Source organism: Protopterus annectens, chromosome 4.part0 (assembly GCF_019279795.1).
Source record: "Protopterus annectens isolate FY-2018-M chromosome 4.part0, PAN1.0, whole genome shotgun sequence".
Taxonomy (NCBI): Eukaryota; Metazoa; Chordata; order Ceratodontiformes; family Protopteridae; genus Protopterus; species Protopterus annectens.
Window position 1 is genome coordinate 1,670,912,134 of NC_056733.1, and position 72,089 is coordinate 1,670,984,222.

The following is a 72,089-nucleotide window of genomic DNA, read 5'->3' on the forward strand; positions in this document are numbered from 1 at the left end:
AAATATATTAAAAATATAATTTATTTTTTTCGGCGATTGCCGATGTTTAAATCCAGCGCAGCCCCGCGCAAACGGGCTGCGCTGTATAAAACATAAAAACAAAGGTTTTAAACCTACAAATGTAGGTTTTATGCAATACATGGAATGTCAATGCAGGGACCAGCAGACCAAAACCAACATGGCCACTGTGTAGTGGTTGCTAAGGGGGGAAGCTGAGTCTAAGGGATGTAACTAAGCATTAGTATGCAATCTGATGCAACTGAGTGTAAGGATACTGAATTCTACTGTCACATAGCAAATGAGCACAGTCTGAGAAGTGTAAGATTTACAGAAGGGGGAGGAACAGAGTAGGAGATAGGTGACATCACAGGGGGGAATGGTAGAAAGAAATGCAGTTCATTGGAGGTCAGAGTGACATGACAGATGTCAGACAGATATCATGGAAAGAGGTGTGCCACTAACTAAGCATGAGAAAGTCAAGAAATGGAAGGTGTACACTGTTGCCTACACCAAAGTTTCTTGCTGGGCGTGCATGTGTGCGCGCCATGAAGTGCGAGTAAGGCAGTGTGCGCACGTGTAAGACAGACTGAGCATGTGGGAGCGTGTTGGGAGATGTTTAACAATGTTTGTGTGGGCGTGCATGCGTTTTAATCTGAAAAAGCAGATTCTGAACAGTGTAAGTATGTGTGCGCGCATGTAAGCCACTGTGAGCGTGTTTCTGCTGGTTTACACACGGCTCCACCCTGAGGAAACAGAAAGGAAAAAGGAAGCAACAGATTTAGTAGGAAGCTAGCAGGGAATACTGCTGGAGCTAGCAGGTGAAAACAATTAGATGCAGGCAATTACACAGGCAGAATAGTAGCCCAGCCCAGCACTTAAAACTCTGCAAACAGCAGTGCAGGATGTTTCTCTCAAGAGACACTGCAAGACAGGAGTTAAGTTATCAGAAGTGAAAACTGAAAAAGCTGAACTCAGAGCAGAAATGTTAGGGGCTGCCATAGCTGTCATAATGAGACATAGGCGACTTGCTGAGGGTGGTGACAATGCAGATGGTGCCAGACAACCCACAGTGAGGAGACGGAGAAGAGTGTACAGGCCCAGGGTCACCTACCACGGGTTACATGAGCTGGAGATAGTAGAGCGCTATAGAGTGGACAGAGACCTTCCGCAGCAAATAGTGGAGCTCTGCAGGCCACGCCTCACACACAGAACCAACAGAGGGGAACCCATCCCAGTGGAAACCAAGGTATGTGTTGGCCTAAGAATACTAGCAACAGGTACCTTCCAGAGACCAACTGGTGATATGATGGGGATATCACAGGCATCAGCCTCCAGGGTACTGCACCAGTTCCTGGATGCCATGTCAGCACATGTCGGTGATCATGTATATTTCCCCAATGCCCGTGAGGTATTGGCCAGCAATATGCATCTCTTCCAGCAAATAGCAGAATACCCTGAGGTAGTGGGTGCAATAGACTGCACGCACATATGCATCAAAGCACCAGCCGGTGAGCAGGATAGGGCATACATCAACCGCAAGGGCTTCCCCTCCATCAACTGCCAGGTCGTGTGTGATGCCCAGGGCAAAATAATGAATGTGTGTGCTGGCTGTCCTGGGAGCTACCATGATTCCCACATCTGGCATTTGACGCAGCTGTACCAGACATTTGCCAATGGGGACATCCCGCATGGACACCTAGTGGGGGATGCAGGTTATGCACTGGAGCCGTGGCTGATGACACCCATCATAAACGCACACACACCTGAACAGGAATGCCATAATGAGGCACACGCACAAACACGTAATGTAATAGAGCGTGTGTTTGGGCTGCTCAAGTCATGGTTCCGGTGTCTGGACACATCTGGTGGAGCCTTGCAGTACACACCAACTACATGTACCCAAATTGTCATGGTATGTGCTATGCTACATAATATGATCTTTCGAAAACAGCTGCAGCAGGACCAGCATAGGGCCAGGCCAAACAGCCCCCCACCATTGCCAAGGCCATCACAGGCAGAGCGTGACTCAGAGGAGGAACAACCTGAGCCTGCCCCAGTAGGCAGAAGGAGGCATGCCCAGTATGCCCTGGCCTTGGCAAAGAGGCAACGCATAGCACATACACTGGCTCAGTAGGAACCCTGGGAATGATACCCCTCTCTGACTCACTCATATAGTAACAGGGATGCCTAACATGACACAACCTGCTCTCAAACATGTACAGGGAAGTGTAATATGCACATCCGACAGAGGCAGCCCTGCAGCACCACCTGAGGCATGAATGCTATGTGTTAAGTAATGTAACACCATGTACTATATGCACACCTGAGGACCTTGACTAACATCCTACCCTCACCAAGCATCATGCCACAACATGACAATGAGATGATCAAGTGCAATAATTGACAGAAGTATCGCAGTTAGTCAAAGGGGATCCAATGTGTGCCAGTCTGGGATGACATGCTGAGCATGACATGATGCACCACCTGCTAGGATTGGCGTGCACCTATCAGTGCAGGCTGTATGGATACTGGCAAAGGCTGTTGTTACCCACAGTGTGCCCTGAATAGGTAAGGCTCAAAACACAAACCTATATCTCCATAGGTATCAGAAGGGATAAGAATAAGATAAGGGATAAGTCGAAACAGCAAGATGCATGCAGTCTAAACTCACCCAGTATGGAGAATGGTGATATCTGTGCTGTAACAGAAAACTGAGCCAAGGCTCACAACAGCACCCTAACACTACCAGATTACACCTCATACTGTGCTGTACAGCCTCAAAACATGGAACAAGCTGCAAAAGGAGGGTGACCAGCAAGAATTGTCAAGGATAACCACACCCCCATGTTGGTACCACAACAAAAAGCAGCATGGACTAGCCATGGTCAAGTAACAGTGGCTAAAACTGCCCCCCAGTTTATAGCCTGCTACAGACTACTGTCCCAACACCAGTAACTGCACCTGGCCTATGCTGGAATACATGAATATATCAAGTCCTCCAAACCACATTATATTGGGTGACTGAAAATACCCAGACATAGACTGGGAGCATTATACTAGCTCCAACAGTGTAGGACAAAAGTTCATAGAATCCATAAACCAAAAGGCCTGGGAACAACGTACCACTCCCACAAGAGGGGTAAGCATACTGGATGTGATAATCAGCAACATGAGTACTGGATGGCAAGATGAGAAGTGTATTGCTCACTGGTAAAACCAGACCATAGAGTAATCACACTGGATATACAAAGCCTGACCACAGTCCCTGGCCAGAAAACCACAGTGGAAAATATGTGTTAAGCAATATTTGCACTCCTCCAAACTGATGTGGAATCCATTAAAGGTCCTGTGCAGGTGCAAAATATGGGCCACACCTCAGAACCTGTAATACAGCCATTCCATGAACACTGCCAGGAATGCTTGGATTATGCAATCCTAAATTAAAACAAGACACAATGCCATACATGCAGGAATCTGGCATGGTGGACACCAGCCATAACCAAACCATGCAAGAGAATGAGGAAGCTACTACATGATAGAGCAAACATAAACAATGAAGTAATCACTGATCAGTAGTATGGCAATAAAATCTGTCCACACATACAATCCACTAAGGCCAGCCACAACAAGTTGAATCTGTGAATCCTGAGGCAATGTTACACCTGCCCCAAGTACACAGACAACCCCAACTCCACCCAAGAAATACAAATATATGTGAGAGATGCAACCATCTATCCAAACTGGAGGCTGAGCTCCCTCAACTCAGTACTCCCAAAACTAGTCAGGAGGAGAAGGTAACCACACACACCACAAACACAGTCCCACATAGACCTATCACAACTGCAAACCAAACACATAAACACAGAAAAACATTCCCGGAGGCACAAATTACAAACACAGCACACCAACAGAGGCCTCTAAAGCAGACACCCAATCAAACAACCTCCAAACATAGCACATGCAACACATAGTACACAAAGCTGGTGTGCCAAACAGTCACAGGCCAGAAGGAGAAACAACATGCCTGATACAGTTGTAATAGGTGACTCCATAGTCAGACACACTGCTGTCCCGCACACCAGACTAAACAAGGGAAAGGGTACAGTAAGCTGCCTGTAGGCTGCCACAATGCCACATAACAGAAGTATGCAGGTCACTCCAAAGCAAGTAGAAATATGATGCAGTCATAGTCCATGCTGGTGTGAATGACCTGAGATGTACCTCTCTAGACTACATGAAAAGAGACATAGATGACCTCTCTGATTATGTAGTCCAGGCCGGTATGACACTCACCGTTTGCAGCATCCTACCCTTACCAAGAATAATGCCACAGTACAAACATGGAATGATCAGTCATAGCAAGTAGCACACTTACTGGTGTCATTCCAAGGGGATCCAATGTCTGTCTGCTTGGGATGTCATGCTTGACAAGCCATGCAGCTGTTCTTGGGATGGCTTGCACCTGTTACCCCTGGGCGTCTGAATATTGGATAAGGCCTTTGCCACCTCCATAGAGCCTTTTGTAGGCAAGGCTGAAAAGACTGACCCACCACCCTAGAAAACATAAGTGGAAAGAAACATAAGGGTAATGCTGACCAATGCCAGATGTGTAATCCCCAATATGCATGCTCCCAAGGCCATCCCCAGTATGGAGAACATCGATGTATGTGCAGTGACAGAAACCTGCTGCAAGCCTCCTGACAGCACACCAGCACTACCAGGTTATACCACATATCATGTGTCATGGCCCCAAAACCTGGAACAAAACATAAAAGGAGGGTGAGTATCCATATTCAGCACAGACACCCATACATCCAGGTAACTGACAATGCACAAGGCATTGGAGTCCACCCATGTGCAACTAACTGTAGTCAAGACTGCTGTACAGTCTGTAGCATGCTACAGACCACACTCTCACACACAGGAACCCTACCCAGCCGTCCTGAAGACACTGGACAGTATGAATGTCTCACCAAATACCAAACAAGGTACCACAAATTACCCCATAGGTGGTAAACCATTATGTATGGAAGGAGTAACCAGGGACCTAGGGACACAAGTGGACAGTAACCTGTTATGTGACACCCACATTGCCAATGTGGCTAGGAAGACTGTCTACATTTGACACCGTATCAGGAAAGGATTCACATCTACGTCAACAGAGGTCATTGTGCCCCTATACTGTTCTTTAATCACACCCATAATCTAGTACAATGCCTCATATGGGATGTACCTTACCTGACACCTGCAGCAGTTAGAAAGACCTCAAAGGTACCTCACCAAGAGGATAAAGGGTCTCAAATATATGTCATATGCTGCCTGGCTGTAGACACCCCAGCTGAATGCAGTCACATACTGCCTACACAGAGGCATTGCATGCCTGTTGTAGAAGGCCATGCCCAACACAGGAGTAATGGACATGCTCCACCCCAGAAAACTCAAATCCATCAGAGCTGTGAGAGTGAGAGATGTCAACCTCAACAAATAATGAAATAGGATATGCTGGTGGGACAGATACATAATCCAGAGGCTCCCCACACCCTGGACCAGAATCCCACTCCATGTTAGGCAGAGCCCCTCACTGACACTCTTCAACAGGAATCTTGCCAAGTGGGTGGATGATTGTAGAGTTACACTGGGGGTCTTCACTGTGTCATCTCCAGACAGAGGCACAGCAAAGCAAATCATAAATGGCCATAATATTCACATAGCAAGGGGTGGCAAAAGCCACACACACTCTGGCTAGGCTAACAAATGCCCTAGGATGGATAGCCTAGTATGAACCTATGAACCTATGAAGATACAAATTGTACAGGACACTAAGGATAATCCCAAGGCTTTCACAACTGATGGTAGGAACCATGTTGGGAATTCACAGATATGCTCTGAGTCACACAAATATCACAAACACACACACATATTGCCAACATACATCCGGACAGGTGCAGTGCAACCCCGAATGCAGAATATCTATCCCAGCAGACTGCTGGCCCCTGACATTGCAGATGCTGAGGTAACAGCCAACATCTACAAAGCAAAACACACAGCAGCAATGGTATGAGATGGTGTCCTGGGCTTAGTGCAACATGGACTCCAAGATGAATGGAATGCCAAACCACACTACTGCTCAATGTCAGCTTTACCACAGAATATGTACCCAAAGAGCAGTGTACAACACCAGTGGTCCTTCTCAACAAAGGTGTTGCCTGAATGGATACTGAAAACTACTACCCCAGAATCCTGAGAAGCTCGGTCTGCACAGCTATGGAAAGGATCAGCATGTACCACAGACATAAAGATATTGGGGACCTACTGACACCGGACCCTACCCAGTGTGGCTTTCTTAAGTGCAGATCCTGCCCCTAAACATGTTTGACTCAATTGAAACAGTCATTAAGGTCATTGATGAGGGCAATGTGGTCCACACAGCGTAGCTGGACCTTGCAAAGGCTTCTATACAATACCCTACATGTTCATTATAGATAAGCTCACCAGCTTAAATATAAACCCCTATGTCAGTAGAGGGGTTGCAAACCAGACCAAGGACAGAACAGACATGGTCAGACATGCGGCAGCCATGTCAGACTACAAGCCAGATATAACTGGCATCCCTCAAGGCTTGGTCCTGGGATCCCCCTCATCTGGTATATATGTCCCATAGGTACAGGCAAACATGGAAGGACTGTGTCCGAACATGTTTGCAGAGGACTACAAACTGCTCACCACATATGATCCACCAGCTGACACAAGCATCCCACAAAAGGGCCACATAGAAACAGACAACTGGTGCCATAGCCATGTCAGCAAGCTAATTGCAGAAACGTGTATAGTCAACCCCCGTGGATATACAGTAAGTGCCCACCAATTACCACATAGGTGTTAACCCATTACGTAGTTAACATGTAATGAGAGACCTGGGGACACAAGGTGATAGATATCCTGCACTGGAAAAACATGTGCTGCAGTGTTTACAGAAACATACCATATACCACCTAATCATGAAGGCTGTCAGATCTAGATAAGGGGAAGTCATTGTGGTTCTGCAGTCATCCTGCATCAGCGGTACAATTGATTACAATAGCCCCTGTGGGATGTACCTCAGCAGACACCTCCATCAACCGTAAAGTCCCCAACAGTACCTCACCAGGAGTATCAAAGAGCTTGCACAGATGCCATGTGTTGCCTGTGTTGCTGGTATCAATAAACATGCTGCACCTTGTACAATCTGACTGGCAGTGAGCTATGCACATGAGAGACCTGAACCCCAGCACTGACTTACATAGGATAAGCTGTACTGCATGATCCATAACACAGAAGCCACCCCCACCCATGAGTGAACCCCCAGTACAGGCTACCCATAGAGTCACTTATCAATCTTCCTCAATAGGAATCTTGATGACTGGATGGGAGATGGTAGCTTTATCCTGGGTATCACTGTCATGTCACAGGTAGACAGAGGCACAGTATACTAACCATGACATATGTCATGGCAAACTCCACTTACAATATGTGTTGAAGGACAAACACACTCTCCAACTAGCATTAGACATGGACTAGGGCACATCGCTAGTGTTTGCAAATGTACACCTATGTTGTGGAATACACTACCAATGTTGGACAAGCCTGGTTTAAGTAGTTCATATCTGAACAGAATGCAACATGGTCAGATGTACACAACTGGCCCCTAACCAGGCTGTTGTGTCCACTATCGAAATGTAAAGCAGTGATAGCACTAAAGCCCAGGATACTATCCACCACAGTCAAAGTACTACCAGTACACTATACAGTACTACAGTGTTAGGTCAGTGTGAAAGGATGTTGACAACTGTATGCAAAGTATCCCATGCAAACACTGCAGGCACAGTATAATCCTGTTGTGTTCACACACAAAGCAGTTGTACAGTAACTACACAACATGACACACAACACACAACCATAAACAGGTGATATTTGTTGAAGTTCACACTCATCCACAAATGTGGTGGGCTGCAGAGTCCAACATATGGAATGCTCACACTGGGCATGCTCACACACTTTGATAAATGAGACATATGTCAGACAACATGCCATCTGAAGGCTGAACTGGGCATGCTCACACACTTAGGCCAAATCTCAGTTTAGCAGTTGGACACACATATCTGATATTTTTATGTGTTATTCCAGGAACCAACCACATTGCAGCAGTCTGCCCAGTGCACACAGTTAAATGACTACAGAGACATACGTGATATAGTGGATCCCTCCCATATGCAAACATCTTCCACAGATGCACAAGTTGTTCATACAAACAGGGAATGCTATGGCAATAAAGATGTGCAAACAGTCTATCAGCAACAAATAATGTGCATTTGACAATTAAACATATGGGTGTAGAGGTCAACACTAGGCTGTTTGCCCTAGGGAATGACAGCTTAGCCAGAGTGTGCTTGGTGTCTGCCTTCCCACAGGATGCACAGTCCCCTTTCTAAACACTGATGATGTCAGCACCCTATAAGTACAGCAGGAGAAAAGAAACTTCTCAGTAATGCGAATAGCGCGCTCTGCTAATGCGTCCGTCACAAGTGTCATAACATAGTTAGGTAGGAGTTTGAATCCTGCAAATGCTCAGTGTGTGTGTGAGTGGGGTTGGTGTGTGTAAGTCTGTGGGAGAGAAATGTCCCTTTTGGCAACTGGGAAAACACACTACAGGATGCACATTCCCCTTTCTAAACACCGATGATGTCAGCACTCTATAAGTACAGCAGGATAAGAGAAACCTCCCAGTAATGCGAATATCGCACTCTGCTAATGCGTCAGTCTCAAATGTCATAACTTAGTTAGGGGGGGTTTTGAATCCTGCGAATGGGAAGTGTGCGTGTTTGTCTGAGGGGGGTTAGTGTGTGTGAGGGAAATGTCCCTTTTGGCAACTAGGAGAACAGACTACAGGATGCACATTCCCCTTTCTAAACACTGATGATGTCAGCACTCTATAAGTATAGCAGGAGAAGGGAAACCTCCCAGTAAAGCAAATAGCTCGCTCTTCTAATGCGTCCGTCTCAAGTGTCATAACATAGTTAGGTAGGGGTTTGAATCCTGCAAATGGCAAGTGTGTGTGTTTGTCTGAGAGGGGTTAGTGTGTGTGGGGGAAATGTCCCTCCTGGCAACTAGGAGAATAGACTACAGGATGCACATTCCCCTTTCTAAACACTGATGATGTCAGCACCCTATAAGTACAGCAAGAGAAAGAGAACCTCCCAGTAATGCGAATAGCACACTCTGCTAATGTGTCCGTCTCAAGTGTCAAAACATAGTCAGATAGGGGTTTGAATCCTGTGAATGGCAAGTGTGTGTTTTTGGCTGAGGGGGGTTAGTGTGTGTGAGGACAATGTCCCTTTTGGCAACTAGGTGAACAGATGACAGGATGCACATTCCCCTTTCTTAACACTGTTCAGCTGAAGGCCATGGCTCTGGCACAAGTTGTCTGTTTCTATGATGCCCCTTTGGAAGATGCTTGTGTTGGCTGGAGAGTCGATTATGGTGGCCAGTTCGCAGTCATCTGCATATTTGGTCAGCCACAGTCCATCCGTGTTGGCCTGTACCTCCAATAAATATATACCAAACAAGAGAGGTCCCAGGACTGAGCGTTGTGGGACACAACTCGTAACTGGTTTGGAGTCTGGCATGGCTCCAGTAATTCTAACTATGTGGGTTCTGTCCTTGAGCCACTGTGCAATCCATCTAGTGACATAGGGGCTTATATTTAAGCTGGTGAGCTTCTCTAGAATTCCCAAGTGGGGTATTGTTGTGAAGGCTTTTGCAAGGCCCAGGTAGGCTGTGTGAACCACCTTCCCCTCGTCAATGGCCTTGGTGACTGTTTCAAAGAAATCAACCAGGTTAAACCTGGTAGTGCTGATGTGGTCTCAGTAGCCCTGAACCAGGCATCTCTTACTGCACAGATATCGATGTTCTCCATGCCAACGAGTGTTTTGGGTGCATGCATCTGGAGGTTTAGACTTCTGGCGTTGGGTAGCATTACTCTTAGTTTCTTATCCCTTGTGATACCTATGAAGGTGGGTTTGTCATTTGAGCCTTGCCTAACATAGGCACTATGGGGGTAGCAAGAGCCTTTGCCAATATCTGAAAGCCCAGGGGTGACAGGTGCAGGCCGTCCCTAGCGAAGCAGGTAGTTCAACAGAAGATGAATATGTGAAGGTGTAGTGCCTGTGATTAGTTAGCAGTAGCATATATGACTGCTCACATGGACACATGCCAGGTAAGTCATATGCACTGTGTCACAGGCAATGTACATGTGAACAGGACAAACAGTGACATCCTGTCAAGTGGGACATGGACATACATATAGTAAGCTATGCAGATGGCACTAGGAGTCCACAGAAGCTCTATAACTATGCATTGCAGGTGTGATCAGTATTCCAGGGTAATTGCAAGCAAACATGCATGCAAACAAAGCTACAGTAAACAGGGCTGCATGTAGTCCATTGTACAACAAACAAGCTGCACCAGTTCCAGTAGGTAATACTGCAAATATGCAGGCACTATGCACATGTACATGGAAATACAAGGGTCAGATGGCTAGGGTCCAGTCTCAGTGCACACAAGTGTACAGACCATGTACTGTCAGGATGTACAATAACTGGATGGAAACCCATGTGCTCATACCTGCAGTAATACACATGTCAAATAACAGACACTGAGCCTTCACTCAGTGGTTCCATACTTAGTAGGATGTATGCTACCTGGCCTGCCACCACAGTATCGTTGAAATATATGGGGACTCTCCCTCCTGTGAAAGTTAGTTATGTGTGTTGGGGCTGTCTAGCATGGTATGAGATGTGAGCATGCAGTGCTAGGGTGCTCCTGTGTGTCCTGTACCAGTCGTGTAGTACTGCACACATATCAACATCCTCAAACATCTGCATTGCAGAGTCCAGTGTAGGCAACATGCCACTTGCAATTTACATGTCCATCATTGTGTATTACTACATTCATTACCTTATCCCCTGTGCTACCCATGTATGTAGCCTTCTGTTGACATCATTACCACCAGTATGCCAACATGTGCAGATGATACACTATGGTACTTACCATGGGTGTAGACAACAGGACATGACAATCACACACTTACTGCATCAGGCATGCTGTGATATACCCACAATTAATTCAGCACACAGTACTGTTAACAACATGATACTATTACTACATATCTATGTGGTCACCCTGTGCATCAGCAACATGTTAACCTGTACCTGCACAGTTGTTACAGATTGCAGGAGGTGGCACAGTTTCATCATATGCACAGGGTGTGAACTTGGTATGCCTGAGTCAGCCACCGATACCACCAATTGGCATGTATGTGTATGTGTGTTGGTGAGGGACAGCAGTAGAAGGTGGGGCAATGTTGATACAGTGTGTGCATGTGCAGTAGCCCTAGGTGTTGTCAATTCATGTGTGTATGGATGCACACAGTTCCACCTCATAGCTGCCATATACTGGTGTTTGTGGACAGCCACAGACTGTACCTGCCAGGTCATACAGATCAGTGTCTCTGGCCACGGACACGGTACCTGTGCCTTGCAGGGGTGCTATGGACCGTATCCAGTACCAACCCAGACTGGGTACTGTCATCAGAAGCAGGTGTTCGTTGACTGGACACAGATCCCTGTTGGGCCTGGCCAGAGCCATGTGCACGTGGTCTCCTGGGGCGGTCTGATGACAGCACAGACCCAGCATTGCTGGGGCTGCTGCTGGCACTACGGGGGTGGCCGCGGCCCTGCTGTCATCTGCGACGACTGCCAGCTGCTGCTGTTGCTGGCATACGGCCACGTCGATGCCTCAACCGCCCACCATCACCCTGGCTCATGGACATGTAGTTGTGGAACCGGTCTAATATGTCCCCACAACATCTGTCTATGACATCGGTGAAATCACGGATGGCAGCCGTAATGTCACGCATACTGTCAGTCATGGCTGTGCGACATGCTGTCATCTCCCTCAGACCCTGTCTGGTGTACCGTTCCATACGTGACTGTGCCTGCATGACAGCCCAAAATGTAGCTGAGGTTGTATGACCTCTGTGGGCACGTCTGACAGGGGCAGTACGCCCATGGATGCTCCCACGAGAGCCCCTGGACATCTGTCTGTGTGGTACCATCTCTGGGCCATGCCCATGGCTGCTGTGTGGGGAGGCATGTGCCACAGATACCACATTACCCTGGTCAATGCCCACTGTATGCTGTCCATCACCTAGGGATATTGGTGACAAAGGGTGTATTGGCAGGATAACTGTGCGCATTGATGGGGTCGACAGCTGTGTACTGTCAATCGGCTGACCAATGGAGGACCCCGGCATACTTTCCTGTGCCATTACACAGATGTCATCATTATCAGTACCCATGGCACCTGATTCAGGTTCCCTGCTACATGACACCAGAGCAGCAACAGAACCTGTGGGAGGGAAACAGGAAACACAGTTTACAATGTCTACACATTACCAGTGATGCACACATGCACACATGCACACATGCACACATGCACAGGTGCACACATGCACAGGTGCACACATGCACACATGCACACATGCACAGGTGCACACATGCACACATGCACAGGTGCACACATGCACACATGCACACATGCACAGGTGCACACATGCACACATGCACACATGCACACATGCGCAGGTGCACACATGCATGCATGCACAGGTGCACACATGCACACATGCACACATGCACAGGTGCACACATGCACACATGCACACATGCACACATGCACACAGTTTCACACAATTGTACAGTACTCAGTATGCGTGATATCAACACACAGACACAGACACACCTACATGCATACAAAGAGCACTACTAAGTGAGCCAAATAGTACTATTACTATCAACACTATTACAGGAATTGTTAATACACACTCACCAGCATGGATAGGCTGCATTGCTGTTATACCAGAGGGTCCTGCAGACGTGAAGAAACTAATGTCAGTGGGCACAACTGTGCCATTGTTACTGAGTATGATACAGGTCAGTAGTACAATAGTCGCCTTTCACAGGTCAGCTGCTAATATTGAGGATATCACACTTGCACATTAAATACTATGGTGACAGCTACAAACCAAGGACACACCTCACACATGCATTAACTACCAGTGTACACAACAGTCAACTATACATATGGCATATTACCTGCACGTTCACTGTCTTGCTGCTGCGTGGCTCCAGCCTCCATCATAATGCATGTCTGCTGCTATTGTTGTTGCTGGCGGACTGGAGCCACTACACTCATGAGTAGTCCCTCCAGTCTGGTGAGTGAGGGATGTGTAGCCACCCCACCACCTGTGGCGACCTGTTGCCTGTGGATATCCGACGCACGCTGACGGACATGTCTGATTAAATCACTGCAGTGATGTCGTACCTGCTCATATGTCCTATTATGCGTGCCTATGTCATTTACCTGACGGGCAAGGTCTTGCCACAGTGCAGCCCTCTCCTGCTGATTCTGGCTGGTGCGGGAAAAGAGTATTGCATAATCCCGCACCAGGCTCTGGTATATCTCCTCATCCTCAGCTGTGGAGTAGGTAGGATTCCGCGGGTGGGCCATGTACCTGAGAAAGAAAATAACCTGGTATCAGCAATATATGTCAGCAGAATTTGGCACACATACTACACATGCTACTCAACTGTTATGATACAACATATCTCACATATACAGCATCTGTCTGTCTATTGGTGGATACACATGTAGATGGTCAGGCATCAGTGCTCAGCCAGCAACTGTGCAACAGTACCTGGCACACTCCATACGACATACTACCAAACACCAGCAGTCAGAACACTGATTCAGATGAAGAGCACCTCCTCACTCTGGGGGTTTGTATCTAGGTACTGTATGGCCTACATCATCAACTACTGTGAGCTGACCAAACACTGATTGCCCTGGATATACATATCCCACCTCCACCACCAGCACAAATGACTATAGTGCATAACATTACAGATACAAACTTTACACTTTGTAACAGTGACATGGTATCCTTTCAGCCCACTGGGCCGGTGGCAGATACAACCCACAATGCTGACCCCTACACAATTGCTTTCTACAGACATCTCCGAGAATGCATGGATCATGCAATCCCATATATGACCAAGACACTCTCCACAAAAGGACAGCATCCTGTCTGGTGGACCCCAGCCATAGACAGATTGTATTACAGAAGATGGAAGCTACTGCAAGACAGAGCATAATTCCATAAAGGGAGGGCATGTCTGAGCAGCACTAGTAAGGATCTATTTTCCATCATACAAAATCCATGGACAACTTTGAGAGGGAAATCAAGAGGGACACTACAGATAACCAGAAGGCCTTCTTCAGTTATGTTAGCAACCTGGTCAGGATCCATCCTCTATGCCCATAGTTAGTACACAACAACAAATATTTCACTGACACCACAGATATTGACAACATTGTGGCAGACAGGTTCAGTGCAGGTGTCACCCTGCCCTCTCCCCCAACATAAGACATAGTTATCCCAGCTGACTGTAACCTCCCTGTCATCACAGATGTCCAGGTGAGAGCCAACCACAGGACAGCAGAATACACAACATGAATGGGACCTGATGGTATCCCCAGTTGCATGTTACATAAACTCTGACAGGAGCTAAACACACATATAGAAGTGCTATGTAACACTAGCCTGACTACAGGATATGTACCTGTACACTGGCGCACAGCAGCAGTGGTTCCACTCCACGAAGGAGGCACCTCAACATACCAATACAATACAACGCAATACATTACATTACAATACAATACTATACAATATGCTATTGCCCCTGGGACTACAGCAGCGTACTGTTCTGCTACCCTGACCATTGTGACACATATGGTGTGATGGTACCTGCTGCTGTCACACAGTTACACAGGGTGACTCATATGGCATATTACCTATCTGACTAACATTCAGCAGGGGTATGTGTGACATGTATTCATGGGGAGTCTTGCTTCTTAACACTGTGTGGTTTATTGCAGGGTATGTCTTATCTGTGGGTAGGAACTCTTACCTCCACATGTGCACTCTATTGCAGTGGCACGGACGACACACAGCAGACATTTAGGTTGTGGATGGTGTGAGGTGTTACTATGGTTGTTGGACATCTGTCATGGGTGTGACTTACATATGTAAATCTGGGAGTGGTAACCTCTATGTGGGTAGCATATGTGTATTCTGTGGTGTTGTCAGTCACTGTGCGTTGGTAATGTGTTTGAGTGCATTTTCCAGTGTTGTACATGTCACTGTGTCCTTCTCCATATCTGTAGCTGTCATGTGAGGTCCATACCATGGCATCCATTATGTGGTGTGGAGGGGTACACCGACCTACATGTCCATAGCTGACACACCATGTCCGCTGACACATACCATGTGCAGGTATTCCAGGGATAGTGTGCCACTGTGAATATCATTGGGGCCACTATTGTACAGATTTATGACCCTGTTCACCCCTGACACATGCAGTGGTGGGCAGCCAATCACATACCTGGTGGTTACTGGTGTAGGTGATCTGGAATGTGGTATGGTACTCCGGTTTTGACACTGGTGTTCACTCCATGCCTTTGTCACCAGGCACCTGTTGCAATACATCTGTACACATGTGCCTCACTCAGAATTTATATACATCTCTCTCTCTCTCTATATATATATATATATATATATATATATATATATATATATATATATATATATATATGTATATAGATATATCTATATGTATATATATATATATATATATATATGTCCGTATACATATACACACATATATATATATATATATATATATATATATATATATATATATATTGATGTACATATATTGCTATAGATGTGGAGGGTGGGGCACAGAGGGGTGAGTGACAGAGGGGGTGGGACAGGTTGTGTTGCAGGTCGTCATATACAGTTATACCTGTAGATAGTCAGATCAGTCTGTCTATGTATATGTATCTACATATATCTATATCTGTATGTGTGCATTACATAGATATGTTTGTACAATATTCTATCTACATCTGTCTATGTATTCCTACATCTCTCTCTCTATGTATGTATACATATATGCATATCATATATATATATATATATATATATATATATATATATATATATATATATATATATATATATATATATATATATATATATATATATATATATATATATATGCACATACATATGTTGACATACATACGTATCCATATGTTAGACAGGTATATCAACATATTTGTCTACCATACTGTATACACACACTAACATACTGCTAAACATACATAACTGTGAAACCTACTTTGTACATGGAAGTACAACCTACAATCAACCAACATTGATATCTGCACATAGATGCTCTCACATACAAATGTATGTACAGCCTTCACTGATAGTTGCTGTATGTCCCCTGCCCTTTACACATCTTCATATACATATGGATACAGACCAATGACACATATGGAGGCTTCACAGTATGTAGACCTTTATAGTATTACTTTACATTTCCTGTGTTTGTCACAGCTGCTTGTGTTGCCATCTGGTTCTCTGTCCTGCTGCTTCACTTCCCAGTTGTCAGCTTTCAGGTAGCTGTTGCTGAACAATTTGTTTGTGTCTGCTTAATTGCAGTTTTCTCTGTCTCTGTCTCTCTCTCTCTGTCTGTCTCTCACGTCCTTCTTAGGGTGCAATGAAAGTATTGCATGTGTGGACTGGGAGTACAGCATACTTTTGTAGGTATCTGCATATACCCATGTGATGGCCTCTGCACCAATTGTTAGCCAGCATTTGCTAATTGCATGCAGCCAGTTGTGTACTGATTGCAGTTCTCACTGTGATTTCAAAACAGTGATATAAAAGAGTATGTGAGATAGGCATAGCCCTTTCAGATTTTAAGGGCAGGGACCATGCTGTTATGCTGTGGACAATGTTCTGTGAGTGTAAAGGTTGGTATCTCTCTCATATTTCCAGGTGTGTTGTAGATTAACATTCCTCCATTCATTTCATTTTATTCTTCGTGGTGTTGACCTGCACTTTTTTACCATATTATCTTCTGAACTTTTGTCGCTGGTCAACTTCAAGGGAGAGGTCTTCTATTTTTCTTACTTCTGTTTTTGTCTGCTGCTTACCGGCTCTCTACACGATGGAAGGCTCTGCATTAGAACTAGATTACTTTCCGGAAAGGATCCAGGCGAATACTAAATGGAATAATTTGGTGGAACAAAAAGCTAACCCTCTACTTAATGTGGATCTACTGGCACAAAACAACGCGGTGGAAACAGGTACAGCCAACTTATTGAATGACTTTAACCCGCTGCATAGAGAACTTGAAAAAAGTTTATATAAACAGTTCAGATTGATTTGGCAGCGCCGTCATTTAGAGGCGTGCCTTCATTTTAAAGTGGTCCCCAGAGGTATGAGGGTCCTCTGCATGCCGTCCTATGGCAATAGCCACCCTGAACTGCTCAAAAGTTGGCAAAAATGAATCTAGAGCTTAGTTTCAACTATATTAAATTACTTATTGACTATTTTCTCCCCATAGAAAATGATCTGACTGAAAAGACAGATACGCTTTATAAAGACTTAACTAAGAGATTTAAAGGGGAAATGTTTTCCAGTAAACTTGATAATCTGATTGGTCAAGTTAGTGCATATGGAGAGAGACTACAGTCAATAAAATTACGAAAGCTACAGAGGGATCAAAAAGACTTTGCCAACGGCCAGGTCTTTGTATGGTCCAGATTCAATCAAAGAGAAGGAACACAAAGAGCTGAAATGGTGAATGTGAATGATAGACAATGCATAAATGAAACATCAGACATTCCCCTTTTAACAGCCGCAGCCACAGCCAGTGACCGCAATACGGAAACATCAGCAGGCAGTCGCAGACTATTTCATTTTGATGATAACAGCACACCTCCTCCTAATCAAATGGCTTTGGTTTCTAACCTGGGGCTAGGAGCGAAACCAAAGCTACAACAAACTAATATAGAGTCTTTTTTACCGCTTCCGGTTCGTCAGAGGAGGGACTCAAGAGGAAGATCAACGAGTCAGGGAAGAAGAAAAAGGAGACCATCAGAAGAACCTTTGAACAAAAGGGGTCGACCAAGAGACTGAATAGTTTAGTTTTTAATATATCTGATCTCACGTTAACTGAAACGGACTATAAATTACTAGATAAGGGATTAAGCTTCATACCAGCACAAATTGGAAACATATTTAATATATTAATTGAGTTATGAATGTTTGTACGCAATATTGCTTTAAAAATGTTTTTTAAACATACATCACAGAACATTAATGATTCTAGCCACACACAGAATACTTTTGAATGTTTTAAAAGAAAAAGTGCTTTCACACCTGTACTGCATCCTTGTTTAGATTGTTTTTTAAAAGCATGTGAGAATGATTTATATAAACATTATTCTGAACATAAAAAAGGATCTTTGTCACTATTTCATAATGTATCTAATGATGAAAGAGCTGCAATGAATATCTTAGCCAATAATCCAGAAATTGTGATAAGACCGGCAGATAAGGGGGGGGTGGTCATTATGAATTCAAAAGACTATATATATTATATGGGATTATTATTACAAGATGATAATACTTATAAGAAAATATATATGAAAATGGTAGACAAGTTAATATGTGAGGTTCATCAAAATATTTATGACTTATTATTAACCAGACAAATTAGTTATGATTTTTATATGTTTTTGTTTATTGAACATCCAACCATTCCATACATCAAGGGATTACCCAAGATGCATAAAGGCATCTTACCACCGCCATTACGCCCTATAGTAGTTGGACATCAATGGGTTACAGAAAACATTTCTATTTTTATTGAAAGAAAATTAAAACCACTTGTTAGTGGAATTCCTACCATTTTAAAAGATTCTTATCAGCTACTTAATAATCTCAGCAATTTACATTGGTTACTTTAGATGTTCAAAGTCTATTTACGGCAATACCCAACACTTATGGACTTGAAGCAGTGAGATTCTTATTGAATAGCAATTCCTCTTATAACAACCATGAACAGATTTTACTTAATGCTTTACTTGAAATAGTCCTTACTAACAATGTTATGATGTTTAACAACCAATTTTATATTCAACAGTGGGGGGTGGCCATGGGCACCCCCTGCGCCAATACTTATGCCAATTTGGCTGTTTATAAATGGGAAATTACCAACCTGTTCACACATCCTGATTATTGTAAGGTGCTTGCTTATTATAGGTTTGTAGATGACATATTGCTTGTATGGAATGGAAGTCCAACAGAATTAAAGACATTTATTAATGATTTAGAAAAAACAACAGATTTTTTAAGATTCTCAATTGAATATTCATATGCCAGCATTAACTTTCTAGATCTGAATATCAAAAAAGACAGTAAAGGAAAATTAACATCATCCCTTTTTAGGAAAAAATGCTGGAAAAATACATTATTACAACATGAGAATATGCATCCCAGGTTTATTCTCAATAACATTGTGAAAGGACAATATACTAGGCTACATAGGATATGTCAGAATGAATGTGAACGTAATGATGAATACAATAAACTAGAACAATTATTTATAGATCGAGGGTATAATCCAGAAACTGTGGCTAGTATAAAAGAGAAGTTTATTAATGGATCTAGACAGGTGTCAAAAATATTCTTTAGACCCAAATTAGAAGGACAACAACATGGACAACAAGATTTTAAACAGGCTAGGTGCATAATTAGTTACACTAGCGATAACAAATATTTAACTAATATTATTAGCAAGCATTGGTCTATATTGACTACTAATGATGAAATTAAAAGAATAGTAGGTGAAAGACCAACTTTCACCTATAGAAATATGAAGAATTTAAAAAGAATATTATGTAATGAGAAACCAAATGATATGACGTATCACAGGAGACACTCAGGTACTTACCCTTGTGGAAAATGCAGTTCATGTCAATGGATTTCAACCAGTAAAGATTTTTCACATCCTGAATTGCCATTTGAATTTGAATTTAGATGCTCTGCTAATTGTGAAGACAATAATGTGATATACTTGGCTACATGTGAGTTGTGTCCTGCCTTTTATGTCGGTATGACAACAAGAAAAATAAAGGACAGGATACAGGAGCATCTATATGCTATAAAGAAAACAGATTCAAAAAATGCACTTTCGAAACATATTATTGAACTCCCTAAACATAAATTTGTCTTCAGGGTGGTACAAAAAAGACTGATAAACAGGAGAAGAGGTGATAATTTTAATGACCTAGAAAATCTAGAATTAGACTGGATTTTTAGATTTCGGGCTCAGCAATATCCTGGCCTGAATAGTTATATTAGTATTAGGTCATATTTAAAGAAGCATAAATATCACTAATTTTATGAATATATTATTTTACGTGAATAATTTTTGAAAAATATAATATACAATTAGTAAGATAATATCTACCTCCTGTTTTTTTCAAAGTAGTCGTTATTTGACAAAATGGTTTATGTTTATTAGAAATAATAGAGATAATATGTAGTAAATAATGAAAAAGACATAGGGTAATATATTTACTTGTATATACTTACATATATTCTTACATAGTATCAATCTTAATTGAATGCCATTAATAGCAATTTATTGCTACCTATTTTGTTATTGATATTGTGATTGATATACATAGTTTTTTCAAAATGATTGTTATTTCTCGTCAGAATATTAAATATTCTGAGAAACTATGTATATATAAAGCACCTACATGGGACCATGAATATTTTTGCACATGGTTATGTACATAAATATATTTTATATATATTTTTTATACATATATATTATTTATAAATATTTTATATACATTCTAGACTCTTGATATATATTTTTCATATATTTCGTATATATTCACATATTATATACATTTGATATACATCCATATATATGTTTAGTCACACTCCATCGATATATTTGTGACTATCCATACATGTTGACATTAGCCTGTGATATTTAATAATGATATTTACAAGATGTTGAATGTCATATGTTCCAGTAACCTCACATTTATTATACTTAATCAATGAATTTTTTATATGTGTTTTTAAATAATTTTTTAATTATAATATATATTTATTGAACAGTAAGTTTATTGAGCAATATACATGCATTTATTTATTAATATATAATTGGTGCAAATATTATATATTTCTGTTGTTTTTAATAATCAAAAATCAATATACTAGAAACTAATAAGATTATGTAGTTTCTCTAAATATTGCTGTAAACTCATTTATCTTTAGATATGTTACATCTGGTTGCTTTATTTATTATAGCGCATAATTTATTGAATATAGTCATCTTGGTAGTTAGAAGTTTTAACATGAATTGAACAGCACTATTGCGGGCTATTGCTTGGTTTTATCACAGTGGTAGTTGAGTAATAGTTCTGATAAATACAATGATTTATGACAAGACATGATTTTTATATCGTATTTTTGCTTGGTCGCTTTAAGCGGATTTGTATCTCAGATAATTTAAATTTAATTGAATAATTAGATCAATTATTATATTAAGTAATTGTATTCTCTTGTATATATAGTGAATGGTTTCACTATAGTTCTATATTCATCTGAAGAAGCGTGCAGTTGGAAGCACGTGAAAGCACTCATTTTGTCAATAAAGGTTTGTTTTATTCTTCGTGGTGTTGACCTGTACTTTTTTACCATATTATCTTCTGAACTTTTGTCACTGGTCAACTTCAAGGGAGAGGTCTGCTATTTTTCTTACTACATACTTTTGTAGGTATCTGCATATACCCATGTGATGGCCTCTGCACCAATTGTTAGCCAGCATTTGCTAATTGCATGCAGCCAGTTGTGTACTGATTGCAGTTCTCACTGTGATTTCAGAACAGTGCTATAAAAGAGTATGTGAGATAGGCATAGCACTTTCAGATTTTAAGGGCAGGGACCATGCTGTTATGCTGTGGACAATGTTATGTGAGTGTAAAGGTTGGTATCTCTCTCATATTTCCAGGTGTGTTGTAGATTAACATTCCTCCATTCATTTCTCCAGTTTCCTGTACTAACTGTGTATGTACACTGACACCTACAACTACTACTACTGTTAATGTGTGTGTGTGTGTGCTTTCCTTTCACTTTTGCTTGCACTTTGTTGCTAAGGCTTCAATAGTTGCCCTTTACAGTCACTACTTGTATGCCTGCTAGGTGTCTTGACTGTAGTGTGCTGCTGTAGCTTTCCTATTTTCCATGTACATTCACACCTTGGAATGCTTGCTATATTTGCTAGAGTGTTACAGCATGCAGTGTGGTCTGGCCATGGTGTGGGCCTTGACATCTACTAGGGTATTTGAGTATGATGTTGAGCAGGCCCCAGAGACTTTCAGGTTCATCTGTTATGTGCCTCATGGAATGGTACATATCAGTGGGGTACACCCATTAAAATGTCTGGTATGCTGCAGTTGTGACTGTGGGTTAGCATGAGCATATGTATTACTACACTTTTTCTGCCATGCAACTGATGAATACTTTCAGGACTCCATACTTACCATTGCATGTGTTACACCTTTCTGCCTACTGTTTGTACATTTCACATGGGGTCTGTGGGGCATCCCTGTAAGTCATTCACTGTTGCTATGTCTAGGCTCTTAACTATTCAAATATGGTGGTGTCAGACCCATCATGTGTACAGATATTTGCAGGTTGTCCACATTTCTGCCTCATATTTTGGTCAATATCTCATGCACACCTTTTTCTGGCAAGTCACTCTGGCCTCAAGTCAGAATATGGTGACAAACATTCAAGTTTCAGACTGCATACCCTTCCAAACATCCCACAAAGTGCAGACCCTGTTACTCTCTGAACTGTCTGCGTTTGTTGTAACATTATTTGTAATGTGTCCCTGGTTTTGGGCCTTTGCTCCACATATTTTATTACTTGGTCCACATGTGTTCCTGTAAGAGGTTGTGGGGTATGGGCAGTGCTTATCCTGCTGTGAGTATGTGTGTGGCTTGCAAGGTGCTATAGTGACATTATTACCTACTAGCTTCCAACTAGCATGGCTGTTTCTGTTCACACACTACTATTATGGAAATCCACTAGTTTTGATAGTAATTCTAAATGGCATGCTTTGTGTACTACACATCTATATTCCCTTTACATTCATTCCTACTATTACATGATATATTTATTTCAGCACAATGTTCTTGTATAAGAGTCATGGCTTAGTGGTAAGTCATGCAGACTACTGTTTCCAAGGTCCTGGGTTCGGGACTCACAGTGGGATTTTATTTTGCTTTTGAGCTGAGTACAGGACCTGTCAATCAAAGTGACTAAGGCACTTTTAAGCAGTTGTAACCGGGTTAGCGCTGGTTTGCACGGAGCTCACACATGCGCACTGGCGGTTAGCTCTGCGCACACCCGCTTACAACCGCTTAATCGTGCTTACTCTTGCAAGACACACTATTTTCTTTGCAAGAAAAGAAAATGGGGAGAGAGGAAAGTGGTGAAAAGGGGTCACAAAGAGGGTAAGACAGTAGGGAAACAAGCTTGGGATGTGCAGGAGGGATGTAGGTAAGGCCCATAGCTGCCCATTTCTTCATCAGCAACAGCTGTGCATATGTATGTAATTTGGTGTGACATTTGAAACCTTCCACCCCTGAGAGAGGTGTCAGGACAACAATAATACTTGTTGTACAGCCAATTGTAATTGATAGGTTCCATGTCCAGTAGACATGTGTGCGGAATGGGCAGCTATGTATGGGGCGTAATTTTTGTGGGTACAGAGTGCCCTTTTTTTTTCAGGTGAGAGTGGTATGTCAGGTGACGGAAGTCGGTACAGCTGGGGAGGTAGGTTGGGTAGGTAAACAGACAAGACAAACAAGACGCATACAGGGGCGGTGTATGACACGTGTGGGGGGGTTACACAATTGACGGGGACAGAGGTTTGGATATCCAGAGCCCATTAGCCCACAGATGGCAACAGTGGAACTGATATACCCACCCATAGGCAGTTGCCACTGTTCCTTCACTGCCCAGGACGGGGCTGTGCTGGGGGCTGTGTAGGTGGGGCAACAGGCATGCCCGTTAGTTGTGCCACCTGTGCCTCGAGCTGGCGTAGGGGCTCGAGAACAGAGTCCCGAATCTCCCTACGCACCACAGTCTGGACGCTACAGAGGGTGAGTGGTGGTCTTCCTCCGGCCACACTTGCAGAGGGGGGGCAAGCCCCATCCCCTGCAGTGCTTCCACCCGCAGGTGGCACAGGGCCACCGGAGGAGGGTCCGGACTCGGCACTAGTGCCAGGTGCACTCGCCAGCTGAGGTGGGAGAGGTGGGTCCGCTGGAACCCGCCTTCCCTGTCGTATTATGTTTTGCATTATGTCATGACAGTTTGGGTTAGTGACATATAATACCATTCACAATTAGTTGTAACAGCATGCATTAGTATTCCCATTAACCAAACACCCAGATATTCACACTATTGAACAGCGTGCATAACACATGCATAATTTGAACAGAAATACACAGTCCAACAACATGCAAGGTTAATTGATGGCAACAGGCCATCAGGTGTGGATGTATGAACAGGGCAGATGCATCAACAGACATGCAAATATATATGACCCAACAGGACAAATGTCCAGGGGTGTTAATTGTGATTGCACATATCATTTTCACGTGGAATGGGTTATATGTGGTTATAGGGTGGGGTGAAGAAAGTAATATTAACACCTTCAATAACAATACATATGCTGTACATTTCTAATAGCTACAGTTATATACACACTACTGTTCTAACTACAGTTTCCTATATGATAACTATTTCAACTTGGTGATAGGACTGTTACTGCAACATCAATATACATTTTATGGTTCTTCATACACATTCATATCTAGCTTTGTTCAGCTACATCATCCTGCTACATTTGCTTTATATAGCTGTAGACAAGTGTGGATGTTTGTTATATCAGACAAACATCCTATCTGCATATTGCAGACTGAGAGCAACATATCCAGATTTTGGGATACACATTCCAGATGCAGCAACACTTTGAACAGATTTTGCTGTTTGGTTTTGAATCTCACATGCATTTCATTCTGTCTTGACTGCAGTATACTTTATTCAGAGGTTATTACTACTGTATTGCTGGATTCATGACACTTTCTCACACTCTCTCACTTGCTTTCATTTTACTATTCAGGATGGTACTTCTAGGCTTTATTGACATGTTTTACCAGTAGTTATTACAATCCTTTCCAGCAGTCTCACTTCTGTCATCTTTCAGTATTTCCACAGGGATATATTTCACACATGTGATTTCATCATCTTCTGCAGCTATACTTTTCAGCCTGCTGCAGGTTGTGTACTATTTTCTTACAGGCAGGGCATTTTTATTTCAGAATATATGTTGGACAGTTTCATTTTTAGGTTAAACTTACAGGCTGAAAACACTTTTGTAATCAAGCAATACTTGCATACACTTCCACACTGTTACTTGCAGATTTTATTCCTTACTGACTACACTGCACTCTTTTGCTGACTGTCATACTTTTATATTTCTTTACAGTTACTGGTAGTGGATTACTGACCTGCCTGGTGGCGCAACCGCACCAGCCTATAGCCATAGGCTCTGGTTCGTGAGAACGGACAACTGCAGCTGTAATATAAATGAAGTAATATTGGAATACACATCTCCATTATATCAGCTAGTTTAATTTCTTGCATACATAATTAAATGTTACTTACTCAGTAGTGGGGCGTTGGGTGTTTGCCGGGCCTCTTGGATCCAAAGGTTCAGTTGGTCCTGCTTGCGTCTCTTCAGGTCTGCATGGTGATGACGGACCTGCTCACCAGTCCTTGGAATCCCTGTGGCACTGGTGAGATCTTGAGCCAACAGGTCCCACGCCTCAGCCCTGTATGCTCCCCAGAGGACCTGGCCCTGCATGAGTTGGGCCTCATGATTATGGACTAGGAGCCAGACCATGTACCTGGACTCCTCAACACCCCACCTCTGCGCTCAAAAGTGACTACCCTCTCCTACTCCTGTCATTCTGCCTGCAGGTTAGTTCTATAATCGTTTATGCTGTGTATTCCCGCCTATGGGGCTTATATAATCCGTTTTTCCCGCACATATCTGTGATTGGCCATTTTGGAATTGTATCAACTTCAGTAAACCTGCATTGTCATGCTCTAGTTTGTATTCATTCCTATATATTAGCTATTGTTGCATTTACAGGTACTGCTGTCATGGCTTAGTGGTTCTGTACCTTGACTATGGTGTATAGTATCCTGGGTTAGAACCTGGCCACTGCTTTTTATTTTTCATGACTGTCTAGACATGCTGAGGGGTGTGTCTGTGTAAAGGCAGTTTTGATACGGCTTGCTCAACGTTGCCCGTCGGTTAGCTTGTTTATGCGCGCAGCTCGCAAACGGGGTACGCTGCTTTAAGCCTCATTTGGCTATCGGCACACATATTACGCTCAGCTCAGTTAGGGGCACATAGATTTAGCGTGTTAAACCACTGCTCAGCTACGGGCACTCATTTTGCGCCAGTTAAACCACTGCTCATCTACGGGCACATGCACTCACTCTGTTAAACTGTAGCTCAGCTATGAGCACATCTGGCATTTTTTCTTCTTTTGGTACCTCACATGTCTTCAATTTAAATGGGCTATTTCATTACATTTTACATATATTGGGGTTTTATGTGTACATATTTGTCAGGGACTTGTTTCCTGCTTATTTTGAAAAAAAAAAATTGGTGTTGTGGGGGCTCAAACCATGAATGCCTGCTCTTCAGCCAACATTTCTACCGCTACACTATTGCTTCCTGCTAACTGTAGCTGCGCTATGGGCACACCCGCGCAAACGAGCGCACTCACGGTTAAACATCTTTACAATTTAAAAAAAATATATAACATTTTCATTTATATATATTTTATGTTCATAGTTTGTGGGGGCTTGTGTTGTGTTGTGTTTATTCACATTTCTGTGGACTCTGTTGTGGGTGTTTACTTTGGGCACTTTTACACTTCTGGGGACGTGTCCGCTTGCAGGGCTCAGCCTACGGACACACCCCCTACTGTCTTACACGGACCGTGTTAGACTTAGGTGTGATTCAGCATGCTCTCATGAATATGCAAAGCATGCTGACATCACTCCGTTTAACTGCAGCCTCCGTGTAAGAGTTATAACTCTTACACGGAGGCTTCGTAAATCCTGGGGATTGTCTTTATTTTTGGGCCTGTGCCCCACTTCTATGTATGGCTTTGTCCAGATTTCTTGCTTTGAAGTTCAGAGGTATGAGTGTCAGAGCCATCACCATCAGCCAGAGACATTTCAAACTGTGACCTACTTGTTGCACCCCACTCCCCATTGTAGTGGCTCTGGATGTGTCCAAGCAAGGCAAGGAGCAGTTATGCAGTGTAAGTGTGCAGAGTATTCCCCCATCCAAGGTAGACCACAAGTAACATGTGGCTTTTCATCTGTCCTTGATTTTGCAGAATGTTCTGGTTTTCTATCATATTTTTATACTGTTGATTTATGCTTCTTATTATTCAGAAAATGTGTGGACAGTTTGACACACTCTGGACAGTCCAGAGGTCTACACAGAACCCCTTAGTGCAAGACATGTGGACCAAGCCTGACAATGTGGATGTTAACAGCCATGTAGATGGATATAACACATAATTACTGGTATACATTTCCCCCCATAGGTTATGCATTCACACACCCCTGTCTGTCTTGAGACATAATTACTGCTGGTACAGAGGTGGAGTGGCCACATACTACCCACTAGTTATTGATCTACATATGTACTGCATCCCACTGTTTTGTCTGACATACATGACTGATAAAACACAAAGTCACCAAACTAATACGAAAACACACAAGGCTGAAGTACAAGCACCTCTGGAACAATGTTCAAATGTTGAAATAAAATGAATCATAAGTGTGATTCATGCTCTGGTTTCTACATAGGAAAGACTGAGCTAATGCTAAGTCAAGGAACCTATGAGCATGACTACGCTATTAGGAAAAACAATCTGAATAATGCATTGGCCAAACATATTTCTGATAATGTGAGCCATAAATTTTCCTTTGTAGTAATTGATCAAGTCACTATTGATGAAAAGAAGCCTTGGAGTTTACAGTTAGAAATAAATGAGCTAAAATGGTAAATCCGCTTTCAAGCAGACAGTTGGCCTGGCATCAATGATTGCACTTCTATCTTGGCATATTGAAGCTAAAAGCACTTGAAAGAAAAAAGGTTTTAAAACAACAAAAATAAGGTTGTTTGACAACTGACAACAACATACAGTTTTAGACAATTTATACATTTTTACACATATTTAAATATACATACATATATACTCTTTTTGAATATTAGTTGTATTACATTGTTTTTAATGTAGTGTTAACAGTTTTTGGTTTATATGAGGCAACAGTTTTATGTTCAGCTGTACATCATGATGACTGCCACTGTTTTTTAACCAATAGAAGTAAATGTTAGGGTATTTAAGGTGAATGCATGTAGAATAGTTTGTCTGATGAAGTTTGAGACTTGTTCAAATGAAAGCGCTAACCATTTCTTTGATACTGGAATCATTAAATACTTGGTGTTTTTATATTTCTCAACTTGTGATTCCTTTTATTTCAACATTTGAACATTGTTCCAGAGGTGCTTGGACTTCAGCCTTGTGTGACATACATAACTGTTATGGTGGCCTGGCAACAGTAAATCTGACAAGTATCTGGACATGACATCTCACTGGGTAAGTACACTAAGCTGCTAGGCATGTAACAAAGCATACTGCATCAACACCTGCCAACATTTCCTATGGGGGAATACACATGTATCTGCATATATAGCAGGCTCTACAGGCATGTCACAGCACAGAGTAACAGAAACCTGTGTGAAAGTGCATAACCACAACCAATGTGAACACAGCCACAGCCACATATGGTAAGCTACCATAATATTACAGTATATGGACTATCTGTTCAACACCTTCCTCATATGTGCCACTCACACACTTACCCTACATATATTGGCCCACTACACAGTAAGGTCCGATGCCTGTCTGTGGTATGGGACATGTGTGTGTTTGGCCCTACAAACATGTAATATACAGTGGAACAGCATATAACATCAGATAGACCAGAACCAAGACCAATGACATCTGTCACAGTCTGTACACAGGCCAAGGTACATATTAACAATACACACACTGTCGATAACCACCATAAGTACACAAACCTCAGTACTGTACACACAACCACAGAATGTCCAGGTTATGTCATCAAATATAATCCCTACTATACATAACATGTGTAGCAGTCTGATATCTCACTGGCATGTTATCAGATATGATGTCACTAAATATGGTCTACAGCACATATGCACCTCTTACTGCATGACATATGTACAAACAGTGACAGAGTTGTGGCTGGAGGCACAAACACAGGGCCAATATTAAGATGTTGTTGTGATAACCTCATACATTTACTGTTGTAACAGGGTTTGTTGCAACATATGTCCTATGACAGATATGAAGTCAGTAACTCTCACGGCTGTCATCATCTACAGACTGCAATTCTCACACTACCTTCTGCAGTTTACAAATAGGTGCTCTGTGGGTAACACATGAAACAAAAGGCACCACACTCTGCCTAGTCTGCAGATGATCCTACAGCTGGGGGTTTCATCATAAACATAGCACTGACATGACAGGTATTAAAACATGTAGGACAGCCATATCCACATACACCCTGTGAAACTAAAATTACTCCAAATGCAGTATAGCAGCACTTACAGTCTGTAGTCAGGTCAGGTGCATCCCCCTCCTGTGTATTGGCCTGTTTCCACAGTGTATGTTGTTAGAGGTAAATCCCCAATCCATCTGCGATGCTATTTGCCAAACAACAGATCGAGTTCCTGCTCACAGTGAATGAAAAGGCCCAACACCAACATGATGTTCCTAGATATTGGAGTGTGTTACCATGCAATTGGCTATGGGAATTTTAACACATGTGTTCCACATGCAATCAGCTAGAGGAGGGCTGCAATTCATGGAGAGTCCATCAGCTGATCCTGAGCATCACTTAGGATACACATACTGCTGTCTAAGCAAAGCAGGTGTAAGTCTCCACATTCACCTGAGAAGGAGTGAGAGAGGCAGGCAGAGGCAAAGATAAGTCAGGGATGGGTGGGAGAGTATAACATAAGCATGTTTGTGTTACACACCTACCAGTACAAAGTATCAAACCCCTGATGACTATGTAGTGCTATTAAATGTCTATGCAGTTATTAGATGCACCACATAGGTTACATATTGAGGAGCCCTCTAAACTGATTTGTAATGGTGAGTGTCAACTGGAACAGTGATATGTTAGCTATACGGTAGTTGTGGTACATGTGGCTGTCCCCATGAACAGGTGTCAGCGTCAACACAGCCACACTCTCACAGGGACGCACACACATTGACGCACTTGTCAGGGCCAGGAATACAACTCATCACTAAAGAGATTGCCACAACACTGTACTGTGCAGGTATCACATGCACCACAGGGGTCATATGAAGGTTATATGGGCAAAGGGTATGTGGCGGTGTCTGACATCAGACAGCATGCTTCAGTATGCTAAAGGGGGTTGTAGTGAGTGTGAATGTGGTCATAGGCATAGCACAAAACATACAAAACAGACACACTCACACACACACATACACACACGCACACACACACACACACACACACACACACACACACACACACACACACACACACACACACACACACACACACACACACACACACACTGCCAGTACTGACATGCATGGGTGCATTGCTTCATGGATGTGTAGTGGTCGACTTTGTCAGACACCTATACAAGGCTAGGTGATGGGTATACCTTGACATCAGGCCACATGACAATGATCTGCAGTGTGGCTTGGGGGTATAGTGTGTGGATTTGCCCATACAGTTGGGTGTTGTATTCACCATCCAGTCACCTGGGTAACTATTGCGTGTGGCCAATGCTGTGCTTTGCTTGCGTTGTATGTGTTCCTTAGTCCATGACATGGGCAGTGTCTGGGATGTGCACAACTCCCACATACATGTACAGTGACATATGGAACTGTAAAGAAAAAAGTGTAAAATAACCAAACCAAACAAGAAACAAAAAGAGGAACCTTGTTGGCAGAAACCACGCAAACCAGTCCTGTTAAGTCCTTAACGCATTTATTAGAAAAACCAACAGAGCGTTTTCACCACGGAACACCGTGGCTTCTTCAGAGGTTTACAATTCAAACATAAAACACTCAGTTTATGTCAGGTAAACCAGGAAGTGACATCTTCCTGTATCCTGGGAACGGCAGCATATTTTTAAAAACATATAACATCTTAAAATGTCATGTAAAACAGTTTAAAAGTGCATAGTCTACATCTTGTAAATGACCAGTGCAAATGTCATACAGGTATTTTGTATACGTTGCCATAAAACTAAAAACAAAACAAGGGGAAAAACAGGGAAAGAAACATCCCCTAATAAATGTACATGGATGTACAGGACTACTAAACAAGTGTCTAATATCCTTGGCTTGTAACTGAATAACTAAAATATATATAGTTACCAATAAAGCCTATGCTATGACAACATTAATCCCTTGGGTCCATAGTAAATACATTTAACCCATCCTGGTCTAAACAGTAACTGCAACATAGCCCCTGTTCTTAAATTGAAAAGCTACCTTAGATAGAGCTTGTTGTACTTGTATGTTAGATGAAGTCCTGCTTCTGTCCTTTATTATGGTTAGTTACCTGTTATCTTTATTCATTAAAACATAGGTGTTTAGGACTGGGTTAAATGTATTTACTATGGACCCAAGGGATTAATGTTGTCATGTTTATTATGTTTATTATATTTATTTAACATTACGTAGGGCTTTTTGCTTGATTGGCATAGGCTTTATTGGTAACTATATATATTTTAGTTATTCAGTTACAAGCCAAGGATATTAGACACTTGTTTAGTAGTCCTGTACATCCATGTACATTTATTAGGGGATGTTTCTTTCCCTGTTTTTCCCCTTGTTTTGTTTTTAGTTTTACGGCAACGTATACAAATTACCTGTATGACATTTGCACTGGTCATTTACAAGATGTAATATGTCTGAGCCTTGTTCCTTTTTGGTGCGTTTTATGCACTTTTTAAACTGTTTTACATGACATTTTAAGATGTTATATGTTTTTAAAAATATGCTGCCGTTCCCAGGATACAGGAAGATGTCACATATGGAACTGTACCTGGGGTGTCTGGCCCATTCTGTGTACACAGATTGTTATCATCAGATGTCCGAGTCCTGGCCTCATGTGGCGGGAACTGTTAATGAACAGCAGATTGACCCTGCACCTACATCGATTGCATGATACCAGTATTCCCAGGTGTCAGTGGCATCTGTCCATACAGGGCATGCTTTTCAGGCATGGTATGTCCCTTGTGGGTCACATTTTATGGCACCACAGGTGTTACAGTTGTCCAGTGGGGAACATAGGGAAGGTGCACTGTTGGCATGTAAGTGCCTATTGGACTGATGGACAGGGTGCCATGCCCTCTGTATCCCACTGCAATCACACCATCGTTACTATCAGTGGGCAATATGCAGAGTACTACCAACATATCAGCTGTTGCCTATGCTAGTGTGTGTGTGTGTGTGTGTGTGTGTGTGTGTGTGTGTGTGTGTGTGTGTGTGCGTGTGTGTGTGTGTGTGTGTATATGAGACATGGATTGAGAGTGTTCTCTGGGTAATACAAGGGTTACTAACTTTGTTCACCTGGCCTTGATGTCACATGTAGGGGAATGGATTTGCATCCCAGCCTGTCAGCTATTTCACATATGCTATCCCTGTACAGTGGACATTCTGATGTATACTAGGGCCAACATATAAGAAATATGCAAAACCCACTACACATTGAGTCCAGTTGTTACACACTCACATCCACCTCCACACAGGACACAAATGACCCACACACACCTGTCATGTCTCGGATTGGAACTCCTACCTAAGTAGTTTACTACACTACAGCACTACGGAGTTATAGGATGCGCCATGGAGATTATGAGAGTACTCCTTCCCCAAAGGTGTATTTCACAGTGAATGACATCAGCAGGAGTGCCAAAGTAGGGCATTTGAATTGTAGTGAGTGTGACTAGCTCCCTACACAGACATACACAAAAACATCCATAACTGCCATGTGTATGAATATAACCCCTACCAGAGTTCTATATCACACTACAGCATGAAGCTGTTATAAGACACGCCATGGGGATTACTGGAGTGCTCTTTCCCCAAAGGTGTATTTCACAGTGAATGATATCAGCATGATTGCCAAAGTAGGGCATTTGAATTGTAGTGAGTGTGACTATCCTAAAATGCTTTGCTCCCTACACAGACACACGCATAAACATACACAACTGCCATGTGTGGGAATAGAACCCATACCAGGGGTCCTATATCACAGGATGCAGCATGAAGCTGTAATAGGACACGCTGCAGGGATTCATCAAGTGTGTTTTCCCCAAAGGTGTATTTCACAGTGAATGACATCAGCAGGATTGCCAAAGTAGGGCATTTGAATTGTAGCGTGTGCAACTAGCGTAAAATGCACTGTTCCCTACACAAACATATGCACACAGTTAACATGTTTGGGATTAGAACTCCTACCTAACTAGTTTATCACACTACAGCAGTATGCAGTTATAGGATGTGCCACCGAAATTACTGGGCTACAATTTTCCAAATGGTGTATTTCAAGGTGGATGACATCAGCAGCCTTGCCAAAGTAGGGCATTTGAATTGTAGTTAGTGTGACTAGCTTAAAAAGCATTGTGCTCTACACAGACACACACACACACACACACACACACACACACACACACACACACACACACACACACACACACACACACACACACTTGCCATGTTTGGGATTAGAACTCCTACCTAACTAGTTTATCACACTACAGCAGTAACCAGTTAGAGGATGTGCCACAGAGATTACTGGGCTACAGCTTTCCAAAAGGTGTATTTCACAGTGCATTACATCAGCAGCCTTGCCAAAGTAGGGCATGTGAATTGTAGTGAGTTTGACTAGCCTAAAAAGCATTGCTCTCTACACAGACAGAAACACACATACACAATTGCCATGTCTGAGATTAGAACTCCTGCCTAACTAGTTTATCACACTGCAGCAGTATGCAGTTATATGGCACACCACAGAGATTAAAGGGCTACAACTTTCTGAAAGGTGTATTACACAGCATATGACATCAGCAGCCTTGCCAAAGTAGGGCATTTGAATTGTAGTGAGTGTGGCTAGCCTAAAAAGCATTGCTCTCTACACAGATAGAGACACACAAACACAGTTGTCATGTTTGGGATTAGAACTCCTAACTAACTAGTTTATCACACTACAGCAGTACGCAGTTATAGGATGCACTACAGAGATTACTGGGCTACAGTTTTCCAAAAGGTGTATTTCACAGTGTATAAAATCAGCAGCCTTGCCAAAGTAGGGCATTTGAATTGTAGTGAGTGTGACTAGTCTAAAGAGCACTGTTCTCTACACAGAGACACACTCACACAGTTGCCATGACTGGGATTAGAACTCCTACCTAACCAGTTTATTACACTACAGCAGTATGCAGGTATAGGACCTGCCATGGAAATTATTGGGCTGCAACTTTCCAAAAGGTGTATTTCACAGTGTATGACATCAGCAGCCTTGCCAAGGTAGGGCATTTGAATTGTAGTGAGTGTGACTAGCCTAAAAAGTATTTAGTATCAGACAGAGACACACACACAGTTGGCATGGCTGGGATTAGAACACCTGACTAACTAGTGTATCACACTACAGCACTACACAGTTATAGTATGAGCCACAGTGATTACTGGCCAATACTTTTCCCAAGGGTGTATTTCAAAGTGGATGACTTCAGCAGGCTTGTCATAATAGGGCTATGGGGAGGGCAGTGTGTGTGCATGGGCCATAACTCATTAATCTAGATGTTAACGCACCACATGTGGGCACACACAGGGTTATATTCCAAAGGTACATGTATACAGCTGCTAGATGACTACTTCCTTGTACAGTCATTTTGCACAGCTAGCACTTGCACCACATAGTCCATAATGCTGACAGATACCAGTGGCTAATATCTACAGTGAGCGACATCTGAACCTCATGTGGTTGTAGCCATTTGGCTGTGTGCTGAGTGGGACAGGCCTCATAATGGATGGCCTCTTGTCACAGTCTCTCTCTTCCACACATCCATTTACATCTAATTTTGGCTTATTAAAATGTGTTGTCCTTGAATATATACCTGTATTCCTATCCAGTGTGTGTGTGCAAAGCATGAGTGATGCATACTGAGGAGTGTCTGCACTAACATCTGCAACTGCCAGATATGTCTGATCCACTGTTGTTTGCAGACATAGGCTTCATTTGTTTAAGTGTGTGAGCATGCCCAATATGACCTTTCAGAATGTTGTTGACTGACATTGCCTTCATTTCTCTAAGTGTGTGATCCTGCCCAGTATGTCCTTCTGTACTGAATGTGCGGATCGATTCCAGGTAGTTTGTACTGCAGTGCAGACATTTGTGCTGTACACCTACAGGTAGCATACTGTTTCTGCAGTTTAACCATCAATCATTTGACAATATGGGGACAAGCTGTGCAGGGGATAGTGTGTGCTGTAGGTGATTGTGCCTGTGCTGCTTCAACTGCATGGTACTGCTGTTTTTATTTTTTTTATTTACTGCTGTTATTCAGACATGTGTACTTTTATACACAGTAATGTTTTCTGTCCTCATGTACTGTCCGGTGGACATTCTTGCTCACAATGATGTCTTGGGGGACAAGGGTGACTGCAGCTGTGTCCAGTATTGTGGGCAGACACCTACGTATTCATGGTAAGTTATCCCATTCTGGAGGGGGAGCTGCAGACACTTGCTGCTGGGTCTGTGTATCCGGTTCAGCACCTTGGTACAGTGCTGGCAGAGGATCCCATACTTATATGCCCATTGACATGACAGCATGGGCTTATCTTGCTGTGGCAATACCTCACAGCTGTACAGATTCACACAGGTTACCCAGAGGCAGGGGCCATGGGTCAGGACATTAACTCTGTTGTGGTGTACGGGGAGGTGTGAAGCCACCCATGTATGTGTTTGCAGCCAGGGATAGTGTGTGGACATGGCTTTGTGTTGGACTCTGCACATTCCTTGCTGCTCATGCCCCCCTCTGTTATTCTAAACTCTTCCATACATTATGTATACATTCTCTGATACTTTCCTTAAGAGTATCACCCCGTCACAGGTGTGTGTTAGTCTTAGTCCACAGTTCATGCAGTGGGACATAATGGACATGTTACTGTGGTTTATCTACATGGCCTTGCATATGGTTTATGTGGAGTGTGGTATGTTGTTATTTGGGTGTCCATGACATAACATGCATTGGCAGTGCATGTGAGACACAAGCCTTTGGCAGAAGCCTGTGGGGCATTAGGTGTTGCTGCAGGCCAGATGTGGCAGGCAGTTGCATTCTGTCAGTTCTACAGTCTCAGACCACCATACAGTATATTCCCCTGGGGTGACAGGGTAAGTGTGATAGGTGTTCATGCCAATACCTTCTATCAATCTTGATCAAGTGGTGTGGATGCTGGCAGGGTGCTATCTACAGTTAGGGACACACCTGCATGGGACACCTGCACTGCATGCTGAATTCTTCCGCTATTGCCATATACAGGTGGGGGTCTTACTGTACCCATTCCCTACGGCACGGTTATGACCAGAGAGATATCTGTGGGTGGTGTTTGTGTGAGCTGGGTGCATGTGTGCTATGGACTCTACTTGCAACTGACACACAAATATGCATGGGGCATTCCAGTTATGCTGGCATGTGCATGTACATCAACTGTTTCCCAATACATCAGTCCTACCTCCTTTGTGATCTGCAAGTTTTTGGGCAGACATCACCAGTATCCCCTACTACAGGACCAGTTACTGTGAGGCATACCTATATGTATAATTCTAAGGGTGTCTCCATTTCACAGTGACACAATATATACTGCATGTCAGGGGTACTTTCCCCTGTGTACTGCTTGTATATCTAGCACAACAGCCATGCCATGTCAGTCTTTCAGATGGTAACACATATTACCACCATACATTTACAATGGGTTGCTGCTAACATGTGTTATGCTGGTGTGGATTGTCTTTGGCACTGCAGTTGTGAGGACTTGTCCCTGTCATTAGCATTAGTGGGCAATGGCCACCAGGTCTTACTTCAGCATGCATACATACTGACCACTCTAACACAATATGAAACACACACCATCCTAACACACACAGACCTGCATATTGTACAAATGCTACAACCTATCCTGCTAACTTGGCCACCTCTGGGCATCTGTGCTTCACTTGTATTATACCTACTCATACATGTTACTATGTTTCTACACAGGATTGGGGGGCACACCTGACTGTTACTACATTTCTACACTGGATTGGAGGAAGTAACACACCTGGCTGTTTCCACTTGTCTACATAAGAGTGGGGGGCACACCTGACTGTTACTACATTTCTACATAGGATTGTGGGGTGACACACCTGACTGTTTCTACATTTCTATGCAGGAGTGGGGGGCACACCTGACTGTTACTCATTTCTACACTGGATTGGGGTGGGGCACACCTGGCTGTTTCTACATGTCTACATGGGAGTGGAGGGGGCACACCTGACTGTTACTACATTTCGACATAGGGTTTTGGGGGGACACAGCTGATAGTTTTTACAGTTCTACACAGGATTGGGTGGGGACACCTGACTGTTTCTACATTTCTACACATGATTGGGGAGGGGCACACCTTACTGTTTCTACATGTCTACATAGGATGGGGGGGCACATCTGGCACTTGTACACATTTGCTATGTTTGTACTGGTATGTCAGGTTGTCCATTTCATTCTGTATTCTAACCTATCATGCTGACTAGAGGCATATCAGTGTACTACAGGTCTTAGCTTTGGTTGCCCTACATATTAGTGCCTGACTTCCTACCCTTCAGAACTAACATCCCACTGCCTGACCTGCTGTAGTCTGTCTGTGTACGCCTGGGGGGAAGTTACCCATATGCATCATTCAGAGGCCATAGTACAGCCTGTGTTTGTGTTTGTCTACACCTGACCTGCTGGCTGAGAGTGTTGTTGGGTATGTGAACCTTCCTGACTGTCATGTGTGAGTCATATGGGCACACAGCACATTTCTGCAGTGGGTTTTGTCACCCTGTGTAGTACTGGCTACTATGGTGACTCCAGTATTTGTTATAGATGTCATGGTGCCACTATGGGTGTATACTATCTGCTGCCATATGATTCAGCCACCCATTTCCCTTGCACGCTCACATCCATATCATAGATACAGGTAACGCCACATTCTACTCCATTCGGCAATTTGTAGGTTGATTGACTTACCTTGTGGGTATGCCAGTATTGAGGATGGTGCTGGAGGGCTGCCTATGTCAGATGCACATAGTACACTCCCTATACATGGTTGAGCACAGGTAGTGTCATGTTTAGCATCCCTTTTACTGTATGTGCGAGTCAGAGAAAGGTGTCATTCCCTGGGTCCCTACTGTGTCAGTGTATGTGCTATGCATTGCCTCTTTGCCAAGGCCAGGGCATACTGGGCATGCCTCCATCTGCCTACTGGGGCAGGCTTAAGTTGTTCTTTCTCTGGGTCGCTCTGTGCCTGTGAAGACCTTTTTCATTGGGGGGGGGGATGTGTGGCCTTGCCCCATACTGTTCCTGCTGCAGCTTTTTCCACAGGATCATTATGTGTAGCATGGCACATACCATAACAATTTTAGTACATGTAGCTGGTGAGTACTGCAAGGCTCCACCAGATGTGTCCAGTCACAAACACATGCTCTATTATAACTCTGGTCTGTGATTGTGCCTCATTATGGCATTCTTGTTCGGGTGTGTGTGCATTTCTGATGGGTGTCATCAGCCACGGCTCCAGCGTATAACCAACATCCCCCACTAGGTGACCATAAGGGATGTCCCCATTGGCAAATCTCTGGTATAGCTATGTCAGATGCCAGATGTGGGAATCGTCATAGCTTCCTGGGCAGCCAGCATACACATTCATTATAATGCCTGGGCATCGCACGCAACTTGGCAGTTGATGGAGGGGCGGCCCTTGCGGTTGATGTACACTTTACCTGATCACCGGGTGGTGATTTGATGTGTATGTGTGTGCACACTCTACCTCACGGTATTCTGTTATTTGGTGGAAGAGATGCATATTGCTGGCCAACACCACACAGGTGCTGAGGAAATCTATATGCTCACCAGCATGTACTGACATGGCATCCAGGAAATGGTGGAATACTCTGGATACTGATACCTGTGAGATCCCCATGATATCCCCAGTTGAGCTTTGGGAGGTACCTGTGGCTAGTATTCCTAGGCCTACACATAGCTTGGTATCCACTGGGATGGGTTTCCCTCTGTCAGTTCAGTGTGTCAGGCATGGCCAGCACAGCTAAAATATTTGCTGTAGGAGTTCCCTGTCCACCCTATAGTGCTCCACTATCTCCAGCTAATGTAGCCCCTGGTAGGTTACCCTTGGTCTCAGAGGTGGCTCGTGCTATAGGACTGCAGGACTGCAGCCCTCCCACCTGTAAAATGGGTCCCCCACCTGTGCATAAAATAAAGTCCCCAGTCCCCCCACTGTCCACCGTAGGACATATAAAAATATAATAATATCTCTGACTCCGCACATGCGTGCTTAGTTCCTGGCTGCTGTGTTAGGCACACCAGAACTCCAAGCAAGCATGCTCAGGCATTCCTGAGGTCCAGAATGCTCAGTTAGGGAGTCCATATTGGGAAGAGAGTTAACTCCACCCTTCCAACCCAGAGATCTGTGCAGTGATGACCGCACAAACCGGAAGGACACCGGACTGCATTGCCCACAGGCTGGATGAATAGCAGGAGGCTCCAGCCTCCTCACATCTCGTGGGAGACCGACACCACAGCATGCGCGGGCTAGTATGGAGGATAGGACAGGATCGCATTCACGTGGAGGTGTGTGTAAAATGCTTCATGGTGGTGGGCAGAGAATAAGGCTTGAACCCTGTACCTTGGGCCCAAGTGACAAGAGCCTGAATTCCCTACCCACCACCATTTCTAAAGCATTTGCAGATTTTTGCCTCATATTTGTTCTGTTCCTCATAAAATCTGTGGTTTCTGTATTTTTGTTACTTAAAACCGACAGTAGTGCAATGGTGCAGTGGTAGCAGTGTTGCCTGACAGCTGTGGGTTGTCTGATTTGATTCTTGGCTGGGGTGCCTTCTATGTGGAGTCTGCATGTTCTCCCTGTGTTTGTGTGGGTTTGCTCTGATGTCCTCAGTGGATATTTGTCCCTATTTTTTGGACTGTATTCCCCCATTATTGGTTCCGTCCAGGTTTTTTGTGCCAAGGTTGAGAGCTATGGTGATAACTGAACTCACTGGATATGTTTGGGAGCTGTATCCCCCATTATTTGCTTTGTTCAGGTGTTTTGTGCTAAGATGTTGACAGCTATGGTGAGAACTGAATTCACTAAATGGTAGCCATTTAAGTTTCAGTCTTCATTTCTTTCATAAAAATAGATGATTTTGCATAGTGGTATGTTGCTCTGGCTGTTTTGCACAGGGACCTGGGTTCAATACTTGGCAGTGAAATGTATGGTGGTAACACAGCATTTTATTCTAGCAACTTTCCAACATTATACCAGCAATGTTTAAAATGTGTCCCTGGTTTTCAGGCTTTTGCTCCGCCCCCCAAATAAATTTTGGCTTTGTCCAGATTTCTTGTGCTGCAAAGTTCAGAGATACAGCTGAGTGTCGAGCAGATTTTACAAGGAGCTGAGAGCTGCAGGGGAACAAAGGTTTAGTGCTGCTTATGCCAAGTCTGCTTGCAGTGTAAATAGCACAACAGGTAGTATACTTGCTTTTGATGCAGAAGGCTATGGGTTCTACTCCCACAGTAGATAGATCCATTGCTGATACTGTACTCTGTTGCAAAGGGGATGGATGCTGCAGTGCTCTTTGGCGAAGATACCTAGTAACTATGAACCTGTTATCAGTTTGCCATCCATTCCCTATTGCGATATTACTAGCATTATAATTTTTTAATGCAACATAAGCAATTTATTCCTCAAGACATCAGGCAGTTTATTTGTAGATGAAACAATGACATATAAAGTTGTTTGCTAGCAGTAACCTCTTCATTAGTTAACAGGTTTCTTTAATGTGGAATTATTTAGATGGCTTTTACTTCTTCAGATATCGTGCATATTTACTGATACTGGTGGACTGTTGAAGTTTGAGTAGACTTTTATGATGGAAATGTTCTGAATTGGGCAGTTCAACTGTACTGTATTGTACAAGGAATATAAATTAATACAGTCAGGACGGTGCATCAGAGAGCATGTGTATGTTTCGTGTTCAAGGGGCCTATGATTTGAAAACAGCCCAAAATTAATCTTTATCTGCCACTGACAAAATGTATTTTATTTTAATGTGGGTTTCAATACTGTTTCAATGAATGTGAGTTTCAAGGGCAGAGAAGTTTTAATGCTAAGTCTATTTTCATTGTGAGACTGCATTGCTTTGTTTAGCAGATATCTGTTAGGGTTTATGCTGTAAAATATAAAATAAAATGTTCAAATGAAATCCATAATCATCGCAGAAGTAAAGCAGTATGCACATTACAGTGTTTATGGCAAATGGGGCAAAGTAACCAAGGAATTGGACATTGTAATGGCTGCAGGGGGGATGCTCCATTCGACCATGATTTTGTGAGGGGGGGGGCAGCAAACTCAGACAGCCCCGGCTGAACTATACCTCTTAACTGTCCAGAATTTTGCAGAATTAATAGATTTTTGCTTCTTATTTTTGATTTGTTCCTCATAAAATTTGTGGTTTTCTGCCAAATCATTTAAGAATGAAGTCACTAAAAAATGACAGACATTGAGTTTCAGACATCATAACCTTCAGAAAAATGCATGCTAAAGCAAGACCTGTTATTCTATCAACTGTCTTAAGTTTATACAAGAGCAATTTTTAGTACTGTTTGCATGTTCCCCCAATATATTTGGCCTTGTCCAGATTTCCTGCATTAAGAGGTTGAGAGGTATGTGCAAATAAATTGCTTTATAGAATTAGGAATATCCAAACCTCTCAACTGTCCCCAATTTTGGCTCAAAATGTTGCTCTTCCCCTAATAATCCCTCTGCAAAATGGCAATTTTGGAAGAAAAAGTGAAGAGTTTACAATTATAAATAACTGTAATGATCAGAGTTATAGATTACTTTTATTTCAGAAATGCATGTAGATGATCTTATTTTGTCAGCTGCTCAAGTTAACAGTACTAATTTTAAAAAGGTGTCCCTTCTTTGACATGTTCCCAGTTGTATTGTGTGGCAATTTTATATATTTGCATAACATTTTTGGTCTGTTTTTCATAAAATTTTGGTTTTCTGGCAAATTAGTAGCAAATCATTAAAGACTGAAGTTAGAAAATAATGGCAGACATTTGAGTTTCAGATTTCATACCTTCAAAAATTCATACTAATGCAAAACCTACTACTATTCTATTGTCTTTCTAAGTTTATAAGAGCAATATTTAAACATTGTCTTTATTTTTGGGCCTGTGCCTCACTTCTATGTATGGCTTTGTCCCAATTTCTTGCTTTGAGGTTCAGAGGTATGAGTGTCAGAGCCATCACCATCAGCCAGAGACATTTCAAACTGTGACCTACTTGTTGCACCCCACTCCCCATTGTAGTGGCTCTGGATGTGTCCAAGCAAGGCAAGGAGCAGTTATGCAGTGTAAGTGTGCAGAGTATTCCCCCATCCAAGGTAGACCACAAGTAACATGTGGCTTTTCATCTGTCCTTGATTTTGCAGAATGTTCTGGTTTTCTATCATATTTTTATACTGTTGATTTATGCTTCTTATTATTCAGAAAATACATGCTGTTGCAGTGCCCTGTTTATCTGTATTAAAGTAGCAATGCTTTATTGACCATCAGGTAAGCTTGTTGGAGATTGTAAGATGCAAGTAAGCTTTAATAAGCATACTGTTAAAGAATTACCAACATTGAAAGCCTTTTCATTGTTGCCATGCAGAGAATATTTGCATAACTAGATAACGTATAAGCCTTAGGTATTGAAATGCATATGACAGTATTTGAAATAAAGGACAGGATTACAGTATTTTCAGAAGCTCATTACATTTGTTGGTGACTTGCAGTTATCTTTGCAGGCTTTACCAGTAAACTAAACAGAATGCCAATCTATCATGTGTGGTCCATAACTTGTGCAGTGATCCTTTAAGCAATTTATATTGAGCTTGTTTCTTGTTCGCTGTTCATTTTTTACTTAGATCATGTGTTCCCCATGAAATAAGTAAATAGTTGTTGTCAGGCAGCAGGTCTTTTTTGAATAAGAAACATTTTTACAAGTGGGGTATCACAGAGATTGCTACTTTCAGCATGTTACTTGGTAATTTTATAAAGCTGAATATAAATTATAATTAGAACTGCAGTGCAAGGAGAAGTTGTTTGAGCTGAGTGCTGCTTGTTTTATTTTATACTTGATTTTGACTGGCATTCCAGTAATGTATTTAAAAAGCAATTTATTTTTTCATGCCTCACAACCTTTGTGTTTCCATCTAGATATTAAGTAAGTTGTCATGTAGCCAATGCATTGAAAATTTTTTTCTTCTACACTTCATTGTGTCTTGATTGGACTCTCCTAATGATGATTTGGCACCCAGGGCAGCGTATTTAACTAAAGTTCCAGTTGTTGTGGTTTTGAGCATAGCCCCACCCCTTTCTAGTTGGTCACACCCCTTCCCATTGGCCCCACCCATTTAGCTGTCTCCTGCAGCCACCCTTTAATATGAAGTCACCAGCCGCCACTGCTTGGTCTGTACACTCTTCTCCGACTCCTCACTGTGGATTGGTCTACAGCATTCACATTCTCACCACCCTCAGCCTCTTGCACATGTTGTTGTATGATGCCTGCTGCAGCCCCTATCATTTTGTAGTTTTGTTTGTTAAAAGTTCCCCACTTGTATACACCGGTGGTGTAGAGTATGGGAAAAACCAGAGGGGAAAGTGTCTGCATTGTTTATAGTAGTGTTCTGGGCTGGGCTGGTCTGCTGCCTATGTAATTGGCTGATTCTGATACATTTCACCTGCCAACTATGCTAGTTCTCCCTGATTAACTTCCTACTACTGTTTTCCCTTCCCATTGCCTTCCTGTTTAAGCCCAGGGGCACGCTGCACAAACACAGTGCTCAAATGTGCACAGAGCTGCTATTTCCTGGTTTACTTTTTTTTCTTTAAAACCCGGTGATGGCACGCACACCTGCTTACGAAATGTAAAGAGTGCTAGGCAGACTCAGACACACCCCCTTGCCTAGCTGTGCTAAGCTAGGAGCAAACCTAAGCCACAGGGCTCCAATCCACTTGAATCCAATCCATGGCCTTATACTTGGCCATTGGCATGCTTTCTAAATGATGTCCACCCTTTATTTGGAGCTGTCATGGCTCCATTTTGGAATTAGAGAAATGTACTCCGTTACTGGCGGAGTACATTTCTGCAGATTACACTAGTCCTGCACGGCTGGTTTCCAGCTTCCTGGATCACAAATTCACCTCATTTGCATGGATTTCTCCTGTAAATAGGGTAATTTGCATACAGGGGCTGAGTCCGTGCAGGATTAGTGGAGGAGCGCTCATGCATGCTCCTACAGGCTATTCCTGGTTTGCACGGCAGACATATTGCCTGCTAGAGCTCCTGCACTAATCCTGCATGCCGTGCAAAGCTTACAGAATCCATGGGACTATTCAAGTTATCCGTTCAACTGTCTGCTTTCTGACATCTTTGATCTGTGTTCTTGTGTGATGTCATTCATTAGTGTAGAGATCTATAAAATGCTGATATACATAGGCAGATATTCAAATCCAGCAGTGTTTACCTTGTGTTACTTCATTCAACAAGTACCATCAGGAAAGAATGCATTACTCAGCAGATGATAATGGGTACAGTGCTACTTATTGATATAGCTTTCCCAGATGCAAGGTTTTTATCCCACAGGAGATACATTCCCTTTTAAGGCACACATATGGATTCAAACACAATGCTCAGGTTATCCCTTCAACTGTGTTTCATCTGCCTGATGTGTTATGACTTCTTGTGTGGCAGCAGCAAATAACTCATTGGTCTACAGACTGTAGTTAATATAGGCATGTGCTCATATCCATCATTGTCTGCCATGTAAAGAGCACTAAAATGAGGGCATTGCTGATATGGTTGAATGACTTAGTTAACAGATGTGATGTCTCCTATTTTATTTTTTGTTGGGTGGGTGATCATGGTCCCCTTAATGCAGGGTCTTCCTTGTTAGCATGCCTAGTTTAGTGGTGTAAGTTTTGCACATTCTATTGCGTGATTGTTAGCAGAAAGCAGCATCAGTAATCAATGGTGGGGTCTAGTTATTGCATTGACTTGTCCTTTGGCAAAAACTAATGAGAAGTTGCTTTTGTCCATGTGGCTCTGCTGTAGCACAAAGGATGTCATGGACAATGCATGGATGACATTAACAGTGTTATAGGCCTGTCTACAAATTGATGATATCAACTCTTACATGCTCCAATTTTCACTGTAATGCTGATGTGATGCTGCTACTGTCTGTGAAGCTTTTTGAGTATTGAGCGCCAACAGTTGCTGTTGTCAGCTGCACAGTTACTCATAATACTCATTATCATCATCATCAGCAGTCCCCTTTTTCCCATTTTGTACATGGGGGTTGGGGTATCACGTTAACTGTCACTATCTTTCTCAATTCAATGCCACACTCCTGCCTTCTTTGACACTCATGTCTGACTGCCACAGGTATTTTCTCATATAATCCATCCACCTCTTTGCTGAATATCCTCGTTTCCTCTTTCCTTCTTTCTGTCTGTCCCAAATCTTCTTCACCATATTGTCTTCTACTATTCTGCACATGTGTCTGAATGACCATAGTGTGGTCTCCTTGATCTTTTCTGCAATTGGAGCTACTTTGGCTGCTGCCTTTATGTCATCATTTCTTCATCTGCCCCACAGTGTGCATCCTACCACCCTTCTCACACACTTGATTTCATCACCTCTAGCTTCTTCATCTGCTCTTCCTTTACTGCCTAGGCTTCCTGATCATAAAGTAGTATTGGTCACCCCCATGTTTTGTACACCTTACTTTTCAGCATCTTTGGCATTCTTCTGTCATAGACTACACAGCATTCTTCTGTCATAGACTACACCTGAGACTGTATGCCAGTTGACTACAGCCCCTCTGATTTTAGCACTGACTTCTTCATTCAGACTTCCCTTCTCAACTACCACTCCAGGATATTTGAAGCTAATAACCTGTTCCACTATATTCCCTTCTATCACAATTCTCAACATCTTCTGATTTCCCCATTTGCTGCCATTACCAGTGTTTTATCTGAGCTTAGTTTCATCGCATGTGACTTCAGTTTTGCATTCTATTCCCTTATCCTTTGCTGAAGTTCTTACTCAGAGTCTGCCTGTAATGCCACGTTGTCTGCGTACAGCAACTTTTTTGATCTGTCTCCTCCAACCTGTTTGCTAATGTAGTCTATCACCAGTATGGACAGCAATGGGCTCAGAGCTGAACCCTGGTGCACACCCACTCCCACTGGGGACCCCTCTGTGAGACTGAACACTGTTTGTGCTTGTGTCTCTGGATCCTTGTACATAGCCTGCACTAATTCTCCCAATGTTTCTGTGACTTCAAACCACTGCAGTGCTGACAAAATTAGCTTTCTTGGGACCTTGTCATATGCTTTCTCCAAATCTAGGAATGCCCAGTTAGACTCTTTCCTTATCTCTAGCTTCTTTGCAACTATCTGTCTCACTGCAAACATCAGATCAGTTGTAGTGCATCCTGACCTGAATCTGAACTGCTCATCTCTCATCATACATTCTACTACTCTGCATATCTGCTTAACAATCATCCTCTCCAGAACTTTCATGCAGTATGACAAGAGTTTGATGCCTCTGTACTGCCCACAATTGTGGATGTCCCCTTTGTTCTTGTACACTGGCATGAGTATGCTTAGTCTCCAGTCATCTGGGATACACCTTTATCTCCATATTGCTATGAGCACTCTCATGACACATTTCTCCCCTTTCTGACCCAGCATCTTTATCATATCTGCTGAGACCTCATCTGACCCTGCTGCTTTCCCTGACTTCATTTTCTTAAGTGCTATTCCCATTTTTTCTAGGGTTGGCTCCTCATCTTCTCTCATGCAGGCTTTTTCTGGGACAGTACTGCTTCTGTGTGGTTTTCTTCATTCAGAAGCTACTGCAAATACTCTTTCCATCTGCCTTTGATGTTCTGTGCTGGCATCCTTTATGAAGGGAGTCTGACTGTCTTCTTTAGTTTTCTCTAGTTGCCTTGCAACCTGATTCACTTTCCAGAAGCTGGTAAAGTGCCTCTGATGCCCTGTTGTTTGCTATTGCAACTCCTTTCTTAGCTTATTTGTTAGCCAGTGTATATTATTATCTTGGAGCTTTTCTCTCAGGAGAATACGCTGAAAATGGATATATATCCAGTCGGACTATCCCGGTCAACAAATGTAAAATAATAAATAAAATAAAGTAAATATTCCTTTGTTACCTGGTCTGTTTTTTTGATCTCCCACTTTTTTCTGCACTTCTTCTTTCTTTTGATGACTTCCTAGACTTCAGCATTCTACCACCAGCTTTCCTTATGTACCTTATTTCCATACCTGGCTCAATCACATATCTGTTCTTTAGTTCACATATGCTATTTTGAGGCACTGCCATTGTTCTTAAACTCCGCCTATTTCCATCACTTCTTGGGGTGCTAGAACCCTGAGTAATTACTTGAATTGTTGTACTTTCTCTCCAGTCAACCTCCAGGTCTTTAGCCTGGTCTCTGTTGACATTAGAGCCTTCTCTGACTACTCCATACAGCTGAGTGTAGCAACCATTGGTGTATGCTGTGTGCCTACATTTTCACTGGGGATGACTTTGCAATCATTGATTCTACCCTTACTAGGAGGAAGTCTACCTGAGTTGGACATATATCCAGTCGGTCTATCCCGGTCAACAAATGTAAAATAATAAATAAAATAAAGTAAATATTGCTTTGTTACCTGGTCTGTTTTTTTGATCTCCCACTTTTTTCTGCACTTCTTCTTTCTTTTGATGACTTCCTAGACTTCGGCATTCTACCACCAGCTTTCCTTATGTACCTTATTTCCATATACTGGCTCAATCACACATCTCTTTTTTAGTTTCTGACTACTCCATACAGCTGAGTGTAGCACCACCATGTGTATGCTTGTTACCTGGTCTGTTTTTGATCTCCCACTTTTTTTTCTGCACTTCTTTCTTTTGATGACTTCTTAGACTTCGGCATCTACCCCCAGTTGCATGTTCACCAGTCTTGTATGTGATCTTGTGACTGTCTCTTTTTCTGAACCATGTGTCAGCTACTATCAAGCCATTTGCCAGACAGAAGACTAGAATTGCCTTTCCTTCTTTATTCCTATTGCCTCACCCATGTGAACCCATGCAGTCCTCATATCCTTTTCTGTCTGTCCCAATATTTGCATTCAGGTCACCCATTATCAACAACAATTCATGTTGTCCTACTCTATGTAGTAGTTCCTGCAACCTCTGTCTGAATGCACTCTTTTACTCACTATCACAGCCCTGCTGTAGGACATAGGCTGAGATTATGAATACTGCCCTACCATTACATTGGAGTCTGATTGCCATGTGTCTGTCACTAATTCTGATGATATCCTTCACTACCTTCTGAAGTTTGTCTCTCACCACAATTCCTATATCATTTCTAGCCAGTCCTCCTCCCAACTTGTAGACTTTGGATCCCAAGCCATGCATCTTTACTGCACTGCCCTTCCATCTTGTCTATTGGATACATAGGATGTCCAACCTCCTCCATATCATCATCTCATCCACTTCCAGGTTGCATCCTGACAGTGACCCAAAATTAAGTGTAGCAATTCTCAGTTCATGTTTGGCAGGCTGATTGGCTTTACATCCAGCTTTCACTCAACAGAACTATTCCAGGTAACCCAGGCTAGGCAACAAGATACTAGATGGCCAGTAGCTTATTGACCCAGAGCTGCTGGGAGGCACACACTGCCAACAGGGACACATACACCTTTCCCACCATAAGCATGAGTTCCTAGCATAGGTCAGGACCTCAACCCACTTATCACCGGTGACTACCCATCCCCATTTTGGCAACATTAGTCAACATGACCGAATCACCTAGAGCCATATTTACACTGCTGAGTGGCTAGCCCTGCCAAGGTGCACAATTTGTGATCCTAGTTTACCTATCTTGAGGATACTGCACACCAAAGTAGATGCCCAAAGCACATGGTTTGTAAAATTCTTCCCCATATATAGTGCTGCTGGCCACAGATACATTCAATGGTGATTTTGAGATGGAAGCATTCAGCATTATTTTTGGAGGTGGGATAAACTCCACAGAGTCACAGGGAGAACATGCAAACTATAAACAGACATTGGCCAGAGGCCAGGATCAATCTTTGTACCTTGCACATGGGAGGTGAAAAACCTTAACCATTATGACAACTTGTCTCATAATTCATAATTCATAATTCATTACTTAACTTCCAATACACTCTTCAGATGTGTGTGTTTTTTATATAGTGTTCTAACAATGTTTTGTGTAGAAGCATGACCTAATATACACAAAATGCTATATTGTGACTTAGGAAGACAGGATTTGCAGTTCCATCTAATATAGCCACTGTGTGAAACTATTGTGTCTATACAATAGCTTAGTGAACAGGTGTGTTGGGACTAAAAACTTTTCATTGCATATAACTCTCTCAAATGTGCTCTTGCCCTCAATTTTATCTATAGCCATAGTCCTTCACATACGTATTTGCTGATGACATTCCTACAAATAATTGTTTTCCGGAAGAGTTCCCTCATTTTTTAATTTCTCCAAGTCTTTTAGTTTTCTAATACCATGATGGGAATATACCCCATTCCTAAGTCAAAGTACGATTAAAGTTAATGAAATTAGTATTGTTTCAATCTTTGATGTTAGGCAAAAGCACTCTTCACAGTACCCACAATGTCTGCAGTAATGACTCCTTCTGGGATTCGTATGGAGTTACATGTATTGGTGACATATCCAAGTTGTTGTTGTTGTGTCTTTCGGCTTTTCCCAGTTAGGGGTCACCACAGCAGAACTCCGGTCCACTAATGATTGGCAGTAGATTTTTATGTGCCGAGTTGCCAGCTCTGATGCACAACCTTCAACAAAGGTACGCCCATTCATGCATGTCTCCAGACAGAAGATGCTATAGCTGAGAATCGAACGGAACAACGTCTTACTGCCAAGCGACAGCACTACCGCAGCACCACCACCACTGCAGTGGTAACATATCCAAGTATGACATATCCAAGTATGATTGTAAATTATTTTTTTATAAGCCCTGTTGCCCTACTACTGCTGGAACTGTCTGGGTATCTTTCTTCCACATTGCTCTCATTTCTGCCTGCAGATCCTGGCATTTTATGACTTTGTGTCTCTCTGTACATAAGATACTGTAGTCACTTGGTGTTGTAATTTCAATAATCAATGCTACTTTTGTCTTCTTTTCATGGACTACTATATCTGTTTTTCTCGCATCTATTTTTTGAACTGCTAGTAGTGGGCGATCCCATGTGATACAAACTTCATCATTTTCTAGGATGCTTTCTGGCTCGTGTTTCCAATGTTTTTTAGCCCCTTCAATACCATAATGTTTGCACAATCCCCAGTGCAACAGTCTTGCTACATTATTATGTCTTTCTGTATACAATCCTTATTAGTATATCACAACCATCTACAAGATGTGCAACTGTTTCCAGTTCTGTTTTACAGAACTTGCATTTGTCTATTTCTCCCATATATTCAATGGACTTTGTACATAACCTGCCCATAGTCCTCTATCTTGAGCTTCCAATATTAACCTTTCATCTTTTATTTTAAATTCACCTGTCCTTAATCATTCCTGTATTCCATCCTGATCAATATAAGGTTTTTCCAAGAGTTTCCTATACTTGCAGATATATTTATGCATTTTCCACAATTCTTGCTTCTCATCTGATATTTCACTTTATATTCTTTTTTTTTGTTTTTTGGCACATTCAGTTGCTGCCTGATTTTTATCTACTTCTCGTTGGATTTCCATTCGTGCTTAAGGCCAATGTGCTTCTGCTAAACTAAGCAAGGAAGTCACCTTAGACTTTTTCTTCTCATGTTTAAGAACTTTCACTACATTTGGATCTTGTGAAGTCAACAGATATGTGTGCAGTCCACCGATTACAGATCTATACATGTAATCAATTTTGAGGAGGCCCATACCTCCTTCAGAATGTAGGGTATATAATCTTGGTATGCACTGATTTTTATAAATCATTTGATAAGCATGAAGCATCCTTCTTGTTTTCCTGTCAAACTTGTTCAACACATTTTAGGGGAAATCAATCACTCCATAGCTGTAAGTTAAGACAGGAAGAGCAAATTAGTTTATAGCTTGGACTTTATTCCTAGATATCAGTGCTGTTTTTGGTATTACTTTAAGCCTTCTAAAATATTCCTCACTGAGTTTTATTCACATTTGTTCATGTTTTATTGTTGATCCTTCATCAAATCCCAAATATTTATACACTCTCTATTGCTTAAGTTCTTTTATATCACATTCCTGTCCCAAACTTACGTTTCCTTGGTGCTGCAGCTTCCCTGCTTTAAAGGTGGCTTTTGCAAATTTATCCAGACCAAATGCCTTTCTTACATCATCTGAATAAGTTTTAACCACTTCCAGCTGTGCCTTCAGTTCCTCACCCATTGAAGTATACAGTTTTAGATAATCCACAAAAAGAAGATGAGCGGTCTTTACACATTGTTGTTTTCTAGGAGCCAGATTATAGCCATGGCCTAATGTGTTAAGTAGGCAGCTTAATTTGTTAAGGGCAAGACAGGATAGCAGCGGTGACAGGGAGTCACCCTGAAATATCCTCCTTTGAATCCCTGGCATAATAATTTGTCCTTTATCATGGCTTAATTGCAAAGTGGTCTGCCACTGTTTCATGGTCTCTGTAATGTAATCAATCAGTGTAGGAAGTATCTTATATATTTTTAAGCATTCTTTTACCCATGAATGTGGAATATTATCAAATGCTTTTTGTAGTCAATCCATGCCATACTTAGATTTTTCCCCTGTTTACAGTTCTCCATCATGCCTTTATTTAACAACAAATGATATTTTGTTCCATATGACTTTCTGTTACTACCGTTTTGTCCTATTGCTATGATTGAGTTTTCTTCTAAATGACTATAAACTCTGTTGGCATCAATTCTGGTGTACAGTTTATACATTGTAGGAAGGCAAGTTATTGGTCTATAGTTTTTAGGATAACTTGCAGGTTCACTCTTAACTAGGAGTGTTGTTTTCCTGCTGTTAACCAGAATGCTGTCTGTCCTGGGGTGTGCATATAAATAGTTCTTACTCATGGCTAAATATTCATACAAAGATGTTAATAGTTTTAGCCAGAGGTTAGGTAATGCATCGGGGCTTGGGGTTTTCCAATTGGAAGCTTTTCTTAATTTCATTTCAATCTTTCAGGCCATTACTTCATCCAATTTCATATCTTGTACATTTGAACTTCGTATTCTTTCTTTTACTTCTTCTATCTGTTAACATCTTTGTTATGTTCCACAGGATCTTCATAGATATTTCACTAAAGTGAATGTATTTCTTCTTTTTTGGGTGGTCTTTCAATTCCTTTTGCCTTGTTTCCCATTTCTCTAGAGGACTTTTTGGGGTCATCAATCTTCTTTCGGCTTTTCCCAGTTAGGGGTTGCCACAGCAGATCACCTGTCTGCTCATGATTGGCAGTAGTGTTTTACAGTGTTGAGTTGCCAGCCCAGTGCCCAACCTTCCACAGAAGGCACAGACATGCACACACTCACACCTAGGGCCAATTTAGAGTGTCCAATCCACCTACAGCATGTCTTTGGGATGTGGGAGGAAAACAGAGCACCCAGAGGAAACCCACACAACCACAGGGAGGACATGCAGACTCCACACAGAAGGCACCCCTGCCGAGGATCGAACCGGAGAACGCTAACCACTGCACCACCATGGCTGCCCTATTTGGGGTCATCAATACATTGCTTATTTTGTACTTTTCCTTTATATTTCACTGCATATCTTTTACTTTTTCTGCCTGTGCTGAGATTTTTAGTTTGTTATTTGCAATAGTGCATGATAGACCCTTGTCTGTTCTGATACTGTGCATTACTTTTATCATGTGTATCTTTCTGAGTATTTTTGTTGATCTGTTCCCTCTTCTATACTCTTCTAACAGTGACACTTCTTGTCTTAATTGCTTTATAGTTTTCTCTATTTGATATTTCCATGATGGTATTCAGTTTCTCCCCTTCCTTTCCCTCACTACCCTGTGTTCTTGTGGTAATAATTTTAGCTATTGGTTTAGCTGCACAGTAATATGTCCTATTTACTTCTGTTGTATCAAATGGATCTCTATGGGCAGTCCTAATTACTGTGTTCATTTGTTTTATCAAACTTCTAACTTTTGAAGTTTTATTGATCTTCTGCAGTCTATTTTTTCAATGATCCGAATATGCCCTATCTGTATCTATTAAATCAAGCAACGCTTCTCTCAGCTCATTTTCTTCTAAACTGAGGGCACATTTTTTGTTTTCTGTTTCCTGCAGACATTCTATAGAAAATTCTATAGCATCTTCTTGTGGCACATTCTCTTCAATTTCATCCTGTGCCATCCGCTTTCCTGTCATATGGGAACTCACTGAATTATCACTCCTCAACATTGACTGCTTCAGAGTTGCCAGTTTCCTGTTCCGTCCCTTGATGTCCTGCTTCAAGTGAATGTTTCCTGTGAAAGGCTCCAAAATTTCTTTATATGGCAACTGACCAGTTGCTTCCCATTCCACTAGTTTCTCCTTAATTTGGATGTCCATTGCTCTATCCTGCTGTAGTGTTTTCTGAGTTAGATTTTCTACACTGAATTCTTCACCTGGCAGGTACTCCATAACCCTAGTTTCTATTTCTTTACTTCTCCATTACTAATCTTCTTTTCGATTTTTATTTTTTGAATTCCCTTCTTTTCTATATTTTCTCTTTGACTTCCTATTTTTTGTACTGTAAAGTTTTTCATGTTCATATTCCTTTGCCTGTATTTGTCTTCAAATACCTCTGGTTCTGCTCTTTTTTGTATTGATTAGATTTTCTTTCACCTTTGCATAAATAGTGCACCATATTAAATCTTTTTTTTTCCCCATGTCCATATTTCTTCTTCAAATGTCTCGATCTTCCTGCTTCTCCTTACTTTGGGGACTCGTTCCATCATGCTGTGATGTAACCTATATTAGACCTTCTGCACTAAATCCTTCACTTCCCATGCGTTCCATACCTTCAATTTCTATTTTTTAACTTCTACTTTACTGATCTTCTTTTCTATATTCCTGTTTGTAATATTATTATTTTTTATTGTGAAATTTCTACATCTTGATGCCTTTGCCTGTATTTCTCTTTGAATATCTTTGGGGCTGCCTTTTTGTATTGATCAATTTGTTTTTTGACTTTGCATAAACATTGCACCATATCAAATTTCTTTCTTTCCCATGTCCATATTTATAGGATCATAGAATAATAGGAGGTTACTAGGGTATTGGTGCTGAGGCCATTATAAGACTAGCCAAGAGTTTAGCCCATGTTTAGACAAGTCAGCAATCAAACCCTCTGTCCAGCAGGGACACAGGTTGAATCCAAGGGGTATATTTTCTGTTTCCCATCCAGTTATTCAGGTTGCACTTAAAAAGGGATAATGAGGTAATCTGCTTGATGTGGAGAGGGAGTTTATTCCCCAGATGGCAGAGTCTCTGGGGCACAAATCTGTCCCGGCAACAAGTCCTATTGATATCACAGATCAGGTTGAGGCCAAGCATATGGGTTGCTTGAGTGGAGCTTGACTTGTGGATATGCAGCAGTCTCATCAAGGTGGGGTCTGATATTGCTTTGTACGCCGGACAGAGGTCACCTCTGAGGAGTCTGTGTGAAACTGAGTAGATGGACAGAGCTTTTAGCCTATCCGTGTAGAGTAATTATTTGAGGCCCTGTATTCTCCTGGTGAGGAACCATTGTGGTCTTTCCAGCCACTACATGTGCTTTGCAAGGTACATGCCAAAAGGGGTGTTGTACTCAATAACTGGCCTTATAAGGGAAGAATACAGGGATGGTATTACCTCTTTGTCCCTGGATGAGATACCCGTACTTATGAGGTGGGCCATGTAGAAAGCTTTCTGTACAATGGAAGTAACATGGTGGTCAAAAGTCATGTTGCTATCAACCTGGGTGCCCAAACCCCTCACTACTGATTGTATACTTAGGATGCTGTTATTAATGAGATAATACATGGGGATGTCACTCTCCCCAAAGGGGATGATGATGATGCATTTTTTGGCATTCAGCTTGAGGCCGTGTTTCTGGCACCAGTCATTTGTTTCGGTAAGACCCTCTTGGAAGATGTCCACATCATTTGGGGAATTGATGACTGCACCTAGCTTGCAGTCATCTGCAAACTTGGTCAGCCACAGCCCACTAGTTTTGGCCTGCACCTCCAAGAAGTATATTTCAAATAACAGAAGCCCCAAGACCGATCCTTGGGGTACGCCGCTCATTACAGGTCTCCTGCTTGAGGTTGCTTCCCCTATTTTGATTAGGTGGGTTCTATCAGTGAGCCAGTTTGCTACCCATCTGGTAACATATGGACTGATGCCTAGTTGAGAGAGTTTATCTATTATGCCTGAGTGGGGAATAGTGTCGAAGGCTTTGGCCAGGTCAAGGTAGGCAGTCTGCAAAATCTTCCCCTTGTCTGTGGCTTTAGTGACTGTCTCAAAGAAGTCGACCAGATTTAACAGACATGACCTCCCCTTGACCAAGCCTAACTGTGTGGGATTGAGTGTTTGCAGGTTGCCAATGTCCCTGTTAATGAGGTCCATGTTAATCTGTTTCATGGCCTTGCAGATCAGGATAGCTAGGCTGATGGGTCTATAATTTCCCAGATCAGTGAGTGCTTCACCTTTGTGGAAAGGGATGACCGTGTCTGTCCTCTACTCAGCTGGGACAAAGCCGGTACTCAGGCTTTGGTTGAATAGGGTGCCTAATGGTGCTACAAGTTCATGCCTGAGTTCATGTAGGATGCAGCCTAGGATATCAGGTCCCATGGAGGCTGTATTTTTTTGCCTTTGAGAGGGCAGTAATGACCTGCTCCCTAGAGATAAGGGGGGGCAGGTACTGGGGATGTCCTGATTTACTGATGGGGGACAGAGGGGAGAAGTTTTCACTGAATCTGTCAGCCAGTAGTTTGGCTATATCTACAGCATTTGTGTATGTGGTGTCCTTGACCACCAGTTCTGAACAGATCTGGGTGCTTTCTTTGAGAATGTAGACATATGTGAAGAAGGCCTTAAGATTGTCTTTAGTAGATGTGGCCAATTTAGACTCGAAGTTGGCTTTAGAGGATTTCACTGGTGCTCTTATTTGCTTGTTCAGGCTAAGGGGAGATTGCTTCCAATTGGGCACTTGCTCCTTCTTGGTCCTGGACAGCAATTGTTTCTTTTTGTTATATAGTTTATTTATTGCAGATGTCCGCCAGACAGGTTTACTCTTCCTTGTGGAGGATGATTTTGTCCTGTCAGGTATTCCTGATTCCATGCATCTGAATAAATCCTCGTATAGAACTTTGGTGTAGATTTGGACATTGGTGCAAGTTCCTACAGTAGGGGAGGGGGCTGTAAAGCTGTTTATGCTATTCGTCAGGAGGTTTTAATCAGCTTTGAAGAAGTTTTTTTGTTTGACCCCTGCTAGAGGGGGGTCTGGGGAGATGGTGACTTTGAAAGTGACTGCTTTATGGTTGGACCTTACCAGGAAGGATGATACTGCAGGGCCGCTGCTGCAGTGGGTACTCATGTTGGTTAATACCAAGTCCAAGATATTATCACCTCTTGTGGGGGTATCAACTAGCTGTTCCAAGGCATTTGCATTGATAAAATTGAGGTATTTCTGGGGATTTGTGTTCTTCTAATCTATGGTTGGGTAATTAAAGTCACCCATGATCAGGGTAATGAGATGAATCTTGATAGATTTGAAGAGGTCTAGATAGGTGGAGTGTGCATCCTGAGGTAAATTTGAGGTCCTGTAGCTAGCTATAATTTGAATAGGGGTCTTGTCAATGGTTAGCTGCACCTGGAGTGTCTCCTGTATGTTATACTGTTTGACCAGCCTAGAGGTGTGTATGTCTTTAATATATATTGAAACTCCACCTCCTTTGGCTTTGCTGCCCACAGTTTGTGGTCTGAATGTAAGATAGGATGAGTAACCAGGTAAGGCTGGGGTGTTCTCTACAGGTTTGAACCAGGTTTCTGTGACTGCAGAAATGTCAGCATCTTCCAGGGTTAAGAATGCTTGCAATGAGTGCAGTTTCATTTTTAGACTTCTAGCATTTAGTAGCATGACCTTTAATTTGGATTTTGTTGAAATTTTATATTGGTAGTATCAACCTCATGACTTTTCCTAGAAAAGGCAGTATGGGGGAGGCAAGAGCCTTTGCCAGTAGCCTGAAGCCCAAGTGAGACAGATGCAGGCCATCTCTAGCAAAGCACCATGGTCTGTCAATCATATCTTCACAGGCTGTCAGATACTGGATCTCCATGGAATGACTCCAGAAACTAAGCCAATTGTTAAAGTCAATCATTTTCTGTTTGTACTGCGGCATTATTCTCAGTGATGGTAGAATGCTGCTTAAGGCTAGAGACATACTTGCCTGGGACACATATTCAGTGAGGTAATTCATGTCTCTCTTCATATAGTCCTGGGAGGTACGTCTGAAAGTCATTCATGCCAACATGGACCATGACAGAGTCATAATAGTACCTGCTGTTGAGAGACTTGAGTGCGTGTGTAATATGGTGGATTCTGGCACCTGACTAACAACTAACCATGACTTTCTTCTGGTGAGAGGCACATCTATGTGTCTCACAATGGAGTCTCCTATGACTAATATTTTGGGTTTATGGTTAGGCCTTAGTGGTTGTGAGACACTGGTGTGTGGACTATGCATGGTATGTGCTGTGCAGGGTTGTGAAGTTCTCATGTGTTTTTGCCTCTGAGGTCTCCTTTGTTTGGCTTTGTTTTTGTTGAGAACCTCTGCATATATGGGTGTGTGTTGTGTAGTTGTGGGTAGTGTTCGAGGTGTAGTAATTGTGCTGACAACCTTCTCAGTGCCAGATATAATGGCCTGTGAGTGAGAGACTATAGAGTCTAGCTTCTTTATGTAATTGCATCTCTTTTTTATACCTTTCAAAAATCTCTAGGTTTTGTTGTTTATATTTTCACATTTTCTCAGATGCTTCTTTTTCTAAACAGATCAAAGTTTCTTGGTCTATATAATGTTTTTCACAAATCTGTTATATTAATGACACAAAATTTTATTTGAAACCTCTGACAGTTTTTCTTCTGGAAGTATTTTTCTTTCGTCTAATTTCTCTCTTAATCTTTTAGTGTATATTGTGTCTTGAAATTCTGGGCTTTTTACATAATAGTAACAATACATAAGTTCTTTCTTATCATCAATAGCCCACTCTATCATCTTTATGGCTCTTCTTTGAAGTATCAGTTTTTGTGATTTTTGTGGACTGCCACCTCCTTCTACAACAGGGTAGTCATCCTCCCCTTGGGTCTGCCCCCAATGTAGGAATGTCTCCATATTTTGAGAATTCTACACTGTCATATTTTCCAGTCCTGGCACCAATGTACCTACCATGATTTGGAAATTTTTTTTTTATCTCGGGTCTTGTGTACCCAGCCATCTTTTTTAATTTTTGACCTACTTCTGTCCATGATATATGCTATATAAAATACAGTCGCTATTTCAGTGTTATCTTGGTGAGATTTTATGAAAAACGGGGTCCACCTTGTGAATATACTCACCAAGACCTGAGGATAAATGCAATTTCAGTAATACTCACAGTACAGGTTTGTTGATGTCACATGACTCCTATGTACATACATCTCATCATTTTTTTTAATTTCCACAGCTATTCCAACATATGCATCATAATAAGTTACTTGTTGTTCCACTTCATATTTGCTTTTTTTTTCCTGCAGCAATATCTTTGAAGATTGCAATCATTAATGATTGCTCTTTTTGTGTCTCACTTCCTAACATTCACAACATGCATGCTACTGCTGCAACTATTACTGTATCCACTTCCACAACTTGCAGCAGTATATACAACTTTTGCCAAAGTCTGTGCAATTGTCCACACATTTATCTGTATTTGATGAGTATGCTGGTATTGTGAGTTTGAGCGATATGCCCCTGTGGAATTTACAAAATCTTACATATCTATATTTTTAATACATTTTTTCCCTCCTGACCATTTAATGACTGTTAATGAGAATAACAATGCCAGTACTGTTCAGCATGTCCTACAGTTCACTCAATGCAGCATACAACAAGAATCAACCTTATTTTACACTTATTGATAGGCTTCCCTTACTAATATATTCTTTGTTTACTTATCTGATGTTGTTAATTGGCAACCCACTCACTTCTGTTTCTCAGGTTCATTGTGCAATCTCTTTTGTTTATATCATGCATACACATAAGTTGAGGCACTTTCTTACCTCACCATGGCTGTGAGCCTCTGCTGAGGTCTGGATATGAGGCTTCTCATTGGGTCATGTGGCTTGGCTTTTTGCATATTTAATTATCAGTGCTGTTCATTGTGCTAATGTGAATGATTGTCTTTGCTTCAGAATGATGTGTGTGTGCACCCATAATGAATCCTGGGACAGTGTTTACCATGTAGTCAAACCAGTGAAATTATATAGTGCCTTGCAGATTTTTTGTTAGAACATGCGTGCTTATAATTTTTAACCTCCATTCCTCACTTACAACTGATCTTCGTATGCTGAGAATTATGAAACACAGTCCAATTTTACGGATTACAGGATATTTGCAAAACTGTTGCTGTCAGCTACCAATGACTACAAATATATGAATATGTACAGTGTTTGATACTTCAGTGATACACATAGAGTTCCCTTCTGGGACAATATCACTGAGTTCTCAACATTTCTAAGGAAATGAACCCCCTGGATTTGTATTTCACAATCTGCTCAAAAGTTGTTGTAGGACTGCAGAATCCATTATCTGGCTACATTACTGTAGCATTATTCACAAAATTAATCATCATAAGCCATACCCCTCAATTGTCTCCAATTTTCAGGGACATCGCTGATTTTGACTCAAATTTCACCTCTGTTCTTTTTAATCTATCCCAAAACTAGTGGCTTTTTGAAGAAAAGGTGGTGAAAAATAATTAGAGTTAAACACTTCTTTAACATCAGAAAATGTATATTAACTCTCATTCTGTTATTTTGTCAGTGTCTCGAGTAAATAGTATTAATATTTTAAAAGTGTCCCTGATCGTCCCTAATTATTTCTGTATTTGTCCCTAATTCTGTTAAAATGTGTCCCTAATCATGTGCGAGCTATGCTATAAGCCAAAAAGCATTATCTCCTTTTACCAAACAACTAAAATAAAGTGAAGCTGACAGCATAATCTAATAATTAAGTAATTGTACAACAGTCCATATAATTATTTGTTTGACTCTAACTGCAAGCATTTACATAGTATATAAACATGGCCAAGTCACTTCAGTCATTTTGCTGATCCTGGTTCACACAGAGAAAGGACTTGTAATCCAGAGTGTGCATAGTGTTACCATATTTAAATAAATGATGTAAGTCATTTTTCTTACACTTGCATACACATGTTGATGTTGGCAATACTTTATGATAAAATACATGTTACAGATGACAGGTGAAGTGGCTGTATGCATCCTACAATTCACTCTTGAATTTCTGATGATATCAACACAGTGAGCATGCAATATTGGGTAGATTGAGAAATGATTTCTGTCAGTCAGGTCAGGAATACATAATGCATGGGACTTAAATAAGATGCCTCTGCAGCTAATTTGCAAAGCTGTGCCTGTATTCAAATTCTACATATAACATCAAAAGCTGACTGTGACCTTGATATCTGGAAATATAATATTGTAGGCCATTAAGCACTGAGCCACCTTTCTCCTAAACTTAGTTGCTTTTAAATTACTAAAGGAATGTTCTGTCTGCTTCTTAGAAAATTCCTTCACTAAAGGGACACATATTTTCCCTAAAATATTTACTAAAATATGTAGAAATTGACTTTCTCTTCAAACTTCCATATACCAGCACCATAGCTGAGAAAGATTTTTGTAAAACAGCTTCAGATTACTGGAACTAATTACCTAAAGACATCAAGTTCATTATTTCTCTCAAACTATTTTAATATAGATCTAAAAAAACACTGCTTTGACAACAGAAATTTTGCCACTTACATTAGCACAATATTTCTACAATGTCTATAACATGATTTCCATTTCATTCTCAAAATTTTAGTCTTCTGAAATTAATTAACTTTTTTCTTTCTTCAAAGCCTAAAAATATTAATAGTACAACTACTTGTCTGATATTTGCATTGTACTGCTTGTTGACTCTATATCTTTATGCTGTATTATTTTTTATTGTACTGTAATATTTCCTGTATCTGTATATCCATACCTGCGTATTCACATTGTAAAATCTGTATTATGCCTTTGGATAATAACCTTTTCAACTCTGATAATATTGTAAATCAGTATTGAAAAAGTTAACATTCTGCTAACGGGGTGAGGTCATACATGAAAAGGTTTCTAAGACTAGTATAACTACCGATTAAAGAAATATATAAATAAATAAGACAAATAAAATATGAGGACTTCATATCTGCTAGACTTAAATGCCAATTAAATAAACTCTCTCAGACTTAACAAACAAGTCATTCCTTCAAAAAGGAATTAAGTAACTATATCAAGTTTTCTTTCGCCAATAAGGCTCAGGATAAAAAATCTATCCATTCGTGAACTTATCTTCTCAGGGCTCACTTAAAGCCAAAACTTTTGGAATAGTTGAAAACTATGTAAGTATCTATATCTTTTCAATGATTTTTGTAAAACAGTGTCTTTAACTTTTTATCTGTGGTTATATGAACTTGGATGTAAAGTAAGTCTTGCAAGATGTATTGATTGAGCATGATATTTGGTCTGTGAATGTAACATTTTGCTATGCATTGTGTAACTATTACACTTCACTGAATGTCTATTTATTTGAATAATGGATGATTGAATCAACTACATGAAAGTTGACTTATTCTAGATAGGTGAATGCCTATTTGGTTGAAAATCAATGTAATCTAATGTGGGATAGTTATACAGTTCTTTAACATAGAAGTAAAAATGCTTTGTTGACTGGTTTAGTGCACATTATGTCTGTGACCACTTTTTCTGGGGAGATCTATGGTAGATTTCATAGTTACTATGGTAAATTTAAATAAAACAAGGTGGAGATGGCCCTAATGATTGGACAGAGGTGCTGCAATATGCTTGTTATTGGAAGAATGAAGCAGAATGCATCAGCGATGGATGAGCAGAATGACAGTGTAACTGAAGAGTGTGCAGTGGATTATAAAAATATTTATAATGCTATAAGTACTATACTGTCTGGCGGGTTGGATAATGAAACATTAAAAAAAAGATATTATACAATGACCCCCCCCATTAATATTCTAAAACGTGCATGCTGATTGGTCAGCGTGCACAATGTAAATCAGACTTATACTAATGGAAAAAGGTCCAGTCACCCGGACTTTTTCCATTAGTATGTCTTTTTTACAGCAACAGAACGCAAGATCTCTGTTGCTTTTTACACACTGTCTCACTATGTTAAAGGACTTTAACATAGCGAGACAGCTTTAAAAAAAGTAATGGAGATCTTCCTTTCTCCGTTGCTTTTTTTAAAGCTGTCTTGCTATGTTAAATGGGTTTAACATAGTGAGACAGCTTTAAAAGAAGCAATGGAGATTCTCAGTTGCTTTTTTTAAAGCTGTCTCACTATGTTAAACTCCTTTAACATAGAGGGACAGTTTGTAAAAAGTAATGGAGATCTTGCTTTCTCCGTTGCTTCCACCCACAGCTCTGATGTACTGCGTAAGCATACAAATGCACAGTACAGCAGAACTGCAGCAGAATACCAGACAGATGCAGAAGGGCAACAAGGAGGCATTATACAATGCCATTATTTAAGAAAAGTAATTTTTTTTTCTTAAATAATATCATTGTATAATAGCAATAACCCACTTCTGGGTATGGGTAATGCTGGATTTAACCACGGTTGTCTTTGTTTGGCCACTTGGGCTTTGCCCTTATGACCAAACCACACCAACCATGGGTAAATCCAGCATTACCCACACCCAGGCGTGGGTTATTGCTATGATAGCTAACACTGAGCCAGATACTGGTAGAGATTTATAATGGAATAATGCTGTTGAGAAATGAAAAGGTTTCTTTTAGAATGGTGATTTCAGCATTTGAGATAAAGGATTGTCAGATGCTTCCATTAATCTGTAGAATCATGTAGATGATGGTGGAATTGATGCCCATGCATGTGATGTCTTACACTAATGCCAGCAAGGCATGTATGTGATGATAAAGGGAGTCTGCATGCACTGGAAGGATGAAGACATGGAGATACATAAATAACATTTATAATTTATGTGCACCCTGAAAAGTAAGAGACAAGTCTTGAGCATTGCTGTTAAAAAAGTCATCCATTGGTAATAGTTTGACATAAGATAGGCATTATGATGAACAGGTGCATTTTGTGGGACAGTGTACTAAAAATCACTGGGTTGAAAGGTGAATAATAACATATTATTAATACATCTTGGTAACCTATCACAAGCAGACATTAAGCCATTGAAGCTAAATGTTATTATGGATCATACTGTGGACCACAAAATAAGTAATTACAATCTCAGACAGATAATATTTCAGAAGACCTAAAGAAAGCAAACAGCTGTAACATCTTATTAATCACCTAAGAGGAGGACATTTTTAATTACAGGCTCTTTTGCAGGAAAAAAGTGCTTTTTCAAGTAATAAAATGCAATCATTAAAACATATATTTTACATGACTGGGATTTTCCTGACATCTCAGTATAAAAAAATAATTTTATCCAATCATATTAATAGCTGTAGGTATAGAAAAGGATCCTTTTATGGCTATCTCCTTGCTAGGTTATTTCCTTACAGTAAGGGAAGACTATATTTAAAAAGGGGGAATGGTTCAGTGTCACTATGACCAAAGGTTTAGAAAACTAAAAGCAAAAGACAGTGAATTAAAATGGGAAACCAGACATGCCAATGCATGACTCAGTGTGATGGTGGACAAAGAAAACAATTAACCCAATCAAAAAGAGGAAGACTTACTCATCAAACATAAATCTTGTTGGGCCTTTAATTCTGGGAATAGTGTATGGCCTGCATGCAGATTTTCTCACATTTGCAATGTTTGTGGGGGGAGATATCATACCATGAAATGCTGCCACAAAGATTTCTGATGTTTCTCAAGTTCATTTCAGTTCCAAAAGAGATGGCTAATTTTATTACTGAATGATTTAACAAAGGCTTTGCCATAAGATCCAACACCAAGTACATAAATTTACATTGCAAAATACTAGCATCAATAAATGGAAAGGAATTAATAGTTCAGTCCCTTATTTTTAAGGAAATCTAGCATGGATGCATTAAGGGACCATTCCAGGCACCACCATGTGAGCCATTCAGCATTTCTGTACTAGGTTTAGTCCCCAAGAAGAAACAAGGGGATTGCCATTTAATATATCACTTGTCACACCCAGAAGGACTATTGATCAGTTATGGCATAGATAAAAGAGACTCCAGAGTTCATTACTCATCTGTTGATGGTGCAATAGCCATCATAAAAGGAACTAAAGATTCTTGGATTGCAACAGTTGATTTGCAATCTGCATTCTGACTCTTACCCATCTGCTCACATGACTTGCATTTGCTGGGCATGGAATTCAATAGTATGTATTTTTTATGACAAAGCTGTGCCAACGGGGTGCCCAGTGGCTTGCTCTGTGTTTGATTGTTCCAGTAACATTCTTCTCTGGTGTTGGAAACAATTGAGTCAATCCTATGTTGGGGTTCAGTACGTTAATGACTTTTTGCTCATTGGAGATGGGAAGACACAAACTAGGGAGGATTTACAGGCTTTCATTGGTTATGCAAGTCATTAGATGTGCCCCTAGATAAGGATAAACTAGAATGACCAATCAATGTTCTATCATTTTTGGGAATTTACATTTACACATTTTAAGGTTGATTTCACTTACCAAAAGAAAAGGTTAATTAAATTACCATCACCATTAACAACTTTCATAAGTCAAAAAGAGTCTCCCAAGACAGGTCATGGAGCTCCAGGGTCAACTCAACTTTGCATGCAGCACCATGGTGCCTTTTAAAGCATACAGCATGTTTGTAGCAGACCTTCCACATGGAGGACAAAAAACAGCACAGCATAAGAATCAGCAGGAGAGTTAGATGGGACTCCAGACTGTGGTGTAATATCCCCCTTGATTGCAATTGTTCTACATTTTTGGCAAGTTAATTGATTACCAAGTGAAAATATCCAGCTGTTCACTGATGCTTCTGGTGAATTTTGCATGACAGGTTACTATGATGGACAGTGGTTTTCGATAAACGACCAAAACATTGGCTGCAGGAAAGGGGAGGGGACATTACATTTTTAGATTTTTTTCCCAATATTATTTTCAATTCATATATATTAAGATCAATTTTATAACAAGCATTTAATATTCAGATTGGACAATAAAGCAATAGTAGAGTTCATTGTTAAAAAGTAATCCATAAATATAGGGGTTTATTCAAACACCATTAGTGCTTCCTTAATTGAAGATCAACCTGTCCTTTACTTCAGAACATATTAAGGGATCTAAAAGAAAATTAGCTGATGCACTTTCTCAATTACAGGTTTAGCAATTAAAAATGTTAGCTCCATATGCAGATGCACATGTCACCCTGATACCGAAAGGAATCTGGATGACTGGAGAAATATATCAACATCATGGTTTTGGAATCCATGAGATAAAAGCATCAGGTGGACATATTTATTTATTTTATTTTTATTTATTTTAAATTTGTTTACCAGGATGGTCTGACCCTGACAGTGCCCATTTTCAGCAGAGGCCCAGGAAGAAATGCTCCAGCCTAAGCTTATATACAAAGTCATCACATCAAGTAATATAAATTATACATAAAAAAATGAGTGTTAACACATTTACATGATAAAAATTTTAAAACAAATATATACATAGCATCAAATAGAACAATACTTTAAACACTTGAGTATAGACAAATATATGGTTGAACTTATATATGTGGATAATATTACATTAGTTAGGAAATTAAGTAGGGAGAATCACTTAGGCAACGTAGTGCATAATTACTAATACTTCCATGGTGAGAGTTGCAGCTAGGAATGCAACTACTTATAGAGAAGTAGTGTTGTTAGAAGGGATATGTTAACAGAGTTAGTAAGTACAGCCAAATTGTATGGAGTGCTACATGTGCAAAACCAGGATTCAAATAAGTGTCTTCCAAGAGTTATTTTGAAATGATTAACATTGCTTATGGATCTAATACTATGTGGAAGGTTATTCCATTTTTTGGCAACAAAGTTAAAGTAAAGACAATTACCTTCTGTATTGGATACTTTGGTTACTTGGAGTAAGTCTTTGTTAGATAATCAAAGATTACAAATGTTAGAATAGGGTTGTAGAAGATTTTTAGGGGAGGTACGTTGTCAGGATTGCACATTATTTTGTGAGCCGTTATTAATTAGTTATGGTTCATAACATGAGATAGTTCCAACCAAGAAAGATTTTTAAGGCATTGACAGTGATGGGTTGAATGTGTGGAATCTGTTGGAAATTTGGCAATCTTATTGCAAAATGATTCTAATTTACTTAGTTCTGACATTTTGAGGTTGGTAAGTATGGGGGATGCATATAAGAATGAGGAGAGAAGGTGGGTTCTAGCTATGGTTATTCTTGCAGCGTCTGTTAAGAATTTTTTGTTTCTATACATTGTTCCCATTTTTTTGTGAACCTTTTTGATTGTGTTAGAAATGTGTATGTCAAATTTTAGTCTGTTTCAATTATGATACCTAGTAGTTTTGTTTGGGAATCTGGGAAAATCCTAGTATTATTACTGGTAGTGATATAAAAGTTAGCTGTGAAGTTAGTAGGTTTAGATGGATGAAAGATCATAAGTTTAGTTTTGTTAAGGTTGAGAATGAGTTGTGAGTTTGCTGGCCATGTTTTAACATCAGAGAAGTCTTTTTGTTTGACTTTAAGAAGTTGGGTTATTGTGGATGGTGCAAATATGAGGGATGAATCATCTGCGTATTGTATGATAGATGCTTGACAGGAGGCAGTATTAAGATCATTTATGAATATGCTGAACAGGAGGGGCCCTAGGATTGAACCCTGAGGAACTCCATCTGTAACAGGAAGGAGTGGGGATAGATCTTGCTTACATTTCACAACTTGCTGGCAGCTAGATAGATAACCTTGAAATCAGTTAGCAGCATCAGAGTTGATATTAAGATTATTCAGCGTGGACAGTAATTTAGGATGGTAAACTGTATCGAATGCTTTAGACCTGTCCGAAAAGATGGAAGACACTATTTTGCCGTTATCTCTGAATTTATTTATACTATTAAACTTAGAAGAGCTGTAGTAGTGCTATGATATGGTTGGACTCCATGCTGTCACGATGAGAGGAGATTATTGTTTAGAAGGCGTTTAAGAAGCTAAAAGTGGATACATCTTTCCAGAATTTTAGAAAGTGGTGAAAGTATAGCAATGGGACAGTAGTTTGTTAGTTCTGTTGAATTGCCTCCTTTGTGTAATAGTGTAATATATGCAATTTTCCAGATAGCTGGGCCATACTGTTCTGTTACAGAGTGGTTTATAAGTATTGACACAGGGAAGGCAATCCTCTGCTGTTAACTTTAAATAGTCTGGTAGCAAGTTATCTGCTGCCAGTGAAGTGGATTTCAATGTCTTTAATAGTTTTGCAATAGTTTGTTTTGGCACTGTCTGAAATGAGAATGCATCTACAAAATTGCTTGGATTGTTGGGTGTTGGTATTGTGGGTGACTTGCTATTCTGCTTCAATATATACTGCTTAAATGAAACATTTCACCAATTTATTTTTCCAAAAATTAGAAATACAGGGCCATCAATAGTCAGTCTACATTATCCTTTGGGACCTTCATCATTGCAATGAAATGGGTTTGGTTCTGGGTTTGTTTAAAATTAAACTATCAGCCTTAAGCCTGTTTGCTAAATTTTAGTTATTAAGCCTATCTGCCCATCTTAGTTATATTAAAAAAAAAAAAATTGGAGAAGGGGATAACAGACTGATGGCAGCCTGCTGGGATAGCTCCTTTTTAGCCTCAGCCCCCCTTTTGTTTACACTTTCCCACTGATAACTCTAGAATACAATTCATAATGGTACTGCACATGAAGTGGCAGGATTTGTTTGGTTTATGGTGTTGTTTGTCAGACCAAATTTAAGACCATTGGGCAGACTTCATGTCATACCACCCAAAAACAGGCCTGTTGTTGTATTGGTGTAATTTAAGTTAGAGGTGTCAGTATTACTTATATTGTTGATATGAAATGCAACCTGTCTAGGGTTATCAACAAACACATGGTGACTCCTGCAAAAGCTTGTGTAGTTATGTTTTATCATAGAATCAGGATTATACACAACCTACTGATTGGATCCCATTTCTACAAGTTACTCCAGCTCCACTCACTTGCTCATCATGCAGCTAGACATTATGAAAAAAATTCTTCATACAACTTGTGACACTACTCTCAAATCACACCAACTCTCAATTCCCCTAGAACCAAACTCTGCAGCACTTACACATGCTTTCTGTTCTTAGGTATCTGCACTTTGGCAAGCTCTCCCCATTGACCTAAAGGAAATCAATATTTTTTTCCAAATTCATAATGCATCATAATACAGTTCAAAAAGCACTTCTTCATCCAAGCAAAATCCTCCTGCTTCAGAACAGGACATATCACCTAAAAACTCTATCCCAGTCTCCTTTACAAGTCTCATCTTCACTGTCAAGATTTACTGAAATCTGACCCACTTTAGATAGTGTTATATATATGGTATATTATACAATGATAGCTCATTAGTATTCAAATATGTGCATGCTGATGGGTTAGCCCAACCAGTGTGCCTATTGCAAATCAAGCATATAATCCAGTCACTGAAGAATGACAGGACTTTCTTCTATTAGTATATGCTATAGAGGAATACATTTCAACTGTCCAAATTTTCATGATATCCAAAATTTTGCATCATATTTTTGAACTATATATCATAAATGTGTGGTTTTCTAACAAATCACTGAGGAGTAAAGGCACAAAATAATGACATGCATTTCGGTTTCAGAATTCATATCCTTCAGGAAATGCACAATAGCACAAATTCCTTTCTTTCTTCCTTTAGGTATTTATTGACATATGATTACCAGGGAGAAAAGTGCAAAATTATTAGAAAACATTTTAAGAACAAAAACTTTACAATCTTCAAAAATAAAACAAAAACATTTGCAGTTTAAATAATTATAACAAATTAGACATAATGTAAAAACATTGATTAAGAATCTGCACAAGTTATATGACAATCACTTAATATTTAAAGAAATTTTAGACAGTTTGCAGAGAACTTAAAGGTAAGTTAGTCTAATACAATCAGGAATTGCAATATGAAATGCCTGAAAAACAGGCTTATGGTATATTTAGAGAGGGAGAGATAGTCAGGGAAGAGAATTTAATAAAAGTAAGAAAGCAAGTCAAGAAGGGAAAGTAAGGAGGTATAAGGAATGAAAATGTACTTACTCACATTTAAGGATATAGTTTATCCTGGTTTTGAGCAAGAACAGAGCAACATTTTAGCTTGGAAGAGTGGTTTTGAAAGATGGAAGGGAGGATACTGACCTGATGGATACAGATAATAAGGTGTTCCAGGGCTTAGCAACCTTGTACGAGTACAAACAATACCCAGCAGATTTGATAGGTTTGTAGAATGACAGGAGCTCTTTGTCACTGAATTGCAATAACCGCATCTATATTACCATGTTGACAGGGCTGTTCATTGAACACCCTTACATCAACACATGTGCACAAAAATACCTATATGTTGAACGGCCACAAAAGGGATTTTTTTTTCCAGAGGAGAAAAAATTGCAGGGCCAACAAAAAAACAAAACAAACTGACAGACACAATGAAGTGGGGGCTTTGCCCCCCACACTCGCTTACATAAATATATCAAGTCCAAGATTGCACTACAGTGGAGGAAATAGGAAATTTCCAACAATGGCCAAGCGATTTTTGTGGTTGTTCGACATTTAGGTATTCCGGTGTACATGTGTCAACGTAAGGGCATTCAATGAACAGCTTTGTGTTGACATGGCAATATAGACCCCAATAACCAACTAGGAACATAGTTGTGTAGAATGTTTTTTTTAAGGCTGGACAGGCAGATGGATGCTGGATAATTTATGGTTGGTAGGAAGCTGTGTATATGTTAGTTGATGAGGCAATTCTAACCAGTTTAGGTTTTTCAGTACTATACAGTGGTGGGGTCTGAAAGGGGGTATTTGCTGAAAATTTAGCAACTTTATTATAGCATTGTCCACATTTTAATTTTTGAGAAGCCTGGAGGTAAGGATGGGATAACCATAAAGAACTGTTGAAAGGATTTAAGTAGTGGCAAGTGTACTTTTAGTTGCCTCAGTGAGAAAGTTTTTGGCTCTGTAAAGCATCCTTAGTTTGTGATGATATTTTTTTGTATGCAATTTTTTTATATGCAGGTCGAATATAAGATTATGATCCAATATCACCCCTAATAATTTATTTTATTTATTTATTTATTTTACATTTGTTGACCGAGATAGTCGAACTGGAAATATGTCCATTTTCAGCGCAGGCCCAGGGAGAAAAGCTTCAAATTTTCTAAGAGAAGTGACTTCAATCGTTGCATTATCAAGAGAGAACTTTAAATCTTTCATAAGAGAGGGGTTTGGGAAAAAAGTAGTAGTTTGGTCTTTTTTTTTTTTTTTTGGTTGACCATGAGTTGTGAGTTACAAAGCCACATTTTAGTGGTTGTTAAAACTTCCTGAATAGTTCTTTTGGAGTTGTACCTTGTTATCAGATGTGTAAATAAGAGTGGAATCTGAGTACTGAATTAGGGTGGCCTGTTGTGTAGATGTGTAGAGGGTGTTGGTGAAAATGCTAAAATGGAGGGGACCAAGGACATAACCTTGTTTCTACACTGGTGGTGACTGGGAGGTAAGGACAGAGCATGGAGTGCCATTTTACTGACTGATACCTATTTTAGAGGTAGCTTTTAAATCACAGAGGGGTGGTCTGGGAGAGACCTAGAGAGGACATATGAAGTAGAAGTTTGTTGTGACAAACTGTGTCAAATGCTTTAATCAAGTTTAGAAATAAGGAAGGGAATAGTTTGCCATTATCTCTAGCTTTATTGACAGTATCTATATACATTAGCAGAGTGGTGCAGGTACTATGGGAAGGACAAAAAACATGTTTCTTAGGGTACAGTGGCTTTCCCACTGTTATTAAGCTAGCGACTGCATTTCACCTGTTTTACTGCTACTTTAAGTGATTTCTGCATTTTACACTGTTTATTGCACTTTAAGTTACTAATTGTTGCAAATT